This window comes from Gopherus flavomarginatus, chromosome 1 (assembly GCF_025201925.1).
Source record: "Gopherus flavomarginatus isolate rGopFla2 chromosome 1, rGopFla2.mat.asm, whole genome shotgun sequence".
NCBI classification, from domain to species: Eukaryota; Metazoa; Chordata; order Testudines; family Testudinidae; genus Gopherus; species Gopherus flavomarginatus.
This window is the reverse complement of record NC_066617.1, coordinates 350,895,543-350,967,631: the sequence shown is the minus strand read 5'-3', so window position 1 is coordinate 350,967,631 and position 72,089 is coordinate 350,895,543. Positions and strand designations below refer to the sequence as shown.

The 72,089-nt window shown below is 44.2% G+C and overlaps 1 protein-coding gene across 1 annotated transcript; it reads left to right on the top strand.

Moving 5' to 3' along the window:
- The first annotated feature begins 33,480 nt into the window (after positions 1-33,480).
- On the top strand, positions 33,481-45,247 carry PRSS23 (serine protease 23). Its single transcript, XM_050942109.1, has 2 exons — positions 33,481-33,880; positions 41,951-45,247. Exon 2 carries the CDS (start codon positions 41,964-41,966, stop codon positions 43,080-43,082), a length of 1,119 nt encoding a protein of 372 aa, XP_050798066.1. The 5' UTR covers positions 33,481-33,880; positions 41,951-41,963; the 3' UTR covers positions 43,083-45,247.
- Positions 45,248-72,089: the final 26,842 nt, after the last annotated feature.

The window sequence follows — 72,089 nt, the reverse complement described above, 5'->3', positions numbered from 1 at the left end:
TTCAATATTAGGTATGTTTCTTCAAACAATGTGATTGGAAAAACTCATTTAAAATGTTAAATACATTCTCTCTCCTTGGAAGCAGTTTGCTAAGATGATTATTTTATACCAGCTGGGTTCCTTTTATCTCCTTCCTGCCCTGCCATCAATAACATTGGCAGTGTTAATGACTAAGAAATATTCCTTGGCGTTGCTGCTGTTGCGTTGTGAGATTCTACGGATAAACTCAGTTTGATGGGATATAAAATGGCTGTGGTGTATAAACAAGAGAACTGAAGAGTTCTGGAAAGCTGTCAGCTGGAATGTGAAAATATGGTTTGAGTTCAGTGGTATAACAAACTTTCCCAGAATGTCTCCTTTCTCTGAAAGATTAGAGGGATGGCCTTTCCCCATCATTTACTATACTGGCTTGTGGGCGTGGGTGAATCTGACAATGATTAGGTGCAATTTTGGTGGATGAACAAGAAGAACCTAGATCCCAGTTGCAGGGCATTGTGGTCAGCTGGTTGAAGCAGGAGGCTGGGTGCCAGCTCCTGGATTTCATTCCTGAATTTGCCACACTGACTCACTTCAGACCTTGAGCAAATTTCTTAACTTCCCTGATTCATATTACCTGCAAGATGGGGATAATAATATGCCAGTGCAGTCAAGCTCTGTGTAAAGTGCTGTGAGAGCCTCTCATAAAAAGCACTATACAAATGCAAAGGGCCACATTAAGCAGCCCTGGCACATGTGCATTGAAGATATGCATGGGGTGCAGAGGACAGGGGACAAAGCTTCTGCTCAGGCGGCAACTGCCTACCAAGAGCAGAAAAGAGGAGGCTGCATTGTTATTAACTACTCAGTCAGCAGCACTGAACGCCCCACAAGGAGTGTGTGTGAGCAGCTCTGAACTGCTGGACAATTGCTGAGACTGTAATCTCTGGTCTGGGCCAGTGAGGGGGCCTGAGCCTTGCAGTGAGGCTGTGCAGTGCTGGCAGGAGCCATGATTAAATCCATATTTAGGCATCTAAATAGGCAGCCTGGTTTTGAAGAGCACTGAGAGGCTGAAAGCTCCCACTGATTTCCTTGGGTGCTGCTGAGTCCTTAGCACTTCTGAAAATCACTTCTTTAGGCATTTAATTTTAGGCACCCTTTAATAAAAATCTTGTGGGTGCTCAGGTGTTGCTCTGTTGCCCCCTTCATGTTATTAGGACTGCCACCACGGGTATAATATGGAAAGAATTAATCCTCCCATGGCCTCATACCACACAAATTCTGGTTGCTGAGCTAGGTGTAAGGCAGTTAGGCGGTCTTTAGTAGCCTATGCTATACAGGAGGACAGACCAGATGATCTGGTGGCTCCTTCTGCCCTTAAACTCTGATCTGATATCTTTGATTACTATAACAATACATCAACATTAAAGGCCTTGTTTTTACTAACATGGCAAATTTTAACAGTAAAAGGTTAACACTTTGCATTCATCCAAGGATCCCATAGCGTAATTCATATTCACAGCACCCACATGATGTACGCAGGCATTATCATTCCCAATATACAGACATGGTAAATCAAGGAGCAGAGAGGTGAAAAGATTTGCTGACATTTACACAGCCAGTCAGTGATGGAGCTGGAAACAGAACCTGCAAGTTCTGACTCCAACTCCTCCAACTGCTAGACAACACTCTGTCCAGCAGAGAAAGTGTCTCATGTTATTATAATGAAGTTCTATTTGTTAGTGTCTGAAACACTTTGTTTCACAGGCTGTTAGCCCAGAATAATAGACAACAGAGAACCCTGATGGATGACAGTATGCCTTTGTAATCTGGGTGCAGAGCAATTAGTAATTGGCAAGCCAGAGCTCAGGAGCAGCTTGGTCAGTGTCCACAATAAATATAGTTTTAGGCCAAACTGAGTCACTTTAAAATTTCTGACCTGATGTCCCCAGCTGGGAATGGCTGCTAGTGCTGAATCTAATCCACAAGTGCAGACTCAATCCGATTTTACAGCTATGTCACAAGAGAGGTTCCTGCCCTCAAGAGATATTGAGTCTTTGATATCTTTGAATAAAGTCAGACCCGACTTACACTTAAAATATAGGTCCACGTGACTATTTCACTCAGGAGAGTGAAAAATCCACAAGTGATGTAGCTATGCCAACCTAAGTCCTGCTGTAGACAGAGCTATGTTGATGGAAGAATGCTTCTGTCAACCCAACAACCATTGTTTGGGGAAATGGCGTTCATACAGTGATGGGAAAACCCCTTACGTCAGTGTAGGCTGCATCTACACTACAGGGTTAGGCTACCATACCTATGGTGCCATACCTATGCTAGCATAGTCTCTGCACTGTAAACATACCCTCAGAAAAACAATCAGTGAAGGGAGAGGTCTGGTTATTTATATTTTAAATAGAGTTGTGTTGTCTTTGAGCCCTTCTCTAAGGTGAATTTTCTTGCCAGACATTATCAGCTTCAGTGGTTTGGCTCACATTTTCACTCAGATTCTTTTGTTCGGTTGACTCTTGGATCAACTCTGCATTGGCTCTGTTTTTAAAGTTGCTTTATCCATATTAATGTTTAACTTAAACAAGCACTACATCATAAATTTACCATGGAAATATTTTGGTCTCCACTCGGTTCCTTTCCTTGCTGGTTTTCTGAGCTGTGCACAAATATTGGTGTCAGTCTCATGATGCTCCTAAAGTACTGTTTGTTTTTAACACACTCTAAGCAATGGAAAAATCTTTGACATTAAAGGCAATATTGGAGTCTAACTGGCCAAGGAAACTGATGTTAACTTCATACAGTGTCTGATCAATACTGACCTCCCAGAGAATAAATTTGGGTGCTGAAGAAGAGGCTAGGGTCAAGCCTCCGCCCCCAACTCTGTGGATCTTGAGGATCTACAGCGAAAGGAAATGCCTCTCCCTGCCTAGTCTCCCCCTATTCACAGCTCTCCAGCTATGGTCCCTACCTTCCTACATACCCATCTGGGGAAGTTAATGCCCGGAGAAGTTAATGCCATGCAGATATCTGCTCGGATATCAGCTCTGAGGGGAACTTGTTGATAGAGTGGCTACTCCCCTGCAGTCCCACCATGCCCTTGTACCTCAGAAAGGCTGAACAGAAGGCCTTCTGCAGGTTATTCTTTGGAATATGTTGACTCTCTATTCCCCTCTTCTGCTCTCATTGGCTCCATTTTCCTTTTATCTGTTTCCCACTGTGCACAAGGTCAATACATCATAAGTGTAGTGTACACACTACACTTCACCCTTCCAGGGCAGGGCCTCATGGGCAGCTCATCAAGAACCTGATGGCTGCCTCTAATTTGCATAAAATGGAGCTGACTGCAGTTGCCCTCCTCTTTCAGTGTCTCCTTTAGAGACCTTGCTTTGAGAATCCCCCTGACTTTCAATGGGAGCAGAGTTGGGCCAACATAGAGCAAAAATTCCACCCCAAAGGTTCAGCTGCAGTTCTCCACCTTAATCCAAGCAGTCTGTGCCATCTTCAGACCAAGCTTCCTCCTAGTAGTGTTACCTGCACAAAATTCTGTTACTCAGATGTAAGTAGAGTCAGAATGGGCTCTACATCTGACATCTGGTGGTGAGCTGTGGAAAAAGATGGCAGGGGGTGATCTCATTTGCATGGGCACACCTACCCTAACTCACATGATAGACTGCTTGCCCAAATGGTCACTTTGACAGCTGTGGGACCCCAGTCTCTTTGTTATTAGGGCAGGAGTAATAAAGTGTTGTTATCCTGGTTATGTGAATCAAGGACAGTAGAACTGTACTTGGAGTTTTATGACGGAGAAACTTGCCCCCAACTAAGTAGCCCTTGCTAGGTAGGGGACATGGGTTCCAATCCAAACCCCAATGAATTGAGAGAGGCTGGGGACAGGTATGTGTACCAAGTAGTGTGGGCCCCCAAACACCAGTCTTACCCCTCCTCTCTCTACTGTGCAACAGCAGTGCTAATTTTGACTCCATTAGGAGTCTTGTTATATGCTACAGAGCTAAAATCACTGATATCTGGGTCTAAGCATTTGACCTACTTTAGGCTAGTAGGACAGCAGCACTGAGGCTCCTAGGGTGACCAGACATCAAGTATGAAAAATCAGGACAGGGAGTGGGGGGTAATAGGAGCCTATATAAGAAAAGGACCCAAAAATTGGGACTGTCCCTATAAAATCGGGACATCTGGTCACCCTAGAGGCTCCCCTACTACCAGCTGAAGTCACTTAAGAGCTGAGATCACTGAGAGCTGTGTTAAGTTGCAGGGGAACTGAAGACAAGTTGGCGAGCAGCTAGCAGGATGGCTAGCGGAGAGGAGTGGAGAGTGGCAAGACGCAGCTGGCCAAGCGGATAGCAGGGTGACTGGCGGAGCGAAGCAGCTTGCGGTGAAGACTGTAGCAGAACCTCACGGAAAGGCATGGCAATCGGCCATCAACCCAAGCAGTGGAGCTCCTTCCATACCTCCCCCACTTCCACCCAGGCTGGGAGGTAAACTCTGCAGATGAACTTCTGAACTCTGGGGGGCTGCACTGACCAAGGACAAAAACTGTGGGGGGGGTGACTGTTGGGTTGCTGGACTCAAGAATCAATCTGGGGCTGCACTGACCAAGGTCAGACACTGTGGGTGGGCTGACTGTCAGGTTGCTAGACTTAAGACCCTGAGGGGAAAAGGACACTGCCAAACTTACTTGGGGATGGATCTTTTGCTCATGGTTTGTGTTATGAATCTTGTTTGTGGTGGTTCCCCAACATAATACCACATTGTTTCCCTCCTTTATCAAAAGGCTTTTGCTACACTCAGAGTCTGTGCTTGTGAGTGGGGAAGTATTGCCTCTTAGAGGCACCCAGTAGCTGGTATGTAATTGTCCCAGGTCCCTGGGTGGGGGCTTGAGCCGGTTTTGCGCTGTGTTATTGAAACAGAACCCCTAGATACTGAACTGAGCCCTTGTTGCTGCCAACTCTGATGGGCAGAAGGGTTACACACACGCTCTAGGGGCCCACACCTTTACCCAGTTCCTAGGGCTCAAGGCGTAACCCTCTTAATTTAGGAACCTACCCTTACCCCATTCCTATGGCTCAGGCACAACCTTACACTTTATGGCATCTACCCTTACTCTGTTCCAGGGGCGCAAGCATAACCCAGTCAATTTTGGCACTCGCCCTCACCCTTCTGCGGGCTCAGCTGTAAACTTACACTCTAGGGGACCCACTCTTACCTTGTTCCTAGGGCTGAGATGTGACCCTGCGGGTTTGCAGGACCTTTTACCAGTGAAAGAGCCTTTCACAGTAATATCCTTATCCTCTAGTTATTAACAATCACCAAAACCAGAATGCACACATTACACAAACAGTGCTCACCACTCCCAATCAGATTTAAATTAACTTTTCTTGATAGTCAGCCAGGATCAGGTCCATCTGGGGGACTCCAGTTTCTGCACGGTGTCATTGGCAGCATGTTGAGGTCTAGCAGCTCTGATCTTGGGGCTGTGTCCTGGAGCTGGTTCCCAAAGAAATTCCTTTTGGACCCCAGTTTATGTAGTGAAATTGGATTCCTTTTTAGCTATATATTAAGCAATCATTATACTAACATTTTACTAACCAATCCTAACATAGTGTAACAAAATTCTCTAAGCAGTCCTACCCCACCACCTTAATTAATTTACACCTAGCAAAATTAATTGTGTGACAGACAGAAACAATTAAAGAACCAGAGACCATACAAATAAACAATAGGGAAGTGGGGACCGTAATGACAAAGCAACAAAGAAATGAGGAGTTCACACCCACAACTATTGGTAAGTGATTTCTTGACAGATAGAATACTATCAAATTAAGTTTTCTTTAACCATCTTAAGATCTGTTTCTTATCTGGTGATAGTGGGTGCCATTAGGAAGGATCACCTTCTTAACAGCCTGACATTATATTGTTTTAATGTAATTTAGATGGAATATGAGAATGTGCCTTCCTGCTTCTCAGCTAATGGCTGCTGCTCAGCTGCTATTTTAATTTCACTGCAGATGAAGGCCTTAGGCCTTACAATATGGCTGCAGACAAAGGCCTTATCCTTACAATAGAGGGTAACTGGGAGCAGCCTTCTAGAACTATCTGTGCTGCCTGTGAACCTGTGTGTTCTAGGTTTGCTGTCTTAGGAGGAGTTCATAACAAGATTCACTCTGATTTAGTCTTTATTTTAAATAAACCCAAAACCTAAAAGCAGCATCCCTGGGATGGAATGATCTGGCAAATAAAAACTAAAGACACCTTCTTTAATGTGTTTGTTACATTTCACGTATTAAATGTCCCCTGCTTGGTCTAAGTAGAAGGGGCATACCATCTTTATAGGGTCAAGAGTGAGCATGGAATGACAGCAGCTGGAAGCTTCTGCTGCTGATCCTAAATATTCCTGGCCTGTGTTTACACTATAAATTAATGTTGTTTCAACTTGGGGTGGCGACTCATGGGTCATTCGCCTGCCATGCAACAAATATTACTCATTGTTGAATAAGTGTTGTTGGTGCTCAGTGATGTACAAACAAAGGAAGGGGGAGGGCGTGGAGCTCAGCACTTCCCAGGGCTAGGCCCTCAGCTATGTCACCAGTCTCTTACTAGCTTCCCCTACCTTGCCACTGTGAGCCAGTGTTACTTTTAGGACATTCTCTTCATATTACACATGATCTTCTAAAGCCATAGCAGAACATTCTGCTCTCTCTGTTGACCATTTTTCTGAGAGTAAGCCAGCCTCTGATTGGCTCCTACAGCTTTTTCCTCCCAATCTTGCATAAACTTTGTAAAGCTGATCACCTACATGCACAGTGTATTTGTAGTTTAGAGGCCAGCATGCTGTGGAAATGTAAATATAGAACATAGGACAAAGTAATGTCAAATCTGATGCATTTCCAAATGGTGGTTGATTGAGGCTGCAGGATACTTCCTTGGAGCAGTTGAAACAGCAAGAAACCCCAATGTCTTTCTACCATCTAGCAAAGCATAGAGTGAAGATCTCAAAGCACTCTAGGAAATGTGGTCGGTGTGTGACAACTGTTTGATGGGGCACACCACATTATTTAACAACTTAGAAGAGGAAGTGAAAACGGTGTATTCAGCTGTAACTGCAGAGGGAAATTTACATAATTTAGGCAGGGTGAAGAGCCAAGAGATGGCACAGAAGCAGCCTACTTGCCTACTTATTTCTTGTTTGTGTTTCTCCATGTTTATTGCCCCTCATCTCCCAACAGGAGGGAGCAAGGCACAGTTAGTGTAATGCCGCTGACTGTTTAAAGTGAACTCAGGAAAAAATTCTCATTTCTTGGACAAACAACCCTTTAGAGCCTAGCCAGTCTGGATGGATCCTATCCTAATTTAGCCCAGATGGAAATAAAATAGAATTAGGCCTGCAAGCCTCCTTTTGGCCATAATGTTTTGCTATGATTTCCGGAAGGCTATTTCTGATACTTCTAGCAGAACCTGGCATTCAAGGTTACAGTGATGTTGCAAAAAATTATCAAAAGAGCCACGGCAGAGTCCTAAGTGCCTAAACTGGGAATTGGCTTGGATCCCAAGTTTAACAGCCTTATCTTGAAAAAAACTACAAGGTCTTCATTGACCACAAGTTGTTAGGACCTTAGGTTGCCATCCTATGCAAAAGATGACACATCCAACAGCACTTGTCTTTATACCATTCTGGAGTACTCATCCGGAGATTAGTGAGAAAATAGTCATTTGCTATTACCAGTATCACTTCCCTCAGTAATATGGGCTCTGCTCTTACAGGTCTCTCTTATATGTACTGGCTTGCCCTGCTATTGCTTAGGTTAGGAGATCACAGCCTGAGGTTAGCTCTGTTACCTCTACCGGCCTTAGAAAAACAGAGAAGAGAGCCAGTAGTGGTGAGCCCTACAAATCCCATGCGACTTCCTCACCATGGCTCTGGATGTGAGAACATTTTCTCACATTAGAAAGCTTACTAAGTTGCCCATGTGCACAGGATGAGGTAGGAGGGGAAATTCTGCAGTATTAGTTTGGCTTGGGAATGTGGAAAATCTCAGTGACACAGCTGAAATCTTTTGGCCTCATTTACCTCAGTTTGGCAGTGGAAAACAATTCTCCCTCTTCCAGCTCATTTGGATCCTACTGGCAAGGTCTGGTCAAGTGGTTATTAGTTGCATGTTGCTGAACTTATGGGCTATTTAATGTTATTTGTGGTATTTTATTTGATGCAAAAGTACAAGAACGAAGCGATGGCTTTTTTGTTGCACTAAACAAACATACTGGGCCAAAGTCATTCCTGCAACATCCCATGCACTGAGGGAAGGGACACCAGGGAGGAAACCGACTGACTACAGTTAATGGGTGGGAATGAGAGGCGCACACGTAGGCCTTGGCTACACTCACACTTTACAGCGCTGCAACTGGGGTGTGAAAAAACACCCCCCTGGGCGCTGCAAGATACAGCGCTGTAAAGCGTCAGTGTAATCAGGGCAGCAGCGCTGGGAGCGCGGCTCCCAGTGCTGCACGCTACACCCGTAAGGGATGTGGTTTACATGCAGCGCTGGGAGAGCTCTCTCCCAGCGCTGCTGCTCTGACTACACTCACACTTCAAAGCGCTGCCGGGGCAGCGCTTTGAAATTCCAGATGTAGCCATACCCATAGTTTAGGTCTCCTTTAAATTTACTGGCAGTCTTCCTAGCCTCCCTTTTTTTCAGCTATCACCAGTGATAATTTGTTCCCACCCCTCCCACTGTCACGTGAACTTTAAATTAATTAATCAGCATAACAAAGAGAGGCCTTTTTTTGGCTTAGGTGTATATTCTGAGTTAGGCCCTGGCTGCTGATATGAATTAAAGATCACTTTAATAAACAATTATGCCCATCCTGCTTTTGCCAAGTGGATGTTACAATGCAGGTTAGCTGGTGTGCTTTAAAAGCTGTAGTGTGTCCCAGTGGAATCAGCTCGTTACCTTTGGCTACCCAGGGAAATCTTCTCTCCTCTGTGAAGGGAATGTTACTGATGAGATCCCTCCAACTGTCTCAGCAGCAAAGACTGTATCAACGTTACTTGGTAGGTTGGAATGTTATGAAAATGAAGGAGTGGCTCTGTGGTTCCTCTCAAACTGGACTAAAATCCACCCGTACCGTTAAAAGGCGCACCTTTCCTGGCACTCAGCGAGAGATGCAGGGATCCATTTGGTGCCATATGGCTATTGGGTGGATGGGGGCCTTCCCTACAGTTAAATGTTTTCAAGGAATAGCATACTAAGAGCTTAAACAAGATTCCAGCTTTTGAGAACTGGTGACATGCATGTCAAACTACAGCCTCATTCTGACTTCAATGGGTGCAGGATTAAGCCCTTATTTACAGCCTGTCTAGTGGGTTTGAGATTCATTTATAGCAAACCTAATGAACTGAGCTGATGTGTTTTTAAAAACCTCTACTGGAAAAGGTTGTTTGAGTCATAATGAGTCAGAGAAGGCCTTATATCAACATATCCTTGAACACCATGCAAGGTAAACTTTGAGATTTTTAAGTCATTGGCACAAATCACGGACTGGCTGCTAGCTCATTATACTTTAGATAAGGCTTCAAGTTCACATGTGATCTTGATCTCACTGCTGTATTTTCACAGCTGTTTAGCTTCGTTCATTCCAGAGTGCAGCCTGCTCCTCCTCCAGCAGTTTTGCAGTCCCTAGGGCAACCCTACAGGGCTGCATCTCTGCATCTCTTAACTACAGGGTTTGATTGCATGTAGATAGTGTTAGGATCAGCTCTCTTGTTCTCCTTCTGGCTTTGTGTAGCTGTCTGACTCTTTCTGCAGGAGGAAGTCAGCAGCCCAGTGTGAAGAGCCAGGAGGTGGCACATATAGAAAGAAGCTGACTACTTGCCTGCCTCTTTCTTGTTTATATTTATTCCCTTTCATCTCCCAACAGTTCACAGCATGGTCCAGCTAGTGCAACTGCAGTGACTGTTAAAATACAGGTGGTTGCACTCAACATTCATTGGGGGAGAGGGGGAGTGGGAGAGGAATCACCTATTGGACAAAATTTTGTCCACCAGCTGTAAACAAGTGGCCTTCCAGGCACCCCTGCAAGTAGCTATTTGGCTCAGTTTCCCCCTCTTAGGTAACCCAAAGGACTGCACTTCAGACCCTTACTTAAAGTCGACCCCTTTATTAGAAAAACCTTGGGCAAATGGTCTATATTAAAAGTCCCACACACAGGCCAGGTAACCAAGTACATGTAGGTCTTGCTCTCATCGTAGCCCCATGTCTTCCATCACAGTGAGGCTCTTATCCATCCTCTTCTGTCCCTCTGCCAGGACAGCCACCCCAGCACTTCCTTTTGGGGTGCAAGCCTGTTTTTCCCAGCAGGAACTCCCACAGCATCCTTCCCAAGGGAGCATCCCTCACTCCCCCAACTCTCTCACCATCCCTCCAGGCCAGCAATCTAGCAAGGAGACAGCAGGTAAGCCCTTCTGCCGCACCCACTTTGTTCAGCCCTCTCCAGCCCCTGGCCCTTCGTCCCCAACTTAGAGCTAGTAGGCATCTCACTCTGCTGACACCACCATCTTCGGCTATCTTTTGCCCTGGCACTCCAGCTTGGGGAGACTAGCCAGCAAACCCCTCTTACTGCACTGCTGCCTTCTCCCAAAAAGCCACCTTCTATCTCTAGCAGCTCTCACCTCCTAGCTCAGTCTGTTCTGATGCTTGACTGACCATTTATAACCCACAGGGGCTGCCTCGCCCTTTTAATTGGCCCAACTGAGAACAGCTGGACTGGAACAGGATCACTGGCTAGTTTCATCCAATGGGCCAGCTACCCTGTTACACCAGCCTATCCATCCAATCTGTATCCTATCCTAATATAACCCAGATGGAATTGTTTAATCTTTCATGGGAATAAATGAAAAGAAACAAAATAAAACAATACTTAGAGAATTAGGGCTGGAAGCCTCCTTCTGGCCAGAACATTTTGCTATAATTTCCTGAAGGCTATTTCCGATGGTGCTTCTAGCAGGACTTGGTATTCAAGGTTACCGTGATTGACTGAGCTCAGGCAGAGTCCTAAGTATGCCTCATTGCTGCAGAAGTGTTGCATTTAAAGCACAGACAGTTCAACTTGTGCATTTTATTGCTGCATTTTACCACTGTACTGCCCTTAAATTAGTATATTGACTGAATAGTTGATTCAGGATCATTTCTAGTTGCAGAATAATAAAAAACATTCAATGTAAGTTTTCAAAATTTCTGTGATTTAAGCAGCTCCTTATGTTCAAGATCTGACTGTAGAGATCATTCATATACTGTAAAACAATCTACAGAGCAGTTATCCAAACTAATCCTTATTCTAGGTTATGGCTACATGTGTTCAGCAGCAGCAGTGGAGGACTACTGGGCAGCTGGCCTCCCTGCTGTTCCACAGCATCATTTTCTTCATTTTCTTTGGAGGTGACCCTGCTAATATCATTACAGATACACTACTTTCAAAGAGCAACTGAGTGTGGATACACCAACTTGGAATGGTGGCCTGCCAAGACAGCAAATAACCACTGGCATTATTTTGCCTTTGTTAAGGCTGTATAAGTTCCATGTATCAGACACTGATTTGTAGGGGAATTCTGATACGTCCAGATGAAAGTGGTCTTTCAATAGAGGGAACTCAGGACCATGTATTCTTGGCAGTATCCTTGCTGTTCAGTGTTATCACTGACTTCAGCAAATGGCTAGGAGGGAAGAGGAATTATCTAGCAAGGTACAAGGGGAATATACTGTAACAAGGAGGAATGGGATGAAATATAAAAGGAAAATTTAGGCTGAATATCAGGAAGTGCCTCCCGAGAGTGACATTTCTGAGACTGGAACAATACTACCACCACCTATTTCTTATATAATGCTCTTCATCAGTAGCTTTCAAAGCTTTTTACAAAGGAATCAGTAGCAACATCCCCATTTTACAGATGGGAAAACTGAGACACAGGCAGGGACATGGAGCAAGCCCAATCTTTCAGAAAAGAACATAAAGGTGTTTTGGTGGTGAACTAGACTGCTACAGGGACTGACAATGGGATAATACTCTGTCAAATGTTCAGATCTGGCCCAGTGGTCAATAGGAAAAGCTCTCTGATGCTGGAAAGAAGTTGGTTTTATACATTACCTAACCTATCTTGTCTCTATCATTAATTGACACTTTCATTAGCAGTATCAGCAGAAAGGCCAAAGACTGGGTGGGGAAAGGAGACCAGAATATCCTCTTGTCCCAAGAGCTGGGCTGCCAGGGCAGGGCTGAGGCATATTGCTAGAACAGCTTGGAGACAGAGGTGGATCAAGGTTTTGTGGGGCCACTGGCCAGAGCAAGTGTGTGGGGGGGGTTCTCCCAACCCCTTCCACCTGCGGTCCCATCCCTGTTCTGCCCCTTCCCCTGTGGCTCCACCCCTATTCCACCCACGATCCTATCCCATTCCACCCCCCACTCAGACCTGCAACCCATTTGCTCCTTTCTCCCCCCACTCAACTGCGGTCCCAAGACCGGAGAAGCTCTTTCCCCACCCATTAGGGCCTCGGGGCTGCAGCAGGGAGTGAGAGCTCCCCCAGCCCTGAGGCCATGGCTGGGGGACAGAGCTCCTCCAGTCCTGGGGCCACAGCTGGGATCCAGGCGATGGGGTGTTCCCCACCACCCTGCGCTTCTGCTGGGAACTGGGGTTGGTGCACGAGGGCTTTTCCCACCTGCTCCGCCCATTGCTTCTGCAGGGAAGTGGGGTTGGGGCGCAGGGGCTTCCCTCATCCTGCCCCATGCTTTTTCCAGGGCTCTCAGCTTCTGCTGCCCCACAGTGGATGTCTGCTGGGGGCACGGGGCCCATTTTTCCAGGGCCCCCCCCATTGGCTAATCCACTGCTTGGAGAAACCCAGATTGCTGCTGCTTGAGCTGTATATCTTCTTTGTTCGGTTTAGAGAAGGGCTTTTAGGACACTTTCACCAGCCCGAAAGACAAAAACAAGGCTTTTGTTATCTACGCAAAGAAAGGACCTCTTTTTTTTTTTTTTTTTTAAAGGAGTTTCATTTCCTGAATGGCCTCCATAACAGGTGATATAATAAAACGAACCTCCCAGAATAAATAAACCACTCTGAGTTTCCCAGAGAACTTTCTGAAAAGCCTCGTCACCCCAATCTGAATGGTGCCCTTTTCCAGCTCTGCATTTCTTTTCCTCTCAGCCTCCCTAATACTTCTTACTGGGGGAGGGGGAAGCAGCACTAAGCACTTAATCCTTCTGCTTCAGATCTGTCTCCTCTTGTCTCTAACCCTGATAGGGAAAAAAGAAGCTAAAAAACCTGTGTCCTGCTTCCACTGCAGTCAGTGGAAGTTTCCCCATGGAATGAAGGCAGGGTTGGATCCTTGTTTATCAAATTTCTTCCTTTGGACCTGGTCCGTCAAGGCCCTGCTACGTACTGAGCATTCAATTCCCACTGAAGTCAACAGAAGTTGCAGTCTCTCAGGACTTTGCAGGAGATGCCCAGCCCCTATTAGGATCTTGGGCATTTCTTTTTAGAGGGAAAAAAAGCATTTAAAACCTGAAATGTGCTCCAATACCATGGTGATGGGCATGGACTCTGAAACCCACTATAGTGGAGGCAGTGGGGTCTAGCAGACTGGGACTCAGAGATGTGAGTTCTATACCTAGCTCTACCACTGGCCTGCTGTGTAACCTTGAGCACATCACTGCACCTGCTACCCTGTATCTGCCACGTCTGTTTTGACTATAAGCGCTTCAGGGCGGGAACTCTCATTGTGTGTTTGTCCAGTGCCTAGCACTCTGGAGTCCCAGTCCTGGTTGGAATTTCTAGGCCAGAGGTGGGCAATAATTTTCGCAGGGGGACCACTCCACGAATTTTGGTAAGTCGTCATGGGCTGCACATTTCTTCAATTTTAATGGAGGGAGTTTGGGTGCAGAAGGGAGCTCCGGGCTGGTGCAGAGTGTTGGAGTGCAGGAGAGGGTGCAGGATCTGGGAGGGAGTTTGGGTGCAGGAGGGGCTTCTGACCTGGGGCAGGGGGTTGGGGTGTGGGCGGGGGTGTGAGATGCAGGCTCTGGCCGAGAGGTGCTTACCACAGGCAGGTCCCTGGCAGCGGTGCCGCAGGGCTCAGGCAGGCCTCATGCCGCTCCCAGAAATGTCTGTGGTTGGCTGCTGCTGGCATGTCTCTCTGTGTCCCTTGGGGGAAGGGGGGCAGTGGGTATCTATGTGCTGCCTGCACCCTCAAGCACCGCCCCCACAGCTCCCATTGGCTGGTTTCTGGCCTATGGGAGCTGTGAGGACAGTGCTGGAGGCAGCATGTGGAGCTGCCTCCCCCCCACTAGGGGCACGCAGAGACATATGCCAGCAGCAGCCAGCCACTTCTGGGAGCGGCATGGGGCCATGGCAGGCAGCCAGCCTGCCTGAGCACCCCACTGTGCCATGGGACTTTTAGTGGCTCGGAGATTGCGACGGGGCAACCAAAGAGCCTGGTGGGTCAGACAGAAATGTTAGATGGGCCAGATCTGGAACCCCTGCTCTATGCTCTAGAGTAATACAAATAATCCATAACAACAAAATAGTATCCTACAGTCCGTATTCAGCCAAAACTCCTATTGATTTCAGTGTGAGTGGTGTCTGCAGGACTAGGTCACCAAATTACCAATGAAGGCTCAGTCCACTCTTCCCATCTCAACTCTTTCCACTGAAGTTACTGTTGTGGCCTGACGTTCACTTTTGCACTTCTGCCACTCCCTCTTCCTCCCTGCACAAACACCAAATTCACATTCAGAGCAAGATCATTCATGATGCAGTGAATTAATTCTGACCGTGGCCTGAGGTTTCACTAGCTCTGTTAACATCTGAGCTTGCTCCGGAGCCATGCTTTATTATGAGCCTAATAAGTACACAAAGGCCCAGGAACTGGAAGCCTAGCAGTGGGGCTTGCTCATCTGGGCTGAATGACTGGGTAAAGAGTGTGCTTCAGCTCAGACTTGCAGATCCTGAGAAGGAATCAAATGCTCGGCATTAGCTGCCTTCCATGACATTTAAACAATCAAATATTTAAACAATTGCAGAAGTTTGCATGGTCACTCTGGCTACTTAATAGACTTTCTGTTGCATTTTTTTTTCAGTGCAGATGTGAACATGTTTACTGAGAACTTTTTTTTAAAAAAGTTTCACTGTGCAGGAAGGGTACAAGCGTGGTTGTCCAGAAGTCAGATGGCGTAATATGTCAACAAGTACCAATCATAACACTGATAAGCAATGTACATTTAGACAAACAATAACCTAAAGTGTTACTGGAACAGATTACGGGGTAGCAGAGAGTTGGCTTTTAACAAAACATAAAAAGGGAATTCATTATTTTAAACCTGACTCTAGGCTATTACAATTCTGCCTGTAATAATACAGTGGAGGATTGTTTTATTTTCTCCTTCATAATGTGACATGCAGGAAATATTTGGCAATTGATCTGTAGGTAATTATTTTGAAGTATCATTATTAATGGATTACGGACCCATTTCAGCAAGGATTGAAGTCGATGTGTTTGAATGTTAGGCCTATGCCTAAGTACCTTGCTGAATCAGGACAATAATGCCTATCACAATCCATTTTAAGTAGATCAGGTTTGCTAGCATACCTTCTACATGGGAAATTATGAAAGTCTGTAAATGAAGACATTGGCATGTAGTTTTGCTATAAAATATTAACTATGAGACAAATAGTTTTTAATGCTTTTCACTTCCTTTTGCTCTGCAAGACCACTCTCTCTTAGCTGTGTCAAGCTGGGGTCCAACGCTTGTATGTCATCAACAGGTTTGCTGTTTACTGAGTTTCAGCCAGCCATATGTGTGCTTTCCCCATGGACTTCAACTAGGACCGGATTAAGGGCTTGTCTTCACTGCAAAGTTAACTTCACTTGTAACGCAAGTGTTGCCCCCAACTTAAGTCCCATTCACCCACAAACCGTAACTAGAGTTGCTGGCCTGTCAGGGTGTATGGGCTAAATCTCAAGTGAGCACAAATTGTCATTTGCTACCACAACCACTCTGTAGTGTGGATGCAGGCCAGTTCTCCTTGAGTGCTGCGAGTCTTCTAGTACCTTGGCACAATTCCCTTCATGGGCTCAGAAAGGACAGACCATTTCTCCCACAATTCACTGGGGGGGGGGGAAAGAATGTATAGAGTGGCTCAGCCTACTGCGGCACAAAGAACCATGGGATATGCCTCCTGGAACTCTTAGCACTACACACGAGCGAGGGACGTGCCAGTGTGGATACAGCAACACGTGTTATTTCACAGTGGACTCCTCTCACTCAGTCAAGGCTAACTTAAAAGGAGTAACCCAAGTGTAGATAACTTGAGTTAACTCTGAAGTGAAGAAACTCCCTATGTCAACCCAGACCTCTAGGCACATCATGACATGGGGCCCGGCATGGCACTGCCCCCACAGCCCTGTCCCCAGCTCCACTTGGAGTGGCAGTGTCATAAACAAATAGTTAAGGGTTAATGTCTCTTTTACCTGTAAAGGGTTAACAAACAGTAAACCAAAAACACCTAACCAGAGGACCAATCAGGAGACAAGATACTTTCAAATCTCGGTGGAGGGAAGCCTTTGTTTGTGTTTTTTGGGTTTTGCTTTGCTCTCTCTGGGTCCTGAAAGGGACTAGATGTGCAACCAGGTTTCTTGCCAATCTCCCTGCTACAGTCTCTTATATATTCAGAATAGTGAGTATTAAGTAGGAAAGGCGGTTATAGTCTTTTGATTGTTTTCTGTATTTGCAAATGTGTAATTTGCTGGAAGTATTTTAAATTGTATTTTGCTGGGGGGGGCTTCTCTCTAGTGTCTAAGCTGTAAGACCCTGTAACTTTTACTATCTAAATTACAGAGACAACTTACTTTTTTTTACCTTTCTTTTTATTAAAAGTTTTGCTTTTTAAGACCTGTTTGATTTTTTTCCCCTTGTTGAGGCTCAAGGGAACTGAGTCTGTACTTACCGGGAAAGTGGGGGGAGACAGGGAGAAAGAAGGGAGGAGGAAAGGGGGAATCCCTTTGTTTAGATTCACGGAGCTTGAATCTGTCTATCTCTCCAGAATAACCCAGGGAGGGAACGCCTGGAGGGGAAGAGAAGTGGGGGAAACAAACCTGATTTCTCTGTGTTGTGATTCAAGGAGTTTGAATCACAGTAATCTTCCAGGGTAACCCAGGGAGGGGAAGCCTGGGAGAGGCAACGGTGAGGGAAAGGGTTTACTTTCCTTGTGTTAAGATCCAGAGGGTCTGGATCTTGGGGGTCCCCGGGCAAGGTTTTGGGGGGACCTGAGTGTACCAGGCACTGGAATTCCTGGTTGGTGGCAGCATATCAGATCTAAGCAGGTAATTAAGCTTAGAGGAATTCATGCTGGTACCCCAATTTTTTGGACTCTAAGGTTGAGATTGGGGATAGAATACCATGACAGGCAGTGACAGGGGGTCCCCTATTAATTCAGAGAGAGAAAGGGGAAGAAGCAGTGGCATGGCACCCCTTTCTCCCCGCAGGAATGCAGGAGGTGACAGCTGGGATATATCTGGATGGGTGCGTGGCTTGGGCCCACTGCATTCTTCTCCTCCTGCCACATGCAAAGCCCTCTGTTTGGGTGGCATTGAAGGGCTTCCCCAGAGCAGTGCAACTTGTTAACACATCCTTGGGATGCATGGGACAGTCCACAGCTCACAGAGGTATAGTTTCAGGCTGTCAGCAGATTCAGGCAGGAGTTTCTACATTGATTATGCTTGGTTCAGATTTATGAGCTTTTCTTTGCAATCACAAGGACTAGAAACTTTTTTTTTTAAGTGAAAGCTGCAATTCTGATGTAATCACATGACTTCTGGAGCTGGAGTCCTAGATATGGGCTCTGCCTTCATTGGAGTTGTACAGGTATAAGTGAAAGCTAGATTTGTCCCTCAAAACCTCTATTCTTGGTGAAGATTCACAAGATGGAAACTAGCCTGACAGGCCCAGGTTGAGTTTGCAGGGCTGTCATTTAGAAAAGCTCAGCATCTTTACTTGTAAACTGAACACAGTTGAGACAGAAATTATTGACAGACAATAAAGAGGTACATGACACCACAGTTTTATTCTCAGAGATTGACTTTTCAGAGGAGAAATGCACTTGTAGACATGCTAAGATGTAAGCAAGTTATCAGAAATAGAGTCTGGTTGAAAATATCTTTTGTGGTGGCACCCCGTACAATGTATCACCAAATTGTTTGTAATAATCTACAGTTGGATGCATTATAGATTCTAGAATCTAGAGAAGGAAAAAACCTATTGGGTAATCCAAACTATTCCCAAGAAGTATAGGATTGCTCCCTGCAAAATATTTTGTCCAGTCCTTTGCACAATATCCCTAGAGATTGACTTCTCTGGGGAGAGTGTTTCACAACCACAGTTTTCACTGTTTAGCCAAAATGTTCCCTTCTTAATCTCACCCCATTACTTATCAGTAATGTCATGCTAAATAGTTCCCTCTTCTTGTGTCATGCTAAATAGTTCCTTCTTAGTGTGTTATATACTGCAAATACTTGTAGGCAGTTATGTTTCCCCCTCAGCCAAACTATGCGAGACTAGCTCTCCATACAACAGCTCCTACCAGCCTCTTAATCATTTTTTGTTTTTTTTCCCCTGAATTCCCTCCAGTTTGTCCATGTCTTTCTGGGAATAAAGTAGCTAGATGTGCATGTATCATTGCAGGTGAAGTCACAGCAGTTATACAAAAAGCAGCTGTTCCCTTCCTGGTTTGAGACATGATATACTGCAGCTGAAGGGGAAGGACTACAGGTTAGCTAAATAAGTTACTTCAGACAAAAATCTCCTCCATAATCTGCACAGTGGACTCTCTCAGAGCTTGGAAAACTGTCTAGACAGCTACTAGCTAGAGGCTGGTCTCACTCTGGAAAAATGAGGGAAAGAATTGTCCAAGGGCAATGCACTTGTGAGAAACACAGCCCCTGCCCCATTCTGAGAACTGAGAAGGAAGTTGTTGGAAATCCCATCAGAGGCTGTCCCTAAACCCTGCTCAAGGGGTTCCATTTGTCATGTCAGCCTCCAACCAGTAGATGTCTAATAAATGTCTAAATAAACAAATACCAACCCTGTCTGGCTGTGCTAGAGCAGGGAGGGTTTCTACTTCTTTACTTCTTCCCTAGTCTCTTGGCTGCTTCTGTAAGGGGAGGTGGCCGTCTTAGTCTGACTACATTGTCTTAGGATACATTTGACATCCTGACACTCCAATATTCAGCACTGTCATGTAATTAGGATATGTTTTGTACAAACTATGTCTTGTGAGGTATCATTCTAAAAGTCTTGATCTGCTAGACATTAGTATCTCATTGGATTGTATGTATTATTGTCATATGTGAAGTTATGAAGTGTGGCTAGGTATGTGTTACTGACACATATTGTGAGGTTGAAAACACCCACAAGCAGCCTTTCAGGTACAACAGTAAAAAGGCCAAACAATGTTAATGGCTTATTGAGGAAACGCACATAAGCACAAGGATTACCCCAGGAACTGTATACAATAGAAACCTCTCAGAGATAGCACTACACAATGGGAACTGTTTGATCCAGGCCACAGCAAAAGAGCTTTCCAGCAAGTGGGAAGAAGATATAAAAGGGGGACAATGACATCATGGGGGGATCTCACTCTCCCTGCAACAACACACCTGGAAACATCTGAGGGGCAAGGACTGAATTGTGGAAAGTGATGGTCCCAGGTTAGAAGGATCTTTAGCCCTGTGTATGAAAACCTGGGAAAGCCAAGGCAACTTGTGCCTTAAGAATCTGCCAACCTGTTTATCACTCAGGGTAAGAATTTGCTAATTTATATCCTACCTATCTAGCGTGTTAAGCTCAGTTTGTAGTTTTTGTTTATTTACTAAGGTAATCTGCTTTGATCTGTTTGCTATCCCTTATGATCACTTAAAATCTCTCTTTTGTAGTTAATAAACTTGTTTTGTTTTCTCTAATCATAGTTTGTGGAATTTATGACTGGGGTGGGGGAGGGGGGACAAAGCTGTGCGTGTCTCTGTCCACATTGACGGAGAGGGCAAATTTCAATGAGCTTATACTGTACAGTTCTCTGTGCAGTGCAAGATGATACAATTTTGGATTTACTCTCCAGAGGGGGAGTGCACTTGAGTGCTGGGCAATTCCCTAGCTGAGTCTTTCCATGCAGAGCTGATTTTAGTGTCTGTGTCTTTCTGCAGCTGGGTGTGTCCCTACCTGTGGGTGTGCTGGAGGAGGCTTGAGGGCCTGGCTCAGCAGGACAGGGTAAGGGAGCCCAGGCTGGTGAAATAGGTGGGCTCAGTGGTACCCCAGTACATCAGGTGGCACCCTGGAGTGGGGGATAACCTGTCACAATATTACATCAATATGGGAATCTCACTTAACTAGACAGCAAACACATCAGATAACATTAAAAAGAGTCTTGGGAAAGGCCGAATGGTCCAAGTTCAGACTCACAGCATACCTTGTTCTACCACAGCATTCTGGATGGATTCACCCTAGTTAAGGGGAGACAGTGTTTCTGTCTCTGTCCTGCACCAGGTAAAAGAGGTAGGCAACTTGAAATTAAACCAGGGCAGAAGCTCTGGAATGGAGCCAACAGCCTCCTCAGTGAGTTCTGTATCAGCAGCGATGATGGCTTTCTGGGACATTCTCCTTTTGCTGCTAGCATTGCCCACATCTGTTGCAGACCCAGTTATTTACTCCCATCTCCCTCCCCATTGGTCACCAATCTCATCCAAATCTGCTGCTATCAGGGGTCCTCGGTTAACCAGCCAGGACACATGAAATCGACAACAGCATATTTATCATTCACATACCAGGCATGGAGTACAAGCTGCTTCATGCTGATAGAGCTCTGTGGAGATACCTTGAGGAAAAAAATCATACCATAGTTCTGGATACATTCCCCACAGAACCCTTTGTCATGAATCTAAAGCTTTCCCCATCAGAGCTGAAGCAGGTTGAAGGAGAACCAGTCATGCACAAGAATTTGGCCCAATATTTGCATAACACTGAAGGATCTTTTCCTTGAGGAAACTCCCTAGTTCTTAATAAGTTTAATTGTACTGCGTGTTTTATTTTTCAGGTGATATTTTGGGATTACCTCACTCTATCATTATGTTGTTTACACAAGCTGTGAAGATATGCATTGCATGAGTCCTGCTGGAGGAAACCCAACTGTCTGTTTTATTTTAGCCTGTTTTCATCATCTAGATGGTGTCCCTTTTGATTTCAACTTTAAAATGATCACAACAATCCCCACAATCAGTATAACTGAACAAGACTACAGAAAAAAATTTCCATGTTTTTTCAGTCTGTTTATATTATGCATTTCACACCCCTTTGGCCAAATTTTTCAGGTACAGCCACTGATTTTGTGTTCCTCATTTCCTGCATGCCCAATCTGAGGTGTCCTGACTCAGCTTTTCAAAAGAAGTGAAAAACCATTGTTGCAGTTGACGTCAATGGGAGCTGCAGGTGCTCAGCACGGCTGAAAGTCAGGACGTATGCCCAAATTTTCAATGCTGGGCGCTTAACGTTAGATTCTTAACTAAAAGCATGTGGTATTGCTCTTGATTCATGTGAACAAAGAGGAAAGAAACCCTGGAGCTGTGAAATAAATGACCTATTTTAGTCTTCCCATAGTTCTGTAACTAAGCTGTAGCCACAAAGTACTTCATGGATGTGTGCAGCATATAAAAGCCACTCAGAACTGATTAGAAATTTTCTACATGGACTGCACTTGGTGGGGGGACCTCAGGCTTCCAGGGTCTTTGACTCTGGGACAGCTGCAACATGCAAACTGCCCCAGGGCCAAGGACACCAGGGTTTACTGGATTCACAGTTCCTGGGCAACCCCACCACATGGCTTCTGAATCGAGCAGGCTCCCAGCCACTGAGCTGGGACCCTCAGTGCCAGGAGCCTGGCAGTGCAGCGATGGATTTTCAGGGTCTGTGGCTCCTGGGCAGCCCCCCAGATGGACTGTGCTAGGCTAGAGAACTCAGGGTTTCCTGACTCCTGAGCCAGTCAGCATAGCTCAGTGGCTGGGAGCCTGCTCAATTTGCTGATGATTTTCAGAGGTTTACCTCAGGCCCTGACTGTCTTAAGATGAGAACATTGTTGTTCATCAGCATGTTCTTGCCTGCAGAAGGGAGTGCACAGTCTAATTCCTTATTGCTGCAGTGAGAGGGTTAGCTGCAAACAGGTTTTAATCCTCCCCTTTGTGTATGAAAGAAGTCAGACTTATGGTTCCTTAGGCCCCTACCCTATTTCACTTCATCATTCCCTACTGTTGGAAGGACTGCTAGCAAGATAGAATAGCCAGAGGACTTGGGCCCTGATTCTCAAAGATATTTAAGTCCCTAGATCCTGCCTAAATACTTTGAGGATCTGGGCTTTGGCTCCCAGTTCTTTCATCCAACCAACATAGAAACTTAAGGACCAGCTTCCAGGGGTTTCAGCCCCAATGGGTTTGAGGTCTCATGGGAATGACATCTTGGTTCTTAATACCACTAACAAGCACCTCCCTCAGCCACCATCATCTCCTCAACCTTGTAAAGCTGTGGAGAGGGAATTCATACTGATAGGGGTAGCAAGATTTTACTTCGCAATCACTCTTAGATACTTATACGCCCCCTATTCCCATAGTATCTGAGTGCTGGACAATCTTAAATGTATTTAACCTCACAACACCCATGTGATGTACGAAAGCATTATCATCTTCATTTTACAGATGAGGTACCGAAGCAGAGATGCTAAGGGACTTGCCCAAGGTCACACCATGAGTCAGTGGTAAAGATAAGACTAGAACACAGGTCTCCCAAGTCATAGACTAGTTCCCTAATCCCTGTAACATCTCTCCTCAAATTCTGCTGCCTCAAAAGGGCTATGTAGACTAAAACATCTTATCCTTGGGCTTCTCCCCTCTCCTCTCTGCTTCCATTGGAACCACCAAACCATGATATTTGTGTGCAGGGGTTCTGACAGCTCAGAGGGAAAGAAGTGTTGCTTCCACTCCACTGACCTATTCCTGACTGCACTGGATCTCCACCACAATAAGAGATGGGAGGAATCATTTGAGCCATAGTCCTCCATGTGACAATCTTTTCATTCTCTCCCTGTAGATGAGTGGACTCACCCCAGCAGTGCCTCCTGCTGGTGACTCCTGGGAATTAGCTTGGTTCCCACTCCAGAGCACCCTTTTTTGCAGGCCAGTGATCCATCTGTCCTCTAGCCCCCTATGTCTCTCCCTGGACCCAGTGCCCTTTTACATGGAGTGCTGCGCCCTGGCAGTAACCCCTTTCTCTCAGGGTCTCCCCTCCCCAGGGAACCCCCACCCTGCCTCAGTATATGGCTACTGCCAGTCATTGTCTAGCCCCACACCCTGGGGCAGACTGCAGTATCAGCCTATTCATCACTGGCAAGGTTAGGTTTGGACTTGCTGCCTTGGCCTACCCCTGGGCTGCCCTCTGCAACCCCCAGTACCTGTTAGCCCAACACTAGGCCACGGCCTAGGGCTTTCCAGGCTAGAGCTCCCCAGCCTTTCCCCAGCCCTGCTTCACTCAGGTACCTTGTGTCTAGCTCCCTGCAGCCAGGCCCTGAGAGAGAGAGAGACTTGGCTTCCCTGGCCTTCTTATAAGGCCCTGTTGCTCAGTTTGGGGCATGGCCCCAGCTGCAGCCACTTCCCCCAATCAGCCCAGCCTAAAGACTGCTTTCTTCAGCCACAGCCCCGTTCCAGGGCTGGTTTTAACCCCTTCAGGGCAGGAGCAGGGGTCCACCCTGTTACACTCCCCCAAGACTCCACTGCAGGGTTTGAAATATCTACTGTAACTCTAAATAAAGCAGCAGTGGCCACCATTTGATGATCATTTCAGGCCTGAAGTCAATGACAGTCTTTCCATTGACTTCAATGGAATTTGGATCAGGTTCAGAATGCCAGATTTCTTCACTTCTATCTCAGAATAGAGGATTCCTTCAGCCAGCAAAAATTATTTCCGGATAGTGCAGTCCATCAGGGCCCCAGCTCTAGGCTGTCTCATTTGCTACTTGTTCATGAGGTGATGACATATGTTAGCAGGTTAGCTGGATAATACTGCACTGTTAATATACCTTCACCATTATTTAAGTTGCCACTCCTCACTGTTTGCCTACAGAATGACTTACAGTAACTCAGAGAGCTCAGAATTCAAGGTTTTTTTATGCAGGGGTAGTCTGATTTCACAGGATACTAGGAGCTCTCATTTCCTAGGAAATACACATATAAATAAACTGCAACTACAATGCCTCTAATTTTAACTTAATATCCAAAGGAGGAAAAAGACCAATGGTGTTACCTTACTGCTCCCTTCATCTCCTTTCCCTATTTTCATCAGATACTATGGATGATAAGAGCCTATGAATACCTGGTATAAGAGGGGTAGCCATGTTAGTCTGGATCTGTAAAAGCAGCAAAGAGTCTTGTGGCACCTTGTAGAGTAACAGACATTTTGGAGCATGAGCTTTCGTGGGTGAATACCCTCTTCATCAGATGCATGTAGTGGAAATTTCCAAGGGCAGGTATATATATGCAGGCAAGCTAGAGATAATGAGGTAGTTCAATCAGGGAGGATGAGGCCCTGTTCTAGCAGTTGAGGTGTGAAAACCAAGGGAGGAGAAACTAGTTCTGTAATTGGCTAGCCATTCACAGTCTTTGTTTAATCCTGAGCTGATGGTGTCAAATTTGCAGATGAACTGAAGCTCAGCAGTTTCTCTTGGAAGTCTGGTCCTGAAGTTTTTTTGCTGCAGGATGGCCACCTTAAGGTCTGCTATAGTGTGGCCAGGGAGGTTGAAGTGTTCTCCTACAGGTTTTTGTATATTGCCATTCCTAATATCTGATTTGTGTCCGTTTATCCTTTTCCGTAGCAACTGTCCAGTTTGGCTGATGTACATAGCAGAGGGGCATTGCTGGCATATGATGGTGTATATTACATTGGTGGACGTGCAGGTGAATGAATCGGTGATGGTGTGGCTGATCTGGTTAGGTCCTGTGATGGTGTCGCTGGTGTAGATATGTGGGCAGTGTTGGCATCGGGGTTTGTTGCATGGATTGGTTCCTGAGCTAGAGTTACTATGGTGCGGTGTGCAGTTACTGGTGAGAATATGTTTCAGGTTGGCAGGTTGCCTGTGGGCCAGGACTGGCCTGCCACCCAAGGCCTGTGAAAGTGTGGGATCATTGTCCAGGATGGGTTGTAGGTCCCTGATGATGCGTTGGAGAGGTTTTAGCTGGGGACTGTATGTGATGGCCAGTGGAGTCCTGTTTGTTTCTTTCTTGCAAGACACACCCAAGAAAGAAACAAACAGGACTCCACTGGCCATCACATACAGTCCCCAGCTAAAACCTCTCCAACGCATCATCAGGGACCTACAACCCATCCTGGACAATGATCCCACACTTTCACAGGCCTTGGGTGGCAGGCCAGTCCTGGCCCACAGGCAACCTGCCAACCTGAAACATATTCTCACCAGTAACTGCACACCGCACCATAGTAACTCTAGCTCAGGAACCAATCCATGCAACAAACCCCGATGCCAACACTGCACACATATCTACACCAGCGACACCATCACAGGACCTAACCAGATCAGCCACACCATCACCGATTCATTCACCTGCACGTCCACCAATGTAATATACACCATCATATGCCAGCAATGCCCCTCTGCTATGTACATCAGCCAAACTGGACAGTTGCTACGGAAAAGGATAAACGGACACAAATCAGATATTAGGAATGGCAATATACAAAAACCTGTAGGAGAACACTTCAACCTCCCTGGCCACACTATAGCAGACCTTAAGGTGGCCATCCTGCAGCAAAAAAACTTCAGGACCAGACTTCCAAGAGAAACTGCTGAGCTTCAGTTCATCTGCAAATTTGACACCATCAGCTCAGGATTAAACAAAGACTGTGAATGGCTTGCCAATTACAGAACCAGTTTCTCCTCCCTTGGTTTTCACACCTCAACTGCTAGAACAGGGCCTCATCCTCCCTGATTGAACTACCTCATTATCTCTAGCTTGCCTGCATATATATACCTGCCCCTGGAAATTTCCACTACATGCATCTGATGAAGAGGGTATTCACCCATGAAAGCTCATGCTCCAAAATGTCTGTTACTCTACAAGGTGCCACAGGACTCTTTGCTGCTTTTATGAATACCTGGGCTTTACTCTCACTTTAAGGCCCCTTTACATTTCAAGAGTGACATAATATGGTGTTAGTGTTGATGCTGCCCCCCCTTGCCCCGCCCTACTTTGGACCAGACTGCCTTGATTTTGTCCATCTGGAGTTCTCTCTCTTCTTTTAAATCCTCATTCAAAAACTATCACCCTCCCTTCTCAGCGTCAGGCCTGAGATATGGGTTATCTGACCCACTGATTAGAGCCAGAGCCTAGCCTAGTGATTTGAAGCAGAGGACAGAAGTCCAAGCCAGAGTCAGAAACCAGGAATTAAGCCAAGGGACAGAGCTGAAGTTAATAATCAGAACCAGAAGCCAATAACCAGAACCAATGTCAGAGCCAGAGTCAGAAGCCAGGCAAGGGAGCTGGGCTGAGGGGCTTCATGCAGGACCGGAACAGGGTAGGAGCAGATTGGAGCAATACAGAAAGAAGGCAAGCACAGAGTGATTGCAATTGAAAACATAAGCATTGAGCAGCCAGCAACCTACTGCTGCTGCTGAGCTTAAATGTTGATCTGCTGGCGCCATTCAGCCAGTTGGGTGGGCTGACCAATTGTCAATTATGCAGCAGTCCATCTGGGCACATTCACCTGCCTGAAGGTTGTACCAACTAGCCCAGGGTCAGCTGTGGGAACTCCACCCTAGGACTCCAGATGCTGAACACCACAAAACCTTAATAAATTTCTCCTAGCAACATCTCTATTAGGTTGGGAAGTGCTGCTACCCCCATTTTTCACATGGGGAATTGAGGCATGGACAGACCAAGTTACTTGTCCAAGGTCTCACAGGGAGCAGAGCCGGGATCTAAATCCAGAACTCTCAGATGCCTTTGTCCATCTCTTCAAGCAACTCCTGCTCCCTTCTTTTCATCACTAATGATCCCCACCTCCAGCCTCTCTCTCTTTTTTTTAAAATAGTTGTTGTCAAGGTATGAACCCTCACTCTGAATCTTAGCATCCAAAAGATGGGGTACCTGCATGAACCCCCCTAAGCTTAGAAATGGTAGAGCTGTCACCACCCAAAAATATAGTGTTTTGGGGCACTTTCTGGCCCCCAAAACCTTTCCCTGGGGACCCCAAGGCCCAAAGGCCCTTGGGTCTCAAAACAAAGGGAAATAAACCATTCCCCTCTTCTCTGGGTTACACTAGGAGATCGCTGTGATTCAACTCCTTGAATCTTAAAACAGAGAGGAAATCCACCTTCCCCCTCCCTTCTTTACTCCCCCTCCCAGACTCTCCCTGAGAGAGAGAGACAGTGATACTAACACAGAGAGAAAGCAGGTTTTTCCTCCCACCCTTCTCTCCTTTCTCCCACCAATTTCCTGGTGAGTGCAGACTCCCTCCCCCTTGGGTTCTCACACAAGAATAAAAAAACAATCAGGTTCTTAAAAGGAAAACTTTTAATAAAAGAAAGAAAAAAGTAAAAATTGTCTCTGTAAAATCAAGATGGAAAATGTTACAGGGTCTTTCAGCTTATAGACACTAGAGAGAATCCTCCCCCCAGCACAAATACAAGTTGCAGCAAACAGAGATACAATTTTTCCAGCAAAATACACATTTGCAAAATAAGAAAACAATTAAAAGACTAAACCGCCTTTCTAACTAGTACTTACTAAATTGAACAGAAGAGGCTGTTTCAGAAACTTGGAGATATCTGCTTACATGTCTGGTCCCTCTCAGAACCCAGAGAGAACAAAGAAAAAACCCAGAAAGCACAAACAAAGGCTTCCCTCCACCAAAATTTGAAAGTATCTTGTCTCCTGATTGGTCCTCTGTCAGGTGTTCCAGGTTTACTGCTAGTTAACCCTTTACAGGAAAAAGAGACATTAACCCTTAACCATCTATTTATGACAGTTGTCCAGTGTATTGTGATTGTTTTATTTGTCTTAGATTATAAACTCTCTGGAGCAGGAAATGTGTCTTAATCTGTTTGTAAAGTTGTGTGAATTTATGGTTCAATGTAAACTTTTATTAAAAACAATTAAAAAGCTAAATTTGAGGAGGATTTTATTCAAAAGTGTTGGGCGTTGACAACTATGGAAATCAATTGCCTCAAAATCAATTTTAATTTAAAGCTACCTTACCACAGCACTTTACTTGTGACTTCATCCCTCTGGAAGAGTCCTACAGACTCTATTGAGAGTGGTTTCATTCCCTACTCATATTATCTGTCTGTCTATATCTATCAAACTTAAATTTTGCTATAGCACCTGTCAACATAATATCTAAGTGCTACTCTAGGATGATGCCTCTTTTGGCTCTTGTCTGGAGAAGAAGTAATCCCTCTAGTGTTATTCATAATCCCTTCTTTCCTAATATTCATTCCCTCTTCCTGCTGGCTAAACAGCAGCTGAGGCCTTGAGATGCCATGGCAATGATAGATGGACTAGATGAGCTCCAAACAAGAGGAATGGGATTTGGGGAGCAGCTGGGTGGAATGCTGAGGACTGAAGGTTCCATGGCAGTTGGGAATGACAGTTTGTGCTTCGTATGAAGTGTTGTAGCTCTGTTGGTCCCAGGCTATTAGAGAGTGTGGTGCACTGGATGAGGTACACCACATGTTGTGATAGGCATGTGACAGGGATTTTGAAAGGGGTGTTGTGGGGAGTGTTGATCACAATCGAAGTGGAGATATGTCTGCAGGTTTTGCAGCTGTTGTTCTGGCAGGGACTGGTGCCGCTTTGAGTTGGTGTGTCCTGGTATGTGGGATGATGAGCTTGGAGAGGCTGAGGTGTTGTTCAAAGGTATATCTCATCCAGTGCACTAACTGCCCTAATAACAACTGTGTGGGTGAAACCAGATAATCACTGTGCTCTCAAATTAATACACACAGGAAAATAATAAAAGACAAAAACACTGTATCACCTGTGGGTGAATATTTTTCACAAAGTGATAACTCTATATCTGACCTATCAGTCCCCGTCCTCAAAGAAAATCTGCACAACACCTTCAAAAGACAAGCCTGAGAGCTTAAATTCATAACTTTGCTAGATACTAAAAATCACGGACTGAACAGAGATACTGGATTTATGGCTTATTACAACAATGTGTAACTCACCAACCTCCTTGTTTTGTCCTATGACTATGGGGTATTAACAGGCCACTTTACCTCGAATGGTCCCTTAGGATATGTGCTAACTGCTTATGCTAAACAATCTGTTCAATCTTGTATTTGGCAGAGACACTCTGAGTGAGTCCTGGTCTACACTACAGAGTTAGGTCGACCTAACTCTGTAAGCATCTACATTAAAATGTATCTCCTACTGATATAACAACAGATTTAATAACTTCACCTTCAAGAGAGGCGTAGTGCTTAGGTCGATGTAGTTAAGTCAACGCAGTGTCAGTGTAGGCACTGCATTGCTTACATCAACTGTTGCTGCCCTTCAGAAGCCATCCCACAGTGTCCCACACTGACAGTCAAATCAGTGGAAGCACTCCTGATGAGGATGTGCACAGCCAATACAAGGAGCGTAGGGTGGACATGCAAAAGCAATTTAGTTACTGCAGTGGCTGTACATGGATGTAACTTAGGCCAACTTAATTTTGTAGTGTAGATTTTCCCTTAGTTTCCCAAACCTGAAGAAGAGCTCTGTGTAAAGCTCAAAAGCTTGTTTCTCTCACCAGCAGACGATGGTCCAATAAAAGATATTACTTCATCCACCTTGTCTATCTAAGTTTGTGCTTTGTCAAAAAAGGAAGAGCGACCTACAGGCCTAATTTTGTGTGCTGAGCTCCTGTACTTAGAGAAGCCCATAGTGAGATATGGTCCCCAGAAGATGGAGGCTTGCTGAATGAGTGGTGACTGGGAGCAGAGCACCTGCTGGCTGTTCAGTGGAACTCAAGAACCTTATCAGAAAATTGTTGCAGCGTCTGGTGTCACATGATCCACTGTCACAAGCTCTTGCCTCCTCTCAAGGCAGCTTAATATCCTTCTCCATCCATGCAGAATAGCAAAAGTTTTTTTTCCTGCTTCACTGAGTCTGTCGCCAAGAACCCTACAGCAGTGAGATGTCATATCTTTAATTGGGGAGCATATGTTTCAGGGCAATGGGAGTTTGAGCTATATAGCCACAAGGCCCAGAGAAGATTTGAAGCCCTATTGAATTCTCCCCAGGAATGGATGGTGATTAGTTTATCATCAGTATTGCTCCAGAGGACCATATCCTGGTTCACCTTGTTAACCCTTGTCTAAAGTACTGACTAGTAATATTTCTGGGGTTTGCTAACCATTACACAATGTGCAATGCCAATTTCCCTCTGAGCTAGTACTGACTGACTTAGTACCAACTGCATCTCCCTGTTTACCTTTTAGTGCCTGCCAATATATTAACTTAGGTTTCTGATGGAGCTGCTTAGCGTAGGTCTTTGGAAATCAATATGTGATGCTGTAATCAGCAATTTTAGGGACGCGAGGATACATGCTGAAGCCAAACTGGGTGATGTCATGTACAATTAATATGTATTTCTAACTGTGTTTCCCCCTTGCTCTTTCCAACCTTCACTTTAAAATCCTTTTGTGAATCCAAATAGGTCATTTTCATTGGCTGACAGGGCATCTAGAATCTGGGTTTGGTGCTTTTTAAATAATACAAAATCAAAATAAATTAAAGCAAAAAGTATCTGTATATTCCTTGAACTGAGGTTCCAGCACCATCTCAGCTCCTAAGAGTATCCACATAGAAAAGCAATCTATGGCTTATTTAGTAGAGTTTTCTCTGCATTTCAAACTTTATTAGTTCTTTGTAAAGTTAGGATTAGAGAGAAGGCTTGAATCAACACACAAATTGATTCCTGAAGAATGTTTACTTATTGCATGGGCTAATGGAATCAGCAGGGAATTCTGGTAAAAAAGACAGGGATTTCCCCTTCAAATCTGCAGGATTTTTGCATCTTTGTTTTTATCTATTTTTCTTGGATCTTCTTTGCTTTTCCTGCCAGATACCATTATATAGATTAAACAAAGATGGGCAATTAAAAATAAAAATAGACATAATATATCATACAAATAATTAGAATCATATATTTGCATGATGCGGCAATAACTTTGGGATACACTGCAGAGCTGTGTGACAAAATGCATTTGGGACTCATCCTGCAAACATGCATGTGAGCAAATTAATGCACGTGAAGAGTCCCACTGTTGTTACTTCTTGGGTGGGTAAGGTTACACGTGTGGGAAAGCATTCAGCAGTCAGAACAGGGGTCAGCAAACTATGGCCCACGGGCCACATCTGGCCCATCAGACCATTTAATCTGGTCCTCAGCTCCTGCCACGGAGTGGGGTCGGGAGTCTACCCCACTCCGGTGCTTCAGCCGGGGAGCAGGGTTGGGGGCTTGCCCTGCTCCTCGCAGCTCCCGGGAAGCAGCCAGCATGAGTCCCCTCCGGTTACTATGTGGTACGGGGAGGCATGGCCCCCTGGCTCTGCCCCAGTTGCAGGCTCTGCCCTCGCAGCTCCCATTGGCTGCAGTTCCTGGCCAATAGGAGCTGCAGGGGTAGCACCTGCAGACGAGGCAGCAGGCAGAGCCGCCTGGCCGAGCCTCGGAGCCAGAGGAGGGACATGCTTCTGGGAGCTGCTTGCAGTAAGCACCGCCCGGAGCCTGCACCCCTGAGCCTCCTCCATGTCCCAACCCTCTGCGACAGCCCTGATTCCCCTTCCACACTCTGAACCCCTCGATCCCATCCCAGAGCCCCCTCTTGTACCCCAAGCCCCTCATCCCCAGCCCCACCCCTGAGCCCGCACCCCCAGCCAGAGCCCTCACCGCCCCATGACCCAACAGCCTGCCCATCCCTGATCCCCCTTCCACCATCTGAACCCACTGGTCCCAGCCCCCTCCTGCACCCCCAAACCCTCATCCCTAGCCCCACCCCAGAGCCCACACCCCCAGTCAGAGCCTTCACATCCCTCCTCTGTACCCCAGCCCTCTGCCCCAGTCCTGATCCCCCTCCTACCCTCTGAACCTCTAGGCCCCAGCCTGGAGCCCCCTCCTGCACTCCAAGCCCCTCATCCCCAGCCCCACCCCAGAGCCCTCACCCCTCCCCTGCACTCCAATCCAAAGTCCTGCAACCTGAACTCATTTCTGGTCCCACCACAAAGCCTGCACCTCCAGCTGGAGCCCTCACCCCCTCCTGCATCCCAACCCCCAATTTTGTGAGCATTCATGACCCACCATACAATTTCCATATCCAGATGTGACCCTTAGGCCAAAAAGTTTGCCCACCCGAGTCAGAACCTTCTTTTTCAAACTGAATAAGTAAAATTTGTACATAGGGAGAAATCCTGGTCTTATTGAAGGCAGTGGCAAACTTCCATTGACGTCAGTGGGGTCAGAATTTCACCCATAAAATTCATACTTATACCTTAATGTCTGGTCCCACAGCCCTTAATAGTGTGAGTACCTGCCCATCCTGCCTTTACTTTGAATTGACCAGCTGACTCCTGCAAGATACGAAGTTATGGCCTATAAGTATCATTTGTAACATCCTTTATTAAGCAATAATATCACAAGTGTACACTAACAGCCACGAACACTGCAGCCTCACTATTGCAAGTTGTGCTTTAGCATAACCGCAGCACTCAGTGTGCTACAGTATGGGTGTGACAGTCCGAGAGTGGGTTAGTTAGAGGGAGTCAGCTGTTCTCCATCTATTTTATTCATCTGATTAAGATCATAAACTTCTCAGGGAAGGATCCCTGCCTTTTCACATGGCAGTCAAAGCCCTGCGTCTTCACATAGGGCAGTGACCAGCTCAGTATTAACGCCACCATGGATGGGGTAGGTGGCACCTTGTAAACCATCCGGCACAGCGCTCCTAGCAGAGGACCGAGAGCTTTAGGATCCAGTTTTCAGACAGCGAAACAAGCGCTGGAAAATCACCCGAAGCAGATTAGGCATTGGCCGTTCCCTGGGGCTGGATAGGAACTGCGGGCTGCCCCGAGGATTTTTGGAGGGGGGGTGGGCAGAGGATCTTCGCCACAGAAGTGCCCGCTTGGAAGGGGGGAGCGCACCTTGCATCTTTGCAATTCTTCCCACGATAGGGCGCAAGCGGTGCGGGTGCAGGGAGGCGGAGAGGCGGCCGCTGGCTCCTCTTTGTGCAGCGAGGGCGCACAGAAGGGGTGTGTGTGCCTGGAGTGTGGGTGTTGCGCGGGAGGAGGGGCAGTGGATCTGCAGCACCAGGCCAGCCTCCTGCTCCTCCAGCAATCCGGAGTGCGGGTGGGTTGGGTCACATGGCGCCTGCGCTGCTGAGGCGCCAGTCGCTGTTTGCAGGAAAGTTTTGAGAGCAGCGGCAGGAGCCGGAGGGCTCTAGGGTGACACCTGCAAGGAGGACTTAGCTGCCTCTTCCAGTCCCCCCTCTCGGAAGCTTTCTAGCCAATGCAGGACAGTTGTGCATTGTGGATCGCGAGGGAAATGCAACTGGAAGCCCCAAAGTGTGTGTAGGAACCTGAGCATTTCACTGAGGGGGTGATAGGAGAAGGCAGGTCTGAGTCAGCGAGAGATTCTATCAGAAGGCAGCAGAGGAGCCTGGAGTTATGGGACCAGACCCTTCACCTGCCTGATCTTGCTCAGAAGGGCACGTAGCTGTAAACCTGACTGAGCCTTGCATGTGAGGAGGTGGTAAGTACGTAAAGCGACCCTTGACATTAGTGTTTTGGAAAGGAGTGCAAGTGTAACCGACCTGGCTGGCATATGCTCTGCACAAAGCTAGAAGGGGACAGTTCCTTTCTGGGGCTAGGGATGCTGACTTTTTTTAAGGGAGAGTCGTTGGGTCTATAACTTTTACAAGCTATAAAACAGTCTGCTACCAAAAAAAAAAAAAATGCAAATTCCTACAGCAGATCACTGATCCATGGATCAGTATTAGCCAAGGGGTGGACAAAGCAAAGGGTATTGGGATGAGGATAACCAAGTTGCCTAGATAAGATTTGTTAAACGTGTTACTAACTGTCTCTTTACTCGGTTAAAGTAGTTTTTGTGCGGAGAAAGATACAAGTACAAAATCTCACCGAGATCTGATCATCAGACATCGTTGATAGGGACAAAATAGAAGAGTAATTTCAGGCTAGAAGATGCAGAATCCAAAGTCAATATCACATTTCCTAATTGAGAAATAGTCTTGGGACCTTTAGCCCAGTGCAGTTTATTTATTTATTTAGGAAGAATGAAATCATTGGTACTAGTTATCAGAAAGAAACTAGCCAGTAAAGTAAATAGAATCCAGGGAATTATTTAATGACAGCTGTCTTTCCTCCACTGATTTTGCCTGCCCTCAGTTTTGTTCACACATTTTTAGGAAGCATAAAGCAATTTCTTTGGGTGGAAATTAATGTTTAACTCTTTATCTACATGAATGTGAACACACCCTGGCCAACCTCCCTCCCCCTAAAAATATATCTGGCAAACAAAAAGGAGAATAATGTTTTTTCTTGGATTCTGATTGTGAACTGAAATCACCTAACTCCTGAAACTATAGTATCACACTTGTTGGATGCATACACTTATTTTTCAAGCTATAATCATTCATCATTAGTTGTTAATTTTTAAAGAGAAGAAAAAACATGCCTAGTAGAAGTGACATTGTGCAAATTACATCATTTTGAAATACAAAGAGAGACTGGCAGAGCATCTTATGAGAAAATAGCTGATAAAAAATCATGTTTGCTTTATTTCACACTGGGTGACACCCAGGAGACATTCACGATAGCCAGCAGCTGAAGCAAGTTCTCCTAGGTAAGGAGTTGTGGTGCTAAGCTTTGCACTGAATGGCTGCAGGCCTATTGATAATATATTTTTGTTAAAGAAATATATTAAATTACCTGTATTTTAGGCTATTGCTACAACTGGGGACATTCAGTCTTGTTCTGAGGGAGGGTGATAGCTTGAGTGGAGATCTGCTTTGTAATTTCCCATAGGGCAGTGGCTCTCAAGCTTTCCAGAGTACTGTACCCCTTACAGGAGTCTGATTTGTCTTGCACACCCCCAAATTTCAGCTCACTTAAAAACTATTTGCTTACAAAATCAGACATAAAAATACAAAAGTGTCACAGCACACTATTACTGAAAAATTGCTTCCTTTCTTATTTTTACCATATAATTATAAAATAAATCAACTGGAATATAAATAATGTACTCATTTCACTGTGTAGTATATAGAGCAGTATAAATAAGTCATTGTAAGAACTTTTATAGTGTACTGACTTGGCTAGTGCTTTTTATGTACCTTCTGTAAAACTAAGCAAATATCTTAGATGAGCTGATGCACCCCCTGGAATACCTCTGTGTATCCCAGGGGTACATATACCCCAGGTTGAGAACCACTGTCATAGGGAACAGTGTTTTGGCAACTGCAATAATGCTTGTCACACTACATTACAGTGCGTATCGCTCAGGTTGGTTGATATCAGTGACCATGTGTATCATCACTTACAATTTGCTAGTTTAGAGAATGGTCCATAATCTATGATCCTGTGTAATGAAAACCAAAACTATTTTATAGTAAGGGGAAAAATGGATGGGGGTGGGTGAGTGGGGAGGCAGACAGAAAAATCTTCTAAAGAAATTGACCTAATTGGTAAAAATATAAATATGGTTCTATTTCTTTTTTTATGTCACTCTAGTACATGTGCCAAAATGCCCACTGTGCCTACTGTATACGTTGGCAGATATCTCTGGCTAGCTAGTATCGAAATCTGTTTCAGGTTTTCCAGCACTTCTCTTCTTATAATCTTCAAACTAGTGGAGAAGGGAAGAAGTGAGTGAAACTTTACTCAGCCACTGGCCTCACTGTTCAGTGTCACTGACAGAGTAATGTATATGTGTTATGTTTTAATTGCACTGAGGGCTTTGATAGCTCTTAAACTGGTGCTCGGTTAGTTCTGTGTTTTAACAAGTTTCATGACTAATAAAAACAGCTGAGGTATTTTGGCACAGTGATAACAGTAATTTGGTTCATTTCTGTCATTTGGATTGAGGTAGGTTTTGATTGTTTTGTTTTTTTTTTGTCACAGCCCTATGGAAAAATTTCTTCATTTCAAAATGTAATGGAGACTAGTCTGGTCATAGGATTTCACACTGTATGTTCCAGGATTTATTTTCATTTTACAGTCTATTACGAGTACCACCCCTGAATCCGGAACTCTTCCAAAAATGTACTTGCTTATTAGAAGATGATTCATGTACCCACCAAACAAGACAGTTCTTTCCCCAGCATTTTCTTAAGGCATGCCTGTCTATTGCAGACAGGAAAATGTGTCTGCAAGTGTTCTAGTAGGATGAGGAGTCCCAAAGTAGCAGTCAGTGTTTCCATTCCCAAAGCAATTGTAATGCCATCATCACACTTGATCATGTACAAAACACTTTCTGGAGGTTCCTATCCTGCATAGCAGAGCAATATTTTGTATTGAGTAAAAGAGTATGCAGCACTTCTGACATAATTCACTAAAGTGTCATTGTAGCTGTGTTGGTTGTAGGGTATGAGAGACACAATGGTAGGTGAGGTAATGTCTTTTATTGGACACTCTGGTTACCTTCTCCAGACCTGAGGAAGAGCTTGAAAGCTTTTCCCTTCCACCAGCAGAAGTTGGTCGAGTAAAAGATATTATATCACCTGCATTATCTCTCTCGGAATTCAGTAAAAACAGAACAATAGTTTCTACAATATAAACAGTTGTACATTACAGAACGGTATTCTCACCAATGAATTAAAAATATGTTACAATAATCAGTCAAAACGTGCTTCATTTCTTTTCCATTTTATCTTGTTTTCTGACGTCTTTGAGCAAGACTTACAAAATAATCATTATTTGAATCTAGTTCAAGGGTAATATGGCACAGACATGTCCTGCTTACTATTTATTTTCTTTAAAACTAGAAATGAAGGGGTAAATACTAGGCTCCCTTGGAATAAATTTGGCCTGGTGCCTAATTTTGGTTTCAGAATTAGGAAACATCCACTAGCTTTAAAAAATAAACTCATGTTTCCCTCAGACAACTTTTTAAGATGATTTCCCCACATGGAAAGAAATGACATGCAGTGGTTTGCATCCCATGATAAATTGTACAAATTTTTTTCAATTTACTGTACATCAGAATAAGCTTGGTTAGATGTATATCTACCTGAATTTCTTAGGTTTTAACAGTGAAACAATAGTAATTTATTATCTGGATACATTACACAGACTGAAACAAATGTCCCACTCTGTAATCAGTTTAGGCTACTAATCTGACACACAAGCTTTTAATTTTTTTCCTCTAGTGCCTTATTTATGTTTTGATAAGAACTGAGATAACAGAATAGTAGCTGATGAAACAGGCTTTAAGTCCAATAAACTCACAGTGGGATCAGGCAGCACTAAAGACAGGGAAAAGTTATAGGAGGCTTTCCATTAATTGCTGTAAAGCCCATTTTAAAAAAGTTCATAGTAGGCACAGATGTGATTCATTCTTTTGAAACGTGTTTTCTGGGCACATGTACAGTTCCAACACACTCATCTTCTTATTCTCCTCATTGGAAGGCTACCCTCTGCTGGCTGAAACTACATTTACACAGAGAAGGGGAAACGTTCAGCTTTGGACAAATGATGGTCTACAGCAGTGGTTTTCAACCTGTGGTCTGCAGACCCCAGGTTCCACAGACTCTGTCTAAGATTTCCACAGGGTTCCGTAACTCCATTTGAAATTTTTTAAGGGTCTGCAAATGAAAAAAGGTTGAAAACCACTGGTTTACAGCATGAAACAGTTTCATTCTCCCCCTTCTGCCCACTCCTAAATAAATCAGCTAAGGGTGAGTGGCAATTGTGTCACCAGGGAGTGGCTTTATGTGACAAATTAATTAAAAAGGAATCTGATGTGTATGTGTGAAACTTCATATGTCTTAAGGGGAGGTCTTCATGTTGCTCTAGAACTCTGGGAAAGACAGAGGTCCAAAAAGAAGCCTGTTAATGTGCAATTCTAGTAATGAGATACATTACTTTGTGCACTACCTAGCCAGAATGACATCTATACTAAATATCTAATGGTTCCCATATATGGTCCTCCCTATCACAAATAAGGTTAGCTCTCAGCTGACTAATGCAAGAACATATGGTCTACAGAGCTGGAATGGTAAGATTTCTTTTTGTTAGTTTGTTATCTGTGCTTTTCCTCTCTCTATTTATACAACCAATGCTCACTATGCCATCTTTCTGCCAATTTGCGGCTGCCTAATTCATTAGATTTAGCAAGACCCCGCTGGTTTCCAATATTAATCCAACACTTTGCTGTCTAAATCATGTTTGTGTGTAAGTTCAGGGTGCAAGGAAGGAAAGGGAGCATGAGAAGTTAACATTTCTAGCTGAATAAATGAGCAGCTGTTTCCCAGTCTTATGAGGTCTCTGATTTTGTAATCATTATTGATATTCGGGCTGGCTAAGATTTTCCAGATGTTCCAGAAGTGGCTAATGATGGTGGGTGCCTAACATCATGCAGCCTTCAGAGGGTGGGGGCTCACCACTTTCTGAAAATCAGGCACCTTTAAGGTGTCTATTGTTTGGCATTCAAAAATCGAGGCACCCCAAATCACTAGTTATTTCTGAAAATCGTATAACCACTTCTGGGGCTAGGAACTGGGGCATTATGCTCAGCCCTCATTCACTAAGTCTATAATCTACATGTCTTATCTGTTTTTTAGTGGTGTGACAGAACTCTCATTTACTGTGATACGCAGCTTATGTCCTGAATGTAAGAAGGCCGTGCTAGGTCAGACCAATGCCAGACAGTGGCCAGTGCCAGATACTTCAGGGAGAATGAACAGAACAGGCCAATTATTAAGTGGTCCATTCGCTGTTGTCCAATCCCAGCTTCTGCCACTCAGAAGTTTAGTTGTGTCCGTGACCGTTTTGCCTAACAGCCATTGATGGACCTTTCCTCAGTGAAAATCAAAGTCTTTTTTGAACACAGTTATACTTTTGGCTTTCACAACAGCCTCTGGAAATGAATCCCACAGGTTTACTGTGCATTGTGTGAAGAAGTACTTCATTATTTTTGTTTTCAACTTGCTGCCTCTTAGTTTAATTGGTTGGCCCCTGTTTCTTGTGTTATGTGAAGGGGTAAATTACACTTCCCTAATTCACTTTTTCCACACCATTCATGATTTTATAGACCTCAATCATATCCCCTCTGAGTTGTCTCTTTTCTAAACTGAACAGTCCCAGTCTTTTTAATCTCTCCTCATATGGAAGTTGTTCCATCCCCCTAATCATTTTTGTTGCCCTTTTCTCAACCTTTTACAATTCTAATATATATCGCCATGGTATGCCCAACCATCTCAAGTATATATACTTGAGATGGTGTGGGCATATCATGGATTCATATAGTGGTATTATGATATTTACTGTCTTATTATCTGTCCCAGGCCTAATGGCTCCTAACTTTCTATTAGCTTTTTTGACTGCCATTGCACATTGAGAAAATGTTTTTGAGGATCTATCCACAATGACTCCTAGAGCTCTTTCTTGAGTGGTAACAGCTAGTTTAGACCCTGTCATTTTGTAATATAGTTGGGATTTTATGTTTTCCAATGGGCATTACTTTGCACTTACCAACACTGAATTCCATCTGCCATTTTATTGTCTAGTCACACAATGTAGTGAGGTCCTTTTGTAACTCTTTACACTCAGCTTTGGATGTAACTGTCTTGAGTAATTTTGTATTGTCTGCAAACTTTGCCATCTCTCTGTTTACCCCCTTTTCCAGATCATTTATGAGTATGTTGAACAGCACTGGTCCCCATACAGATCTTTGGGGGAACCCGTTATTTACCTCTCTCCATTGTGAAAACTGACCATTTATTCTTACTCTTTGTTTCTCTCTTTTAATCAGTTATTGATCCATGAGAGGACCTTTCCTCTTATCCCATGACTTAAGAGCCTTTGGTGAGGGACTTTCTGAAAGTCCAAGTGCATAATATTAACTGTATCACCCTTATCCACATGCTTGTTGACCGCTTCAAAGAATTCTAATAGATTGGTGAGGCATGATTTCCCTTTACAAAAGCAATATTGACTCTTCCCTAATATATCATATTCATTCTGAAAGATGAGCTTTGCATATCTTTGTCTTAGTATCGATTACTGCAAATGATGCTGACTGTAAAATTATCCAGAAGTAATATTTGAATCAGACACCTTTTTCCTCTGCCAGCCCATGGTTCCCTAAGGGTTCCCCAGCACAGCTTAGGAACAGAGAACTGTTTTGTAAAGAGTTGAGGAGACTTATTTTCTTTTTTGTTCTTAGACACCTTCTGCAACCGTTTGTTGTAGTTTATTCACTTGAGGCATTTCAGGAATGATCATGCAGCCATTATCAGTGTAACCAGCAGGGTTTCAATATACATAAGCGCAACATAATTGTGATGTTTTGTTTGTATAATACTCGTTCAAGAGAAGTTCTGCCAGCCTTCTCAAACCGAGCACTATGGCTCCTACAGCAATTCAGCTGTATGACTAATTTTCAAATAAACTTCAGTTACACATTTTCTTTGTTCTCTGCTGCTTGAGACACTCTGCCTGTGGTTCATAAACAATTTACAGTCTCTCTGCGCTGTAAGAGGGTTGGTTTGCATTTCTAATTAATTTGATTTACTGTGGAATAAGTCAATATGTTAGCTGAAAGTTCCTTCAGTACCTATCATCTTTTCTTCATTAGCTACCCTCACATAATAGCTGGATCTTCCCCATGCAAGCCTATGGGGGAAAGTATGTTAAATAGACTAGAAACCCTCCTCTGTCTTAAACTGCAGAGGAAGCAAGCCTCTAATATACCAGTGCTACAGAAACATGCCACCCGTGCAGTTACTTCATCCGCTTGATTAATTGTTAACCAAGATTATAAGCCCCTTGGAGCAGGAGCCCTCTTATTTACTGCTTGTTTGTACAGTGCTGGCGCTGTGGGATCCTGGTCTCAGTGAGGGCCTCTAGGGGTTGCTGGAATGTACGTAATGGATTCTAAGTCAATTCATTGTAGCCTCTGAATGCAGGTATATGCTAATAGCCTGGCATTTTTTTCTGCTCCTGTAAAGATGCTGAGTACCTGCAGTTCCCACTGATGTCAACGGGAGATGCTGGTGCTCAGCACCTCTGGAGAACCAGGAAGCCACCTATTTACAATGGTGTAGCCAAATTTAGATTTAGTTTCCTAATCTTGGTACACAAATTCGAAAGTGTCAGCCTGAGGGGTTTGTTACAATGTATACGTTAACCCCAGCAGACAGCCTCATACCAAGTAAAAGAGGAATTTGAAACAATTGGGACCATTAAAATTCCTGGCAGGGAGCAGGGAACTCTTCATAGGGAGCTTATGAAGTGGAGTCTGCAGGCTGTGTGATCTAGGCTGCGTAACATAAAATTGTGCTATACCCGCAATGCTACCAGTTTGCTAAGAACAAAAAACAATCAGTTGATATCTCAGGGCTGGCAGTAGACCACATAAATAATCCCAAGGTTAAGTACAAGCTTTAAGTGATCTATGATGTATTATTCGGAACTTTTCCTTCCCCCAGTTACAAATCGCCTGATCCTGTGCACTGGCTTCAATAGGATCAGGATTTAGCCTTAAATAGGGATAAAATTTCAGAACAATGCCAGGCTAGCAAACTATTAATGGTGAATGAATGTTCGCTTTATTAACCAAAGGATCCTTTTCTTTCCCCAGATTGGTGTTCAGCATGGCAGGTGTGCCAACTTTGATCCTCTTCCTGTGCACTGTTAAGGATGTTCTACCCTCCAATTCCCGCTGGAAACCAACCTGGCCATCTTACAAAGTTCCAGTAATCCTGCCACAGTCTACCCTTAATCTAGACAAACCACAGTTTGATGCAGAAACCAAACTGGAGGTAGTATCCTCTTGCGGCCTAGAGTGCCACAAGCGTTCCCCGCTGCCGACGTATGAAGAAGTGAAGGACTACCTGTCCTATGAGACCTTGTATGCCAATGGTAGTCTTGTTGAAACTGAAGTAGGCATTTACGTTATCAGCCGTGGCAGTGATGGGTCACAAAGCAGATCTCGAACAAAAAGGCAGATCTATGGCTACGACAGCAGGTTTAGCATTTTTGGCAAGGACTTCTTGTTGAATTACCCTTTCTCCACTTCGGTGAAGTTGTCCACAGGTTGCACGGGGACGCTGGTGGCAGAAAAGCACGTCCTTACTGCAGCTCACTGCATCCACGATGGCAAAAGTTACGTCAAAGGAGCCCAGAAACTGAGGGTGGGCTTCCTGAAGCCTAAAGTGAAACATGGTAACAAAGGAGCTAATATCACGAGCTCAACAATGCCTGAAAAAATGAAATTCCAGTGGATCCGAGTGAAACGGACACATGTCCCTAAAGGATGGATCAAAGGAAATGCCAACGATATCGGCATGGATTATGACTACGCCCTGTTGGAGCTCAAGAAGCCACACAAAAGAAAATTTATGAAGATAGGTGTGAGCCCACCAGCTAGACAGTTGCCTGGTGGCAGGATTCACTTCTCTGGCTATGACAATGATCGCCCAGGAAATCTGGTTTACCGTTTCTGTGATGTCAAAGATGAAACATTTGACCTCTTGTATCAGCAGTGCGATGCCCAGCCAGGAGCAAGCGGGTCTGGGGTGTATGTGAGGATGTGGAAGAGACAGCATCAGAAATGGGAGCGTAAAATTATTGGAATATTTTCAGGGCATCAGTGGGTGGACATGAATGGCACCCCACAGGATTTCAATGTGGCTGTTCGCATCACACCCCTCAAATATGCACAGATCTGTTACTGGATCAAAGGCAACTATCTTGACTGTAGGGATGGGTAAAGACAATGAACCTTTCAGAAAGCACTTAATAGCCTTAATTACTTATCCAATGAAAAGCCAAACTTCTATTGTTATGAATATGTGTGATTCTATTTTGAAACACCTGGACATAATTTATAAAATTACAAGCAGGCCACCTTGTTCTTTGGAAGGTGATTGTGTGACATAATTGCAGTTAGAAAACGTTAATTTGAGGAGGTAGAAAAACTGTTGGGAGGGGAGAGCGAGCCTGGTAAACAATGCAAAATCTGAAGGTCTCCAAAGAGCTGTATGAAAGGAATGCTGCTGGGTAACTCACACTTGCTTTGTTTGTACCTCCAACACAGGATTAATAGAAATGTTTTAATCTGAAGTTTTAAACAAAAATATTTCTATTATATTGGAGGTAAAAAAGGGTGATTAACAATAAACCCCCACCTGCAGTGTTTGCCACCCAAACGTTGCTGTATTGTGCTAGTGCATGAGAACCAGAGTGCAAGAGAGACTAGGTTTACATTGTTGAAGGTGAATGTCATGCAAATAACATATAGGGTAAATAAATAGATGTGATTTTCCAATTTTAACGTTTGAGTGATTTGAGGCTTTATGAGTAACATAGATAAGAAAATACTTTTTAAACATATAGGCCATAATCATGCAAAGCCAGGCATGCATGGAATTTGAGTCACACAAGTGGTGCCATTGAGTTCTGCTCACTTAAGTAGAGTTATACATGAGATTAAATTTTTAGCATCTGGGCCACAGTTGTTAACATGACAGTGTCCCTATACTTGTATTGTATAGAAGGTGTATAGGGGAGAGAGTTGTTTCCTTTTGTGACTTATCTAGATCCTTAATCATGGAAAATTTCTAGCCCTCAGCATCCCCTCCAGCAATGCAAGCCCTTTGGGAGGGGAGAAGAACCATCCTTAGTCTTTTTGGCTTCCTAAACTGTAAGGCCTTAAAGTAAATAGGAGAGAGGATGATGTAGTTGTTACTGCATTTTTCCTTCCATTCCTTGAAAATCAATGCCCTTCTTCCCACAGATGGATGAGAAAGAAAGAAAAGATTTGTTAACTAGATTTCTATGTGTATCTTCTGCCACCCCATTTTGACAGTGTACCTTAACCCAGATCTTGACTTATTATTTTTTCTTACAGCATTTGGGGCAGTTTTCTTTCAAAATTGCAAGTTATGAGCAGTTCTTGACACACACAGCTCACCAGTTCTGCAGCTGGTTTGAGCTAATTGAAAGAGCCAAACTGTAGGACGTAATCCGAAATATAAAATGATGCACTGATGTCTCTTGTAGACATTGATGCCTGTAGTTTTACTGTAGTAAAATCATAATTCCAACAAAAACAACCTTTTTATGGGTTGAGAAGACCCAGCCAAATACTGTTGTGTAGCAAACAATGTCAGTAAAACAAAGAACTTTCTATACATAATATTTCTCAGGTGGATTACACCACTGTATTACAGTAACATTGCTAGGCTGGTGTCATGGCAGCCTGTCACCACTCTTTAAATAGGAAGGCAGACACTGGTTCAAACTCCAGTCCCCATTCCATCCATGCATCTCCCACTAACTTCTGAAACTTGTTGAGTTATGCACAGATGTTACCAGGGCAAAGAGCAGCACTGTCCAGCAAAATGGCTGAGCTGAACAGATTGAGTCTAGGTAGGCTTGTTCCTGAGCTTTTTATGAAAATTGTAATTCAGTTAAGCCTTATTTTTCTTTCACTTTACTAATTTTTGTGGTGTGGGAAACACACTCCTGATGGTGCTTTATCTTTCTAGAGGCTTCGGCTCTAGTTCTGAAAGCCATTTTTGCTAGAGCAGCCTAAAGATATTTTTGATAGCAGGTGCAGTGTTCAAAACTGTGGTACCCTTCCTTGCTGGGTGTTTGCACTCAGATAAATACAGTTACTAATGCTTTAAAAATATGACTAATCACCATATGTATTTAACAGACTTCTTCTGCCTTTTTTATTCTTGATTTACTTTATTTTGTGGCTGTTAGCCAAGCACTTCTGTTTGAATGTATCACAGTGAATAAAGAAAAGTAATGGAATTTCAGTGCAGACACTCTTGTACTTGTACCATACCTAGGTTTGTAACTTCAGTCTCTTTTAGCTGTTACTTACTTGTAAAGACATTCAAATACAAGCACCGTTGTATCCACATCCTTGATGCTGTTTCTTCATTTATTTCCTTTCAGCTTTCTTTCCTCCACAGTCATTGCAGATAATCAAATGTATTTCAGTAGAGATGATTATTAACCCTACTGAAAGGCTTCTGGAAATCCTCGCCTGCATGGGATCATTGCATTTCCAAAATAAGAGTCATAGGATCATTTTAGAGATGAAAATGACCTATTACAACACATAGTCAAACTCATTCTTAGTGTAACTTCACTGAAGTAAAGGGAGGAATTTGGCCCAATGATTCCGTCTCCTCTAAGTACAGGATATAGTCTCGTCACAAAGAATATAATGGACCTGATTTTTATCCTCTCACATTGGTGTAAATTGGAAATAATCCCTTTGACAACAATAGTTACAGTGAGAAGAGAACGGGGCATTGAGTGAAAATATGTTGCATGCATTGAAATTTGTTTTTAGATGTGCAAGATGGTGTGTGCAATTTTGAGAATTTAGTCCCTGATTCATTGAAACACATAAGCACATTCTTACTTCCCATTAAAGCACATTCTTAAGTGCTTTGCTGGACTGAGGCCTTAGCTCCCAGGTACTAAAGCATCTTAAAATAAATATAGAGATGCTGTTAAGGCTAGTGGAGTGAACATTTTCAATAGGCAAGCCAACTGGTATGTATAATTTTTTATTAGTCAAATTACCAGCATGCTTATGCAGCGAGTTTATAAAGAGGTCGTGGGGGATCACTTTCCTCTTACCGTAACCCCATGCATGCACTAGGTTTTTAATGAGTAACTCAAGGGAATTTGTAGACAGTTTGGGTGGAATTTTCATATGTGCTCAGCGTTGGCTTAACTGCTCCCAGTCACTTCGGTGAAAGTTTTGCCACTGTTTTCAGTGGGAGCAGACTGAGGCCAATGGGTTTTTTTAGGCCAGTGGTTTTGAAAATCCCGCTCTCTGAATGTATTTGTGTTGATGTTATAATTGGGTCATATTTTAACGAGAGAAAAACAGCTCATCAAGGGGGCAAAAATAACTTTTTTTTTAAAGGCACAATACGGTAAACTACATCTAACAATATACCACATTGCTTTTATATCTCAGTATAGTACAGAGAAGGAGCCTGGATATTCTGGTTAGTTTTAAATTCTGGTACATGGAAAGGATTATATGGAATGAAGCGAACCTCTCCTGTTACAGCAGCCTTACAAGGCTGACATAGGGTAAATCCAGGTTAGTCTGAAATAACTCTTCCCTCTGGATGGAGGGATTGTGGTGGGGAGGATGGAAACTGAAAAGAAGCAAGAACACAGAACATTCTCAGCTCTCCCAGAAGGCCGTGCTGAGCTTGTTTCACTGAGAACTGTAGAATGTCAAAATGGTCCATTGTCAAAGCAAAGGTATTCTCCTTGAATCTCTAATTGCTTTGCAATGAAATTCCCAGGCCTGGTTGCGTATAGTGCAGTGATGATCTTAAAGTTCCATGCTGAACTCGGAGCAAGTATAATACATGCTTGAAATTCTTTTCCGTGTTGCCACTTAATCTGCCATTTGTTAGCCCTTCCTGGTAGAGTGCCAACTCAATATGCACACTGTCTTTTTCAAGAGAAGCTTTCAAAGAATGGAAAGAGCATGCCGGGTGGGTAGAAACATTTCTGTTTTCTTGGCATGAAAGGAAATGGTGGACAGCCCAAAGCAGCAGAGAGAGGAGTGGAGTTAAATAGGGCACCACTACAGCATACAATAAGAACAGGACTTATATCAGTGTATTGGTCACATTTTATAAATGATGATTTACATTTCCATAGCATTTTTATCTGAGAATCTAAAGACACATTGTAAACATAAATTAATTAATCAAAATGCCTCTGTGAGATAGGTAAGTAGTAGTAGTATCTGACTTTTTAAAGACATGAAAACTGAGACATAGAGAGCTTAGGCCAAAATTTCTAAACATAGATGCCTAAAGTTAGGCATCTACAGATAAATAAGTGGCCTGATTTACAGGTGTCCTAAACTCCTATTTAGTAACTCAAATATAGAGCTTGGTTGTCCATAGTTAGGCAACCATCTTTGAAAATTCTGGCCTAAGTGACTCCTCCATGGTCACACAGGCATCTGAAAGGTGTATTATCATGGGTACTACTTGAATGTGGATTTGTATAGGTGAGTAGAAAAAGTGGAGAACAAAACTGGAAGGGAAAACATCTGAGTGGCCTGAGCTCTTGACAATGGTAATGAGAAATTGGGTGAAAATTAGCAATAACACTTTGCATTTCTATGAAGCCTGATTCTGAAATAAGTTAGTGTCTTTCTGTTAACTCAGGGAGACTATGAATCAGGCTCATAGTGCTTTTTGGCTAAGGATTTGAAAGTACTTCAGATCCTGAGTGAGTTTATATAAAGTTATAGTGAAGGAGAGATGCTAATATTCTAATGCAAAGATTTTATTGGATGGCTCATGTTTTGTTAAAAGAAAATAAAAATTAATAGCATGAACGTAGATCAGCGTGTATGCACAGCTGTAGTGATAGAACTAGACACCTTTATTACTCAGTCAAACATAGGATTATGTTATACAAGAAATTCAGTTCACTCCACATAATGAAATTATCTGTTATATGTAAATGAAATTCATCAACATTCACTAACTTCGGATTCAGAAATCACTGGTTACTGTACTTTGAAGATTTTCTTTTCCTGATAAGTGACCATGGAGGATCGTGTGTAATACATGACAGTAGAGTGTGGTATGAATGTTTTATCAGCATTTCTTTGGGATGACAGACATTCTCACCTGTAGTGAAGCCATAAGAGAGTGTTGTGTGTCATCCTAAAGTTCTAACAAAATGTTTTTGCCACACCATCATGTACTTGGCATATGCCATATGTGATACAGAAGAAAACTATTTTAGGAATGATGTAGACATTAAATCTTTTTTACTGGAAACATTTCTTGTATCATTCTGCCTGTAAATCCAGAGGCATTTAGCTAACATGTGGGACTTATTAGGGAGAAAATATTGATTAGTTTTAATTTAAAACATCTCCAATAATTACTTGATTGCTTTTCTAGTCTTAAATCCAGATTCTGAGCTGGAACCAAGACATATTTGCCACAGCCCGGAAGGAGTTGGGTGACACAAAGGTTGGTTTAAGCTGAGTTGTACCATTACTTTTGTGCTGGGCCTTATATGCTGGTACTATTTTGTCCTCAGCGTAAGGAGGATGGACTCAGTGCTCAGATGTTGGAACTGTATCTTATAATCAATATTCTAAACAAAATTCTATATTAAGTAAAAACTCATTTGGTAGCTGCTTTGTTGTGATTTTATTTCTATTAAATAGAGGAATTTAATTACATGGGGGCGGGGTCCGTAGGGAAGGTAGTTAGTGGGTGGGAGAATGCTGCCATAATGGGGATATGAAATGACACTTGGCTCAAGGGTTAAATAAACCATTTCCAGTGCTACTCATATCTTAGTGATTCAGGAGCCAAATTATCAATCAACATTCCAGGCCAATGGGGGCTGCAAGAAGCTGCAGCCAGCACAGCCTCCATTGGCCTGGAACAGTGAACCGCAGCCAGTGGTAGCTGCGATCGGCCAAACCTGCAGATGCAGCAGGTAAACAAACTGTCCCAGCCCACCAGGGGGCTTACCCTGGTGGACTGCATACTGAAGGTTGCCGATCCCTGTTGTAGGAGCGCAGTGATCTGTATGCTCTGTATAACCTGTATGTTCAAAAGGTCTGTTACACCTCCCCCACCCCTCTTTTTGTCTCTTCTCCTTCTTTGAATACCTGTGAAGTGTCTTTCCCCCTTCCCTTCTCTCCTGGAATGCTTGTGAAATGAATGGGCTGCTTGAACAGCTAGAAGATCAGAAGAACTCCCAAGTAGACAAGGGGACTCTAATTAGACAGCACTCACACACCCAATGCACAGATACTGCCCAAGGTGGAGTGTGACCAACTAGATGCGGCCAAGTCATCTCTAGTCCCAGGCCATGACACTCTGATTAGGCAGCGATAACACACCCAATGCATGGACACTGCCTGAGGTGGAGTGTGACCAACCAGAGGCGGACAAGTCATCTCTAGTCACAGGCCATGAGGAGCAGTTCCTTAAAAGGGGAAGAGGCCATGTGCTCAGGAGTGTACTCACAAGCTTGTGGTTCACCGCACTGCATTCCATCATGCCTCAGGAAGACTTACTTTCATCTCACCATCCATTGCTGCACTGTGGGACACTTACCTTGAAGGATCCTGACATCTCCAGTGCTGTGCCTGTCCTGGGAGCGTGAGTATGCGAGTGTAAGTGTGACCCCTCCCCCTTCTTTTGAGCTTAGCTATCAGGATAATAAACGTGCTGCTTTCTGCCAAACTCTAGTGGGTCATTAGTCCTCCCTAAGCTTACTAGCTGGCCCAATTTCGGGTAACAGTAATGTGAATACATTGTTCCATTTCCTATACTACTATATATAAATATTTAAACAGTATCCCGGGAAATATTTAGTTTATATATATTATTCTCACAGCAAAATGACTGACCAAGTATTATTATTTTATCAGTTACAAATGGTTATTAACAGAGTGGAAGCATCCTGATTGGTTAATAACTTAAAAGTTAAGTCACACACTGTTTTAATATCATGTGCCACAAAGAGCCACAGGAGACACATTAAAGAGCCATTTGCGGCTTGCGAGCCTCAGTCTGAGTATCACTGCATTAGGCAGTTTTCAATGGAATCCAAAGACACCATATCTAAGGCTGTCTACGCTGCAACCTTGGGCTGTGATTCCTCTGCTTGTGTACACATGCATGACTAGTTCTCATCAAGCTACTGTGAGTATAAATTGCAGTGTAGCTGCACTAGCACTGTTAGCAGTAGCAAGGGCACGTCTGAGCTGTGCCGAGTATATACCCACCAGTTTCAGGTGAGTTTGTACGCACCACAGGGGAGCTATGCCTCTTCTGCTTGTGTTACTGGCTACACTTCTATTTATACTTGTACTAGCTGGATGAGAGCTAGTGTGATGTGTACACAAGCAGGGGAAGCAGTGTAGACATAGCCTAAGTCACTTGGATGTATTTTCCACCTAGTCCCTATGCAAAACTGAAGCGAATATACTTGTTCAGTTTCCCCTGTTTAGTCTCCAGCTCTGACCTGGAGGCTGTGGGTGAGAGAATGATTCCATTTCCATCATTCCAAGTGAGAATGGTGATTTGCTGGGAATGGGACAAGGATGCATTAGCCTTATTTCACTGAGGGATGGACAGCTTCCTTTTGTTACTGCCCAGGTTTTGTTTTTGACTTGGCAGCTTTCAGGTGAAAGGCGCACTGTCACTTTTAATGCTCTCCTAAGACACAGACATCAAGTCTCAACCATGGGGTCTGTGCTGGAATGTAAAGTGATAGTTAGCCTGCGTGGGGAGCATAATGCTACCAAACTCTTTCGGAGGGTCATGGCCTTTCTGTGAAAGCCAGTTGATAACTTCTCTCGTAAAGTGTTACCAGAACCTGGCTGGCAAATAAACTTTCTTGTGCTAGCCTTGTAAAAACGTGGGCACTCTGGCCTGCATCATGTCACAAAAGTTTCAGTCAGCAATGAAGTTTGGGGGCGGAAGGAAAATGTCACAGTGGACCTAATCCCGCTCCCACTGAAGTCAGTGGGGAGTCTTGTCATTGACTTCAGTTGGAGCAGAAGGAAGGTCTGTGTGCACAGTGAAATACCATGAGACTTAACAAATGCCAGTGGTCATGTGAGAGAGCACTTCTATCATGCCAGCTCTTCTGAAAGGGCATTGTTAGGAACAGAAACAGAGGAGAAGATGTTTTCTAGCACTTGGGTCAGGAAGTGGGAATCAAATGCTCAGTAAAGCAGGAATACAGTAGAACTTCAGAGTTATGAACACCAGGAATGAAGATAGTTTGTGACTCTGAAATGTTCGTAATTCTGAACAAAACTTTATGGCTGTTCTTTCAAAAGTTTACAACTGAACATTGACTTAATACAGCTTTGAAACTTTACTATGCAGAAGAAAAATGCTGCTTTTAACCATCTTAATGTAAATGAAACAAGCACAGAAACAGTTTCCTTCTCTTGTCAAAGCTTTTTTTAAAACTTTCCCTTTATACTTTTTAGTAGTTTATGTTTAATACAGTACTGTACTGTATTTGCTTCTCCCCCTATCCCACCCCTGGTCTCTGCTGCTGCCTGATATTGCATACTTCTGGTTCTAAATAAGGTGTGTGGTTGACCAGTGAGTTTGTAACTTTGGGATTTGTAATTCTGAGATTCTACTGTATATCAGAATCTGTCAGGATATGGCACACATTTTGTCAGTTGACTCACTGTATGTATTATTTTGTAACTTATTTTCCTTAAAATAAGGGTTTAAAACTTAAAGCCCTGTAGGGCAATATTTAGGGCTTGGCTTCACAAGGGGCATTCATGAGAGTTACTCCTAATTGAATAAAATTATGAATATAAAGTGGATTAGTTAACCGCATCAAACCCCTGTTTGGGTAGGCTTATCCAGAATAGAAGTGGCCAAATTCAATTTAGTTAACTTAATTAAGCTAAATTGAATTAAGATCACTTTAATTCTGAATAAGAGCATCCATACATGGGCTTAACGCAGTTTAAGTACTCCACTTTAAAAAATAATTACGTTTAACTTTCCTTAATGGCCACATGGAGACAAGTCCAAAAGTGATAGTAGAGACAACATGGAAGGAGCAATAGAGGAGGGAGATTTGAGGATCAATGTTTCAGGAGGTAGAATTACTGAACCATTATGGGATGCCATGAGACTCTTGGAATCAGGGAAGCAATAATTGTCACACATTGTATCTTTGTGTGTGAGAGAGAACATGATGTGGCGATTCTTGTCAATGAATCATTAAATACTGCTCACCTCCATTGCCCCGTATGTAATGGAGCGCTCTCCTTGGTGGGAACAAGCACAAGGACAATTTATCTGAAATTCTGCACTAGAAACAAGATGTCGTCAGTTTAAAGAACCTGTGAAACAGCATGTTTGCAAATGCACTAACATCTTTTCCAGAGACACCCAGAAGCATGAGTATGTCGTTTATATTTCCATGGCTGCAGTGTTTTAGGATCCCAATCAGGCTAACTTATGGTCCCAGTGTGCTAAGAAATGTACTACCAAGTATAAAGCCAGTAGCTGCCTCCTTAAGTTCAGAATCTAGGTTAAAGCGTGTGTGATACAAACGCACTATTTCATAACCTTCCTTTTTGAATTGTTATTTGCTAGGATCTTGGAGATAAGATCTCAAAATCACCCTGAGCTTCAAGGTTAACAAAAAGTTCTATAGATCTGTATTTTTTCTCAAATGATCATTCAAAACATAAGGATCATCTTTTTTTTCAGACATAGTTGATTATTAAACAGGTAATAAACTACAGAAATTAAGAACTGCTGCAATCACTTATGTTCTATAGCTGCCTCATTTATACTGTTGCTAATCTTCTGAGCAGATATCTTTAGCTTCATCAAAATCATAAAACAGATCATTCTTTTTGATGAGAATGAGTAAGACATATTTTTGATGGGACTCTGAAGCCCGGTGCTATAAAATCTGCTTTTGCACAAGTGATAATTTCTTTCACTGAGCCTGAAAAGACTGTGGGACATCTGGAAATATATGAATCTTTTTATTCTAAAATATAATGTTGCCTTCATTTTCTCCAGATTTTGGCTCTCATGCTCTTGGAAAGGTTACAATAATAGTTTGTGACGTTGGTTTGGCAGCAAGCCCCTATATAGAACACAAAATATTTTGGATATTTGAAGGGAGGAGAGTTACAATCACTAATCAAATTCAGAAATGTCAGCTTTGAATAATACAATTCCTCATCCTCAACTATTTCAGGGAACCTGAAAATGCAAACAATACAGAACTTGGTACAGTGTTCTTGAACTCCATTCTGTTTACATCAGACACTACCATGTATCAGTATATATTTTTCTCTAATCTCCTTCACTGTTAATGTCTCTCAAATTTCTGCAACATTGTTTTATTTCTTTTTGTCCTATGGTTAGTTACATGTGGGGAGAACGGCAGTCACAAGGGAAAGGAATCTAGATCAGTAATTCTCAAACTTTTGTGCTAATGACCCCTTTCACACAGGAAGCCTCTGAGTGTGACCCCCCCTTATAAATTAAAAACACCTTTTTATATATTTAACACCATTATAAATGCTGGAGGCAAACTGGGGTTTGGGGTAAAGACTGACAGCTCGTGACCCCCCATGTAATAAGCTCGTGACCCCGTGAGGGGTCCTGACCCCCAGTTTGAGAACCCTTGATCCAGATGTTCCATGTACTTGTTACTTTACATAAAAACCCGAGACTTTCCCTGAAGATAATACCAGCAAGAAAGGCATATTTTATATACTAATTGGAGACGGCCTGTATGTGGAGGGTGAAAAGGGATAATAAAGCTGAATTAACTAACTAATCCATACATCACTTTTCAGGTGCAGATCTAAAAGCACTTTACAAAAATGGGAGGCAGCAGCATCCACAGGGAAACTGAGGCACAGAATAAGTGACTTGTCCAACCTTACTTAGTGAGTTAGTGGCAGAGATAGGAATGGAACCACACCTTCTATCTCCCAAGACGGTGTGCTACACATTGTACCATACTGCCCCCTTTAGCTCAGAAAAGTTTTTTTATGTAGTTGGGATTATTTTTAAATTATTTGTAATCAGGGGTTGGTCTCGCTGTTGGGGGGAACTTTCCAGGTTTATGCACTACCTCAATGGAATTGGCTAGGGTGTCCCCACTCCAGGATACTCTCCCCCCTCTGGACACTTCCTTGACCCACTGATCATCACATATAGTTCAAAGCAAATATAATTTATTAAACAGCAATTAATTAAAAGAAATAAGGAAAAAAATGGAAAAGGTTAAAGGAAAACACGTAACCCCACTCTGTGGGCACAGGGAACCACAACCAACAGTCTCTGGAATGTAAGGGACATTCACAGTCTGTTTTTCACATTTTCCAGGCCTCCTTCTCAGGCCCTTGCTGTGCTGCAGGGATGCCACCAGTCAGACACTTGCTCTGGCGGTGGTAGGGTTGCCAACTTTCTAATGGCGCGAAACTAAACAGCCTTTCTCCTCCCTCTGCCCCACTCTTGCCCCGAGGCTCCACCCCTTAAGTGAGGCTCTGCCTCCTCACTCCATCCACCCTCCTTCCATTGCTCACTCTCCCCCACCCTCACTCACTTTCACTGGAGAGCTTCCAGACAGTCAATAGCTGCATGCGCACAGTGACCAGGCAAGGAAGCCAGCATCCCAGACGCTTCCCCATCCCTGTAGCCATGCTGCCACGCTGGCTCCATTCAAGTGTCTTTCAAAGACTCGTTTCTTCTGCAACACTCACATGATGTGAGACAATAATATAAAAACAAACAAACAAAATACCAGTCCAAATAATTCCTTTGGCTGGATTTCCCAATGTGCTCTGTGCACTGTTTCATATGTAGACTATACATTCTTCACTCTGTATGTTGTACAGGGCTAAGCACATTCTCTGCACCCCTGTGCACTGCAATAACAATACACTCCTCAGACTAGCAGCAAAATCTAGCTATTACACATATTTTTAACATGAGTCTAGTTAAAGTGCTGCATGCCGCTTCTCTGTGCTTTCTCCATTGCAGAACACGTTGTTCCATTAAAAAGTCTTTAGCACATGGCGGACCTGGTGGCATAGCTTGCTTTGATCTTTGGAAACTTGGGCTGCTTGCCATTCAGCATGTACATTTGCTCTTTATATACTGTACACAATTTATGTGGCTCTCATTAAAAGTGACACACAACAGTGATAAGTGTCCTGCTATCTTACGGAAAGCAGCATTCCAAAAATTTCCATCTATCTACACAATGAGTTACGAAAATCTATATAAGCCTCCCAAACAAGAAGATGCTCCTGCCACAGCACACTGTCTGCAACATGCGTGACACCTTGTTTTCTTGCAACTACAACATAAGCAATAAAGCTAATTGGCTCTTACAAAAGACTATACATGAAGCACTAACATTATTGGAGTTTTCCTGCAATTTACTGAAAAAAATTGTGCATAACCATATTGTACATGGGCAGAGATAGGGTAACCTGGGTTGCAACATCTCATATATTTTGAAGCTGAAAATGAAGTACTGTTATGTAAATGTTAACATATTCCTACTGATACCAATAACGGTTTCTCATCATAGACAGTCTGCAACTAGTACTGAAAAAACCAACCCTGCTATATTAAAAGAACATTATTAAGTTAGGAAATGTCAGAATGAAGGTTGCCTGTGCATCCTTAATTCCACCTCTTATAATAAAGTCTTCATTTACATGATCACACACTAATTTTTTTCACAGGACCCCTGCTTCATTCAGTGCAGAAGAATGCATGGTGCTCACTAAATGCTCAGCTATTCAATATTTTGTTTTCTCCTCTTTGTTCAGTGTAGGGTCCCCAGCCTTATTTACTACACACCAAACACTTCTCTGAAGACAGAATTGTTAATTGCCTCATGGACTTCTCCATGGTGGTCAACATTATAGTATTGGAATGCTTCACAAACATAAATTAATTTATTTTCACAAGTCCCCTGGGAAGTCAGGGGCTGTTATTATCAGGCTATTATGTGTATTTAACAGATTGGGAGCTGAAGCATAGATTAAGGTCAAAGTTTCCACCCATTTTGGGTGTCCAATTTGAGATGAGTAGGACCTCACTTTTTAGAGCACGTAGCCTTACATAACAGCATCAAAAATAATGATGTTTCATTGGCAGTTGCTTGCACGGCCTATGTCAATAGAGTAATCGAAATAGTACAGCAAAGTTTGTTGCAGCTGCAACTTCAAAATTGGCCACAGATACTAGAACCCACAGCTATTTTAAAACAAATGCAACAAGGCATAAACCATATTGTGCCTATCTTTTTACAATTTGCTAAATTTGATAGGTTTCCAAGATTGGACTAGGAGGATGGCAAAAGCGTATATCTTATGATGGCAGTCCCTAGATGGTTGCAGGAGCCAGTTAAGGTATATTACACAAATAGTGTGGGAACGCTTGTAAACAAGACATATGTACAGCATTACCCCACCGTGTGCCTACTAACAGAAACTGGCTCAAAAATTAATCAAGCTTGTTGCGTAAAGCATAATGGATGGTGGCTGTGTGAGTGCTATGCCACAATTGATACTAATAACACAAGGAAAGGCTGGGCTCCACTGGTACAAAAGGAACTGGTTAATGAGGTAGTATGAATTCAGAATGTGGTCTGTGCTATAGGTTATCATAATTTTTCCATAGCTGGCAAGATCTGCCCTACAATTGAGGCTGGATTCTGCGTACCTGCTGCCAGCACCATCCAAGTAGGAGCCCATGCCATCTGGCCAACGAGCAAAGGCAGCACTGTCACTGAAACGATCATCCCACATGAACCCCTGCAAGACTTACTGATCGAACTGTTGCCTCCTGTGGAACACTTGCAGTTAGATATACATGATTTGATGGCAAGAACCAAGGAATCCCTAATACCAATAACTCAGTTGATCAGCAGCAAATGAACGAAATAGAAAATGTACAACGAGAGGTGGAAACGCCCTGGTTTCCAGAGGATGTGACTCTATATCCAGTGGTCCGAACCCTTAGTGTGATCCTAATGGGAGTCCAGGCCCTAACAGTACTTGTTCTCATGGGCATGTGCTGTTACATGCTATGCCTAGTCCCCAGCCCCTCCGCCTCTAACCCCCCTTCCCCACAGCCACTCCTCCACGCAAGCTGTGCTCTGGCCTGCTGCTCCCACTGGGCAGCGTGGGAAGCGCAGCTGGCTCTGGCTGCGTGTCGCATCTGTGAGCTCCTGCTGCTAGTAAGGGGGCAGGGAGCGGGGGGGGTTGGGTAAGGGAGTGGGTGGTCCTGGGGGGCAGTCAGGGAGGAGGGGTGGTTGGATGGGTCAGAGGTTCTGGGGGAGCGGTCAGAGGATGGGGAACAGGGATTGTTGGGAGTGGGAGTCCTGGGGAGTCTGTCGGGGGCAGGGATGGCAGTCAGGGGACAGGGAGGAGGGGGGGTTACATAAGGGGGTGGGATCCCGGAGGGCAGTTGGGACGGGGGATCCCGGGAGTGGGTGGTCAGGGGACGAGGAGCAAAGGGCAGTTGGATAGGGGATGGGAGTCCCAGGGGGGCTGTCAGGATGTGGGGGTGTGGATAGGGTTCAGGGCAGTCAGCGGACAGGGAGCAGGGGGGTTGGATAGAGGGTGGGGATTCCAGCAAGGGGCAGTCAGGCCCCAAGGAGCGGGGGGGTTGGATGGGTTGTGGGTTCTGAGGGGGGCAGTCAGAGGGCGGGAAGTGGGAGGGGACAGATGGGGGGGAGGCCAGGCTGTTTGGGGAGGCACAGCCTTCCCTACCCAGCCCTCCATACAGTTGCACAACACCGATGTGGCCCTCGGGCCAAAAAGTTTGCCCACCCCTGTGTTAAAGCATACGTTTAAGTACCTTCATATGTCATATATAGTAATCATTTATCGTCCACATTAATCATAACATATATCCATTGGTATATGTTCATATATTCATATTGTCAATATTTAGATATTCATTTTATTTTAACGAAGCCCCTAGTATGAAATAACAAATACTAGTGAAGGCCGTCTCATGCCATTCTGTAAAGTTAATAATAAGCAAGCACAAACCCCACACCTCAGTCAAATCCCGGGCCTAATATTTCCAGGCCCATCATAAGGGACTAGAAACAATTGGACAATAAAATCTGTCTACCAGTCGTACATGGGAATGTGCAGACTAAGGGAGAGATAGGGCATGAGTGTATGGATGGTAAAATAAGGTAACCACATAACAGTGCGCTTGACTTGCTGCATCCCAGCAAGGGTGGAGTTATTAAGATTTCTGGTTACTGAATGCGTTTGGTTGATCCTTTTGACACTGGATTGTGACTTTGCCTCTTGGGCCATTATCAGGACACCCAACAGTTTCCCTATCCAGGCTGGCATCATAATCTATAAAAATATAAAACAACACTCATTTCTCTCTCATAGGTAAATATGTACTGACATGAATATACCAATGTTTGCATATGAGTATAATTTTTTTTTTTACAGCAACAGTAACAGCAGTGATATCAGACTATTAGTGTTATAGGGCCTAAATGGTTTAACTTCACTCCAGCCATTTACGTTTTTTGCTGGCCTGCTCCATGGGAATATAATCCCTGTCAAGTAATGCCAGAATTGTTTGGTCACTTAATGGATTCATGAACAGGAATCTCGTTCCCAAGGGAACGATAGGTGTGGTATTGATCCATGAGATTCCTGGTCTCAACATCCACTAAGGCTGTTTTCCTACTTGGTCCAGCCTCCACACAAACATGTCTTTATCATTCCACCAGATGATGATCATGTTATCAGTACCCCATGTAATTTGTCCTTTTGCACTCAATTGTCAGATGGGGTAAGGTCTGGATACCTCAAATCTTTTTAATTGACCCCAAGCAATATACATTAACAATCAGGGAGCTGATGGAGCTCAGTCAGTAAAGCTCATAAAACTTCCATTATTCATTTGGAAAGTTTCCATTGTGCTTACCTTAACCACTTATTCTGTGTGGTTTTGTGTAAAAAAGCACAAAACATGCAATATGCAGTTTAACCCTTGTATTCCTTTAATTGCATGGCATGTTTCCACCGAGGCTGCTCCTCTATTTCAACCAAGTACAGAGAGGGCCCTAATTTATCCCAAATTGCCCAAGGACCTAACCATTCCCCTTTGAGAATTTTTTTCTTGGGAGCTAGTTCAATTTTAACCATAACATGACTTCCAATTTGCCATTGTTTGATATCACTGTTTTCATCAAATGCCTGATTCATTTTTTGCTGTTCTGCAGCCTGCTGTGCTGCAGCTGCTCCTTGAACTGTGCCCAACCACATTTTAAAGCTGTTCATCCATATGGTGGTTGCCAATGCTGTAACTGTTTCCCAGTCTGGGGTATACAGCAAGTTTTCCCAGCCAGGCATAGATCTCCCAGAGTATTTCATAGGGACTAAATCCTGCGGTTTGAATGGCATCTGGGCCTCATCTGAACCCATGGAAATACCATGTCCCAATTTGTTCCCAGCTCATTACACACTTTAGATAAATTCAATTTTAAGAGATTTATTCATCCTTTCTACCAGTCCCCCAGCTTGAGGGTGGTAGGGGATGTATAATGGTAGAGGAATACCAGCCCAAGTACCCCTACTTCGGTATACCTGTCTGATAAAGGCAGGGCCATTGTCGAAATCAGTGCTGTGTGGCAGACCTCATCTAGGAAAAATTTCAGTTATTAATATTTTTGTGGTTGCCCAGCTGGTTTCTTTTCTAGTCAGAAATGCTTTCACCCATTTACTGAAACTATTCACGATTACAAACAAAAATTAGACAAAGGTTTCTAACCATTAGAGGAGTGAAGTTCTGGAACAGCCTTCCAAGGGGAGTAGTGGAGGCAAAAGACATATCTGGCTTTAAGACTAAGCTTGATAAGTTTATGGAAGGGATGGTATGATGGGATAGCTTAATTTTGGCAACTGATCTTTGACTATCAGCAGGTAAGTATGCCCAGTGGTCTGTGATGGGATGTTAGATGGGATGGGATTTGAGTTACTGCAGAGAATTCTTTCCTGAGTGCTGGCTGGTGAGTCTTTCCCACATGCTCAGGGTTTAGCTGATCACCATATTTGGGGTCGGGAAGGAATTTTCCTCTGGGGCAGATTGGCAGAGGCCCTAGAGGTTTTTCGCCTTCCTCTGCAGCGTGGGTCATGGGTCACTTGCTGGTGGATTCTCTGCAGCTTGAGGTCTTCAAACCACAATTTGAAGACTTCAATAATTCAGACATAGGTTAGGAGTTTGTTATAGAAGTGGATGGATAGGATTCTGTGGCCTGCTTTGTGCAGGAGGTCAGACTAGATGATCATATTGGTCCCTTCTGACCCTAAAGTCTATGAGTCTTTGAGTTTCTAGAGGTGGTAGGCAACGGTCCTACAAAATCAGCCTGTAAGTGTTGGAGGGGCCTTTAACGCTTGATGCATTAACTCTCCAAATCTTTTTCTGCTAGCAGGGTCTTGTTTAGCACAAGTCAAACAGCTATGACTATGCAGGTTTAAATCCGCTTTCATTCCAGGCCATCATCCCAGTTTTTTAAGTTTTTCTAATGCCTCTTCCAGTTTTGGGTGACCTCCCACAATTGAACCATGTATCCATCCTGAAAGGAGGTATTGTATCTGCTGAGGGATGTCGTCAGACATCACCGGCATGGTGCTCTGCTCTGTTCAGTGATGATAACCGTAGGGTGTGCGCATGTGTTCCCTCTGTGTGCTGCCCCAGCTCTGCAGATTGCCGACATAGCAGATCCCGAGAGAACCCCCAATGACGACAGACTCCAATAAGGTATGAAGGCACCCAGTCAGGTTTATTATCAAACAAAGCATAGTAATAGTTTCCCACAGATTCTACAGGACATACTACGAATATGTGCTCCCTGACAATGGACCGGCTGTCAGTGGCGTGATTCTCCACTGCCCTTAGACTAGACAAAGACAACCCTACAGGGGTAAATTTTTATATACAGGTACAAACAAGTTACACATCACTCCCGACGTATAGAGGTGCAACCCCTCTGCAGGTTAGAATGCCGCCTCTTACCTTGTACATGTTGGTTAGAACAAAACAATTCTATCCATCATATTACCCTCCTATCCCTGTCTTTAGGATGGGTCAGCATGTTCGTTGTTATCTATGTGGAATGTGCTAGTCCCAGAATGTTCTGGTACCATCCTGGCACATGTTTATATTACTAGTGCTTAGGTATGTGCATATTTGCAACATCAGGCTTCTTCTTGCTAGCTTCTGTGAGCAGGGCCTGCCTCTGGCTCACAGCTTAACTTTGCTTTATGTTAGCAAAGTCTTGCCCATCACTTTAGTTCAGGCCTTAGGTCTCATACCAGGCCTCCGATACAATGGTTTATGTTTCAGGGCCTCATCTTACCACACGTAGAACTCTCCAGAGTGGTGAGGAACTTGAAGCAGGGAAATGCATTTTGGGCTGTTTATAATTTTGTATAGGTCTGTGTATTTCTCATGCCACCTAAGAGTAATGGCGTAAAGTCTGTCTGGGTCTCTGTTGGCTTTCACTGTCATGTGCCTCTTAAGAGGTGAACTGTAACCCAGAAGGTAAACAGCATGAATGGGATTCCATGGCATGTACAAGAGCTACTGGAGAGGCTTGGAAGAGACGGTACTAGCTCAAGGCCTAGGCAATTGGACTGTGGGGTCCCCACTGCAAAGAGGGATGTCAAACTGATGTCTGCACCTGGACTACATGCCTGAGTGGCCCAGCCCCAGCAAGCTGAGGACATGTGGGATTCAGCACGTGGATTCCCTCACAGCAGTCTGGGGAGTGTTCAGTGGGAGAAACTCAACCAGATGTGTGAAAAAGATGGACTGGGAGTCGTTTCCTTCTCTGGGACCAAACTCAGTCTTCTGGCAAAGACAGATGGGAGCTCCCCTCCACGCCAGCAGCAAGGGGAGAACTGTTGCTGTTATACGCAGGAGAGGGAAGAATGAAGATCCTCAGATCCGAGAGAGAGACTGGATGAGGGGTTGAATTTCTGTTCATTTGGGGCTTTCTGTACCCTGGAAGGGGTGAAGCTTTGCAACAGTAACTTCCCAGCCAGTAGTTTTAACCTATAACCTTAAATAATTATGTGCAGCTTCTACAGAAAAATTACAAACACTTAACATTGCACCACCGCAACTAACCAGTGTGTTCTAGGACAGAGGTCACACACTCAGATTACTGTAGAATGTAGTGCCAAGACTACATTAATATATAAGTTATTAGTAGAGACCAGCTGAGGAGGCTCTACGTGATTCTGGGTGAAGTGCAAATTTGAGACAAAATAAGGTTTAGTTTGGGGTTTAAGTAGTAAAATCAGGTGATCTGATCTTGTGCAAGATTTCCACTATGGTGTAAATTTCATGATTAGCAATCCAGGTGAGATTTGTGCTATTTTGGAAGGTAGAAATCCTGCAGGATCTACCGCAGTTTCCATCTGTGACCTTCTTCAAAGAATTTAGTCCCTCTGCCCCAGACCGTGAAAGGTATTTAGGCTCCTGACTTCCATAAATTTCAAGGGAAGTTAGGAGCCTAAATACTTCTGAAGATCTGGCCCTCTGTGCCTCAGCTCCCCCATCTGCAAAATGGGGATAACAGTACTTCTCTCTCTCTCACTCGGGCACTGTGAGGATAAATACTTAAAAAATTAAGAGGTCTTCAGATACTACAGTAATAGTGGCCAAATAAATATCTTAAAGACAGGGTCTGTTTGGATCTGGATATTCAAATGTGACCCCTTCTCCTCTTAAAACTCAAAGGGGTTTCAATTTGAGGTTCCCTTTTTGGTACATCTTTAATTATTCTATTCAGGCTCTTGTACTGTGCTCACCATCATAAAGTGAGCCAATTGAACTGAGAGTATTGGGCAGATGTTGAAGGAAAGGTCAATCAACTCTTCCCCAACACAATCTAACTACATGCACCAGCCAGCACTCTATTTGCTCACTCTGCTCTACCCTATTGTGCTGAAGAGCTTGTAGGATCTTCATGGCAGGGATTTTGCTCTTTCTTTAACTCGTGTGCCCTTACAGTGATACAGAAATGATTACATTAACTAAAGACATTAAGAAAACTATGATTTGACATGCTGCTGCTTAATCACCTAGTACAATGGTTCTCAAACTATGGGTTGGGACCCCAAGGTGGGTCACGACTCCATTTTAATGGGATTGCCAAGGGCTGGCATTAGCCTTGCTGGGGCCAAAGGCCGAAGCCCAAGCCCCACTGGTGTGTGTGTGTGAGAGAGAGAAGGGGTTTGTTGTCAGAAGAGGGTTACGGTGCAACGAGGTTTGAGAACCCCTGACCTAGTATTTAAAACTCATCTGACTGTATTGAATTATTCCCTCCTGCCCCATTTTGGTAGAGCCGTGTATCTTGTGCTTTTTGGTGCCACCAGTCTCCTTTTCTTTCCTTTCTTAACCTGAAAGTAGCTTTTGTTTACTGCTGGATATGGCTCCCAGGACGAGGGCATGGTCCTGAACTAGAAAAAGCAAATTAGAAACCACTGTGAAATTTGGGGAACTTTGCATACGGATCTGGTTCCGGATTTGAATTCCATTGTTCTGACCCTGAGTTAGGTCAGATACAAAACAGAGATGCCATGTTAGCCAAAAGACTTTCTCACTTCCACCAAATCTCTTCTGAGAGTTTGGTTTGGTAACACACTCACTTTGTGACCCTCAAACAGGATTTCCTGTTGCTCTTACACCATTGGCTGATACATGCTTATTAAACAAAAAAGACCTCCGTCACTTCCTGTATCCTTGTTTCCTCTCATCAATAATCTGAAGAATTTAGCAACATAAAAGTTTATCCCCCTTACATGTTAACTTTCTGAAGTCACGCAAGGGGCTTGGTCACAAGCCCAAATATGTCTGATCTGTCCTCTTTGGCAGGAAAGTCAAGGCCTTGAATAATCCTGGATCAAGTGTGGCTCTTTGTTTCCATTCTTCTCCCCAGCCATTAAAAATTCTTAAGCACATACTAGTGGAGTGCCTCATAGGGCCTCTTCTCCCTGGACCAGATGCCACACAAACTACACTCACTTTTTCAAAGGTTCTCTCAAGCACCAGCATCAGAGCAGTAGAGAGCAGGGTTTAATGCTCTACTACAGATGGGTAATTTCTTCTCCTAAACAAACATACTAGTCTAAGTCATGCTACAGACTGCATCATGGCGTTCACTAGTTCTTATTGGGGCTGTAACATTGTTTGTGACTGTGAGCATGGACACAAACTGTGTCACATGTGTAAACAGGTTTGAAAAGTGGGCAGTTACAAGCCTGAGTGTGCAGAAGGCCTTAGACTTCTGGATCATGTAATCTGACCATACAATGCCTGGTCTACAGATGCTGTGGCCCACATGAGTCTTGCTCTAACAAATAGGACTGTATCACCAGGGCTGTCCCTAGCCATTTGAGTGTCCCTAGTCATTAGCTGTGAGGCGGCTGTGTGGGGCCCCAGGCCTCCCTACCCAGGGTCTAGGAGGCAGGAGTTGTGCTGGCCACTTTTGGGGGCCCCAAAGGCCCAGAGTGGCCTGGGGATTAGCAGGCTTCCGGGGGCAGCCTGCTCCGCTTCCCTCGCCCTGGCCCCAGCCATGTCGTTCGGGTGACGGGGCTTGGGGGAAGAGATTCCCCCTCCCTCCACACACACTCCCTGGCAGTGGCTGGAAGTGGAGCAGCCTGGCTCCAGCCTGCTCTGCTCCGCCAGTTCTCAGCCATGGCCCTCTGCTTCCCACTGCCAGTGAGAGCCGGGGGCGGTCCTTTCCCCAACCTGAGAGACATGGTTGGGGCCAGGGCAAGGTAAGCAGAGCAGGCTGGGACCATGTCTCTCCGCTTCCCGCTGCCGATGAGTGCAGGGGCAATCCTTTCCCCACACTCACCAGCGGCAGGAGGCAGAGTGCCGCGGTTGGGAGCTGGCAGAGTAGAGCGAGCTGGGGCTGAGTTGCTTCCCTTCCCACTGCTGCTGGTGAGTGCGGGGTCACTGGGGAAAAAGGTGAAATGGGGGTGGACCAGGGGTGGAGCCAGGGGTAAGAGGCAGAGCGGCGGGAGTTGTCTGGGGTCCCACACTCCCTAGGGACAGCAGCCTTGCCCCTTGCAGATGGGGCAGGCCAAGAGATAGGGTTGGTCACCGGGGCTGGTGCTGCCATGTATGCAGCATGCAGCTGCCTAAGGCACCATGAAATTTGGGGCAATTTGATGCCCAAAATTTCATGGTGCCCTACACAGCAGTGTATGCTGCATATGCCTAAGGACTGCCCTGCATATCACCAAATCCTCCTTCACCATCATCAGCTTCCAGTTCGTCTCCTCCACCTGTTAGAAATCACCCTTCCACTTTTCCAAACTTTCCATGGAGATTCTCTGCCATCTAGTGCTGACTTTATATCCATGTGCTACCTTGCCCACTCCTCCAATCCCACCTATTTACTCCCCTAATCTTGTTTTCCAGTTTCTCCTTCCCATTGACTCAGTACACTGGGGGGTTTCCTTTTCATTTGTACTGCCCCATCTCTCTGTCACTTGCTTCCCCTCTGAACCATTGGGCTTCTGTCCTGTTTAACATGTTGCCTTTAAAACCTCCCTTTTTTCCTCTTTCTGCTGATGAAACATCAGAGTGAGTTAATCTGATGCCATGAATTGAAGGAGGTGACAGAAGAATGCACTGGATGCTGTTATCTTTGACAGAAGGCCTATAATTTGCCTGCTGGTTTTGCTTCCATCTCACAGACTGATTCTGACAGCAGCCACTAAGACATTTTCCTCTTTGTGTTCTTGCGTTTGGTTGCACTACCCTTTACCAGTGATTTCTGAGTATTCTACAAAGCTCATAGCATCATATTAACTGAAAGAAATCTTGTCATGAAGTCATCATAACAAACCAGCAGTCCTAGTAGTTTCATCAACTTTTACAGCAATTTATCCTTTTTCCAAATCCGTGCTGCTACTTTGTCGTTACTAGCATTCTAATGACTTTTTAGAATCATAGACAGTAATGTTGGGAAAGACTGATTACATCATCTAGTCCAGCCCTCTGCTCTTGTACAATAATTCCCTAGAGCAGGGGTTTCTCAAACTTCATTGCACCGCAACCTCCTTCTGACAACAAAAATTACTACACAGCCCCAGGATTGGGGACTGAAGCCTGACCCAGCTGAACCCCACTGTCCTGGGTAGGAAGGCCAAAGCCAAAGCCTGAGCCCTACCGCCCTGCGCACGGGGAAGGGAGGGTTGCCAAAGCTGAAGCCCAGTGGCTTCAGCCCCAGACAGGGGACCTGTAACCTGTGGCCCACCACCCAGGACTGAAGCCCTCAGGCTTCGACTTCAGCCCCAAGTGGTGGGGCTCGGGCTTTGGCTTCAGCCCTGGGCCCCAGCAAGTCTATGCCAACCCAGGTGACCCCGTTAAAACGAGGCTGTAACCCACTTTGGAGTCTCCACCCACAGTTTTAGAATGGCTCCCCTAGAGAGCACACTAGTCCTTTGTCTAGCCCAATTTTAACGTGCAGCTGTGCTCTGAAAGTGATTCTGCAAAACAATATTTTGGGGTATATATAAGGGGCATTTGCTTTTGGGACTAAGAGGGACCACCAAAACAAAAAGCACAAACAAAAACAAAAACCTTCCTCCGCCGCCCCTCCCTCCCCCCAAGATTTGAAAGTATCTTGTCCCCTTATTGGTCCTTTGGGTCAGATGTCAGCCAGGTTTCCTGAGCTTCTTAACCCTTTACAGGTAAAAGGATTTTGGTCTCTCTGGCCATGAGGGATTTTATAGTATTGTACACAGGAGGGCTGTTCCCTTCCCTTTATAGTTATGACACATACAAATCAGCAAACCATAACCCTTCCAATGACATTTCATGACAATCTTGCATAAAATACATTATGATTATGTCTTAATACCACTGTGAAGAATATGAGGTGCAATGTCACACCCACTTGTTATTGACTAACAGCCTGCAGCTTTCATTTATTGAGACAGTTAGTTACCAAAATCCCAAGTCCAAATGCACCCAACGTTCGGGCCAGTAGTATTCTGTTTAATTACTTACTGCATTTTGCATAATAAAGGGGCAGCTGCTAAACAAAGTCTGGATCTGTTAAACAGAGTACAGTAATTATGACTATTTGAGGATCTGTCTGTGAAACTTATGCATTCTGGTTGGTATTCTGAAGTTGTTCTTATGAAGGACATAAGGGGAGAAGTCAGAGGTGAATCACACCAACTCTTTTATTCATTTCACTCCCTGTGAAGCTCTGGTACTGGCCACTGTCAGAGAGAAGATACTGGGCTAGATGGACCATGGGTCTGATAGAGGATGGAGGTTCTTATGACTGCCTGCCCTATAACCTTGAGTGTGTTTATGCTGTGCAGCTTTGGTTCTAACCCCTGACACCAGGAGCCTTCCTATAAGTACAAGGTCTCACCCTGGCTTCCACCAGCCTAGTTAATCCTTGCAGGGTGACACCAAGAGCCCCAAGTCTCCTCAAATATATTCTCTGAGTTCTTAAGTATCTGACACTGGACTTTCCCACTTTGGTTAGTCAACCCCAAAGGCCTGAAACCAGGCTTCTGGTCATCAGTTTACTTTCGCGCATGCGCGCACCCCTCCCCCACACACACCAGAGACTTCCTTGGGGTAAAAAACAAACAAAAGTTTTATTTAACAGAAAAGTCAAAGATAAAATAGTAAGGAAAAGTAAACATAATTTACACAGAAAATAAACAGATGCAGCCTCAGGTTTATACTCTCAAGTTAGATAAACTCCCTTTTCTAGTACAAGTCACCTATCGCCTCTGAACAGTTTTCCAGCATACCCTTCGGTCACAGAGGGGATCCAGCATTTTATGGACAACATCCACCATGTGTCTGTCCCTCAGTTTCTAGATAAAGACCTCAGTTTCAAGCCTCCTTTTAAAGGCTCCCCCCCGCTCTCCTCCCAAAGGGTATGTCTACATCTACAATTTTGCAGCGCTGGTTGTTACAGCTGTATTAGTACAGCTGTATAGGGCCAGCGCTGCAGAGTGGCCACACTTACTGCAACCAGCGCTGCAAGTGGTGTTAGATGTGGCCACACTGCAGCGCTGTTGAGCGGCTTCAAGGGGGGTTCGGGGAACGCGAGAGCAAACCGGGGAAGGAGACCAGCTTCCCCGCGGTTTGCTCTCGCATTCCCCGAACCCCCGAGCAAGCAGGTCTCCTTACCTGCGGTTTGCAGGGGGGTTCGGGGAACGCGAGAGCAAACCGGGGAAGGAGACCAGCTTCGCCGCAGTTTGCTCTCGCATTCCCCAAACTCCCCTGCAAACCGCAGGGAAGGAGACCTGCTTGCACGGGGGTTCAGGGAACGCGAGAGCAAACAGGGGAAGGAGACCAGCTTCGCCGCGGTTTGCTCTCGCGTTCCCCGAACCCCCCTGCAAACCGCAGGGAAGGAGACCTGCTTGCTCGGGGGTTCGGGGAACGCGAGAGCAAACCGGGGAAGGAGACCAGCTTGATTACCAGAGGCTTCCTCAGGTATGCTGGGATACCTGCTTATTCCACGGAGGTCAAGAAAAGCGCTGGTAAGTGTCTACACTTGATTACCAGCACTGGATCACCAGCGCTGGATCCTCTACACCCGAGACGAAACGGGAGTACGGCCAGCACTGCAAACAGGGAGTTGCAGCGCTGGTGATGCCTTGCAGATGTGTACACCTCCTAAGTTGCAGCGCTGTAACCCCCTCACCAGCGCTGCAACTTTGTGATGTAGACAAGCCCTCAGACTATACTGACTCTTGGTTATTCAGATTGAGACAACTGTAAATTTCCCCATTAACTTTAATGGTCCACCATAGTCCTTTCCTGGGCTACGCAATGGATAATTGCTTGAAGCCAGTTGTGTGTGATCACCTGGCTTGGGAGGTGCCCCTCCTCACTTAACTTCTCACCACCCTGCTGTGAGGTGTAGCTCAGGTTGCTAACCCTCCAGGATTGTCCTGGAGTCTCCAGGAATTAAAGATATAATCTTTAATTAAAGATTGTCATGTGATGAAGCCTCCAGGACAACATCCAGCAAAAATTGGCAACTCTAGATGTAGCTGAATATTGCAGCACAAGATTATGAACACCATTTTATATACAAGTACATACATTCATAATGATACCCTGTATGTATATCTCAAAATGATTAAGCTTAGAACATTACAAGCTTTCATAAAAGACCTTTCTTGACATTTTTCTAGCACAATAGTGTTATATACAATCAGTTGATCCCACTGCTCATTTCTAGGGCCTGAATCTTCTGTTCTTCTCTGGGACTGTGATTGTCACACATGGACACTGCATGCTGCTTAAATGCTGATCTTTAACCCACATAAAAATGTGTGCTGACAAAGAGAAAAGCTATGATGAGAACTATAGCTAACTCTGCAAACTTTTGCCTTCTACTTTTAGAGACCAAGAGAATGAAAGCTGTGAGAAAGAATAGCTATTGTGGGTTAACAGAGGCTCAGTGTAAAAAAACACAAAGGATGTTGCATTTTAAAATTTCTCAGCAACCATCCTCGGAAGATATTTATCCGCATCTCTTGACTGCAGGGGGTGATGCTTCTCATTGCCTGAAGCAAGCTAGGAAATACTACAGTATCTACAGGAGTTGATTAATCTTTCAGTTTTAAAGGAGAGCTAGCAAGAATTTCACATCTCTTCTTTGTTTCCACTAGTTCTTTCTAACTCAGATGTTCAAAAAAATGTCTCCTGAGACAATGAAATATGTCTTTTTAGCACAGTAATAACTATGCTTAGTCATTCATCCAAGAATCCTAGCAATCTGTCTGCCACTAAATTCATGTGGTAGGTAATCTTTGCAATATCTACTTGCTGCAAACACTAATTAAGCCTGACAGCACCTCTAAAAATAAAGAATTGTTATCCTTATTTTACAGATTGAGACTGCAGACAAGTAATTCACCCTTTTTGTGCCTTAATTGATCAAGGTCAGTCTTGTAGGTTTGGGAATAGGAACTACAACTCCCAATCCTTCTCTACTATCCCTCTCCACACTAGGGCCCCACCACAGAAATTAACCCTACTCTTGTAGCTCTGCTTCCTACCAGACCTTCCTCCAGGACCACACCCTAGTGTTTTTTCTCTCCTGGATCTTTTCCCCTTCGGTGATCTCATTCAGCTGTTTATACAGCCTAGCACAGGGGCTCTCAAACTGGGGGTTGGGACCTTTCAGGGGGTTGTGAAGTTATTACATGGGGCGGTCTCAGTCTACACCCCAAGCCCCACTTTGCCTCCTGCATTTATAATAGTGTTATATATAAAAAAATGTTTTTAATTTATGGGGGGGTCACACTCAGAGGCTTCCTATGTGAAAAGGTTCACCAGTACAACATTTTGAGAACCATTAGCCTAGCTCCACCTCTTCTGGCCAGGAGACAATGGGTTAATCACTTCCCTGATGCAGAGAATCACTAATTAGGTTATAGGTGATGGGGATTAATCCTCATCAAAGTAAGTAAAATTAAGCTGTTCCTCCTGTTTCTTTATAATTTTAAATTCAGGAACATTATTGAGCTGGTAGTGCTAGAGACTGAGCTCTTGCTTCTCCACAGAACAGGCTTCTCTTCATGGCTCTAATAAAGCGTACACCTTCTGGAAGTGGCCACCTTGACAGCATAAGACAGTCCCAGGTGAAGGTAGCAGCTATTTTCTACCTACACCACAGCACATAATGTAATGTCTTTGAGAAGTTGCATGGGCTAGCATTGGAGTGGAGGCTTCGAAGCCAGAACTCCTGGGTCCTATTTATGGCTCTGAGTAGGGCATTTATTTCCTCTATACTTCAGTTTACCCAGCCGTAAAAAGGGTATAATAGTCACCTAGCTCATGAAGTTTAATGAAGTATGTGTAAAGCGTTGTGAGATGTTCAGAGGAGTTATTTTTAGGCAGCCGCGTGTGCACACAGATTGAGAGTATGACATTTTATTATCATCACCACACTTTGTGAAAGGTCACACTACTCAGTGCAAACCTGTAGGGAGGGAGATTCTGCTCTAAAAGGTGACTAAAAGTTTGTGCCATGTTTATTGTCTCTCACTGGCATCCAGATCTAATCTGCTGAATTTATAACTGCTAGAGCTGTAAACTCAGCCTCAAATCTGAAAAGCACCAATCCAGTGACCCTGAAAAACAGTGGGAATGTTTCTACTGACTTCAATGAGTGTTGCATCAGGCCTAAAGTCAGGCTGGGGTTTTCCTGGCTCTTTCATCACCAATATTAAAGATTCTGCAGCTGGATGTTAATTAAAACATCTGTTCTTAGTGCAATGGCTCTAGAGGCAGTTAACAGGTGCATCTTGCTAGCTAACTGCTACAAGGGGTTAATCTGGCAATAGTGAAATATACTAGAAGAGAAGGATGCTATTCTTGCTAATGGTATTATGGAGTAGCTGAACCTAAGTTACTGTTTCATTTTTAAAAGTTCATGTGAATATGGGGGTAATGATACTGACTTCCTTTGTCAAGTATTTTGCTAGCCACTGATGAAACACTATATAAGAGCTAAGTAGGCATTATGTCTATTAGCAGTTCACTGGAGTAACACAGTGCCGAATCTGGCTTACAATCAAGGGCCTGATCCTACAAGATACTGAGCACGTTTGACTCCTATTGATTTCAGGGAGAGTGAAAACAGCAAGTAACATGGGTTCTTGGAAGCCTGTAGCCTATCCACTCTGGACCGACAAATGAAACATCCACATCTGTCTTTAAGACATGATTATCCTCTGCAGTGTTCCTAGAAATGGGCTTGGGCCAAGATATTTGAAGCCATAGCTGGAGCTGAACTTAACCAGAGTCTTGTTGCTGGGTCATTGATTCCCTAACTACTTTCCTCTCCATTATTTCTTTTTGCTGTCAGATCACTTAGCGTGACTCTTCTGCTGAAGAACCTCCCCACCCTATCCTCTAGTCAGATAAGGACATGAGGATTTTATTTTTTTTAAACAGGAAAAAGCCACTTGGCTCTACTAGTTTTTCTTCATTAATCTTATCTCAGTCCCCTCTATTACCCTCCTTACTCCTATGTTGCTTGGTTACTGCAGCTTGTAATACTTCTCTTGATAAAGAGCCTGGCTCACATTTAGCTATACCATTAACTTCAATTGTCTTACTTGGCAATTTGTT

What these genes read in the sequence shown, in the direction of transcription:
- PRSS23 (XM_050942109.1), top strand. Translation starts at nt 41,964, where the DNA reads ATGGCAGGTGTGCCAACTTTGATCCTCTTCCTGTGCACTGTTAAGGAT.